This window comes from Cenococcum geophilum (genome assembly GCF_001692895.1).
Source record: "Cenococcum geophilum 1.58 unplaced genomic scaffold K441scaffold_114, whole genome shotgun sequence".
In the NCBI taxonomy this organism is placed as follows: Eukaryota; Fungi; Ascomycota; class Dothideomycetes; order Gloniales; family Gloniaceae; genus Cenococcum; species Cenococcum geophilum.
The window spans coordinates 1-71,493 of NW_027137672.1; the positions used below are offsets into that span (position 1 = coordinate 1).

Here is a 71,493-nt window from a genome sequence, read left to right on the forward strand (position 1 = left end):
TAAATAGCTAATCCCTTACTAAGCGGTAGCTATAAAATAGTAATATATAGCGTATTAACTAAATAGGCCACCTATATATATATTAAGGTAAGGTATTTGGAATATAGATACTTATTAGCTATATATTTAGGCCTAGAACCTTTATCTATAGTANAAAGGCGGCTATAGATTTTGCCTTTATTAGTATTAACTATAGGGTGTTCTTTATAGCTACGTCTTATATTTTTGCTACCTCCTTCTATTATCGCTTCTATTTAAGATCTATTTATCTTATACTTAGTATAGTAGATCTCTATTTATATTAGTAACCTCCTATTCTCTATTACTATTATAGCGCTAGGTCTCTACCTAATAAGCTAGTAGTTCCTATATTTCCTTTTCTCTTTTTATTACTTATAGATAGCGGGCTTCCTAGCTAGTATATTTAGGCGTATCGCCCCTNTAAGGGGCTATTGCTTTATATATATATCTCGTTCCTTATATATATTTTAGTACTTATTTTATATTTTCTTCTATTAAGTTAATATATAAGTCTAGTAGTAGAACTACTACTTTGCGTTCTAGTACGGCGTGTAGTATTCTCTTATAGGCCCCTATAGTTCTATATATTTTATAGCTTAGCTAGTAGCGCTAGAAAGCTTTTTACTAGTACCTTACTGCCTAGGAGCCGTATAGCACTATTAGCCTTACTACTGCTATATATAGTAGGCGTATATATTTAAAAGGGAGTCTCTATATTAAAGTAGTAATTTATAATGCTACCGAAAATACTACTACTACTCTATAAGTTGCCTATATAATATACTCGTTCTAGTTTAACCTAAAGTCTACCTAAACCCCTAGGACCTTAAGGGTAACTTCTAGTTTTACTTCGCAGCTCTAGATATTTACTATTAATGCTAGGTCACTACTTACTTTTTTCTCCTTATAAAGTAGATAAGCTAGTATTTATCTAGTACGAATTTAGCGCTATATTGTTTTACCTATATAATATACCTATTATATACCTAGTTTAGCCTAGTATAGTTTTCTACTACTATATTTCCCTATATAATTAGATTTATATTATATCCTAGCTATTATTATATATCTCTNTTAGGTAAAACCTAAGTAGATAGTTATATAGCCGTAAGGTACGGGCGACCCTAGGGCAACCTAGGGGTGACTTGCCCGTAAGGCACGTGCTCTATATATGCCTAGGGAAAACCCTTCCTACCTTGCATACAGACTCCTCCTTTTCCCTTAAGGATTCGTCTCTGTCTATACAATACACCTATTATTCTATTATTGGACTCCCTACCCATATCCTTATCTTATATTCAAATCCTTACCAATCCCCTTAGGAGGATAGCCGGTTTAATTTTTCTATAATGCCTTTAAAAAGAAAACTAACGCCTACACCTAATGGTAATACGCTAGCAATATAACTATAGAACGCCTTAGGATCTAGTATAGACGAAACTGCTAGAAGCACACTAGTAGCATCTAAGCTATTTTTCAAATATTAAAACGATTAGATATCTACAAACGCTAGAGACCAGTTTAACTTATATACTTAGGCTTAATAGGAGCTTAGTAAGGTTANTAGCGTCCTACCTAATACCGCTGACATAAAGGAGCTAGATGAGCTGGCTAAGAAGATAGCCAACTTACGGAGTATTATCGATTTAATAAAGCCCTCTTGTTACCTCTCTAGTAAAGAGTATAAGTTACGTGGCGAACGTATATGCCGATTAAATCTTAACGCCCTAGTTAAGAAGTTACTCCTAATATTAGCGGTACTACTTAACAGCATTTTAACCGATGGATTACCGCAGTTGAGAACCGATTTAAGGTTAATAACGCTAACTATAACTGTAAGCGACGCACGCGCTAGGCTATTAAAGGTCTTATAAAAGAGAAGACAATCGCCTAACTAGTTTATTGCCGGTTAGGCACTAAGGATAAGGGTCCTTTACTATAGGATGAATTTAAGACTATAGTCTAAGACTAGATTAGGAACCCTATAGTAAGACGCTTTAATAACGCTATAATGTACTATATAGCTGTTATAAAGGAGAACTAGAGGTTTAACGTCTTCCTAGCCCGTATATATAGCTTAGAGGACCTCTTCTTATATACCCCTTTTGTTAATCCTAAATAACAGGTAGACTTTTAGTTCTTATATCTCCTAGCCTACCTATAAGCAGAGCTCTTCCGCCAGAACTTTGCCTAACGGGTAAGAACTACTAAAGACCTCTTTAACAAAATCTACNGTGTAGAGTAACTGCTTAATACNANAAAGCTCGNAGAAGATCGCGTAAGTAGNAGCGGCAAATTATCGCGTATAAAGCGCGGTCGCAGCATAGGCTCTATAGACTTAGGCTTAGGGAATAAAACCTAAAAAGGGCGACGCTTTTCTAAGCAAACTCCTAGGGAGACTACCTAAAAGCTAGATGGCTTAGGGGACCCCCTAGACACTAGTGCTATATAGGCGAGTTAAAGGACCNTAGGCGGCTACCGTAAGNAACACTAGAAGNAGGCTAAAGAGAAGTTAGCTTGGCCTTTAGAAAACCTAAAGCCCTAGTAGCGTATCTCTCTTAACTATAACTAGGGCCTAATATAGAGGGAAAAAAGAAACGTATTATNGTATATATTGCGATAAATACGCCCTAGGGCAAAGTCCGCCTATATACTTTATATAATAATGGGTACTAAATTAACCTTATTAATTAAGATGTCGTCCATAGATTTAACCTGCCTATATACTACGCGCTANATTTATATAAACCTATTGCACGTTTCCTTAATAGCAACTAGATNATAATCTAGGATACTTATAATCTAATAGTTACCACTAGCAACTCCTAGGGTACCTCTTATACTATTAGCCCGCAGACCTTTTAGGGCGGCTTGTTTGATAGTTATAATATAATTCTTAGATAGGATTAGCTCGCGAAAGTAGATCTATTAATTAGCTTCTATTCTAGATAGTTTGTTTAGGGTACTTTAGACCCTAAACGCCTCTAAATAGTCACTCTTAACACTCTCCTAATAGATATTAAGGCTAGCGAAATAGTCTATTTACTATAGCTAGAAGACTCCTTCTTTACGCCGGTTATAAATATAATAGAGGACCTATTATTACTAGCAGCGAGTATCTATACAGACCCTCTAGACATAGAGATACCGGTTATAAATATAATAGAGGACCTGCCATTACTGGTAGCGAGTACCCATAAAAACCCTTTAGTGCTAGCGCAGATCACCTATACGTAAGGGGGAGGTAATTAAAACCCTAAAACTATTAAGTATACTACAGCAGAGTTATATACACTCTCTATATAAGTATACCTATAAAATGTATATCGGCTATACCCTTCTCTCTACTAGCTCCTAGAAGCACACTACTATATAATAGTCGCTTTAACCTCTGTAGCCCCTAGCCTACTAGAGGTATATAAGGAGGAAATTAATATCTTTTTTAATAAGCTAGTAAGCATACTACCGTAGAACTCTAAGTACGACTATGCGATTGACTTAGAAGAGGGTAAAACGCCACCGTAAATGCCCCTCTATAACCTCTTATAGAAAGAGTTATAGATCTTATAAGAGTACCTAGATAGTGCTCTTAAAAAGGGCTAAATCAGGCCTAGCAAGTTGCCTGCTAGAGCGCCCATCCTCTTTATACCGAAAGCAGACGGTATAATGCGGCTATACGTTAACTATAGACGCCTAAATAAGATTATAATTAAAAATCGGTACCCTCTACCGCTAGTTGGCGAACTCTTTAATAGGCTTAGCTATACGAAGATATTTATAAAGCTAGATCTTCGTAATATATACTATAAAATTCGCATTAAAAAGGGAGACAAATAGAAGACCGTATTTAAGACACGCTATAATTACTTTAAGTACCTAGTAATGCCCTTTAGTCTTACTAACGCCCCTATAACTTTTTAGAGCTATATTTATAAAGCTCTAGAAACCCTAGTAAATACTATCTACGTAGTTTACCTAGATAATATTCTTATTTACTTAAATAATAAAGACAAGCACGTCGAGCACGTTAAGTAGGTACTGTGACAGCTCCGTGCTTGGGGCCTATACGCTAAACTATTAAAATATATCTTTTATACTAAGAACGTTGAGTTCCTGGCTTTATTATTCCTAGGGGTATTATAATAGACCCTAACCACGTAAAAGCTATTAAGGAATGGCCTAAGCCTAAGTCCTATAGAGATATCTAGGTTTTTCTTAGCTTTGCTAACTTCTATAGGCGATTTATCTAAAACTACTTAGATACCGCATACCCCCTACACGTATATCTTGTATAGGTATATCGCGACCTGACGTTAGATAGGGAGAAGAAGAAAAAACATAAGTTAAAAGGGCCCATTAAATGGTATTAACCCTAGTCCTAGCCTAATAACGCGTAGCAGGCGTTCTATAAGCTACGCGCTGCGTTTATATAGGCTCCTCTACTTTACTACTTCGACCCTAATCTACCCCTAATAGTAATTACTAACGCTTTTAATTATGCCTATAGCGGTATACTTCTACAGCCTTTAGGGTAGGGAGATTAACTCCACTAGCACCCGATCGCTTATTGTAGTTAGAAGCTTACTAGCCTAGAAGTATAGTATAATACGTATAACAAAGAACTACTCGCTATAGTGTAATGCTTTAAAATATAGCGCTATTACCTTAAATACGCCGCGTATATAACGCGCGTGCTCTATAATTATAACAATCTTAGGTACTTTATAACCACTAAAAGCTTATTTACTTACTAGGCCCGGTACGCTAAGAAACTAGCTAAGTTTAATTTTAAGATTAAATATAAGCCAGGTAAGACAAATCCTACTAATATACTATCCCGGCGCCTAGATTATACTAAAGGCTTTAAAGATAGTAGTAAGAGAACAATCCTTAATACTATACTACCTATATTACAGCAAAAGTTGCGGGTTATAGGCCTTATAGGCGGCCCTAGTGCTACTATACTAAACTAGTAAGTAGTATGTGTGCAGTATATAAGTAACCCTTATAAACTTAGCGCCGGCGGACTAAAGCGTCCTACTATTCTCTTTAAGACTACCTTAACTGGCCTAATAGCACTTAACCCTAGGGAAGACCCCTTAGCCTAGGCTACGGTCCCCTGTAATAACCTAGTAAGTTACCTACGCATTATATATTACTTTACTAGTACTAACTTTACGCAAAGTCTTATATTATAGTAAGAGGTAGTAGTAGCTGCCTTAGCTAAAACGGCGTTTATAGAATACCCCCCTAAGTTACTAGTTAATTTTATTTATAGAGTATAAAAAAGGGACGCCTTTACACGCTCTATATATAATTAGTTAACCTAGAAATAAGTTCCCGCCAGTAATAAGGACTACACCCTTAATAATTAAGGACTCTTAAGGCAAAATAATAAGGTCTAGGTACTAAATTATATACTACTATAATAGGAGATCCTTAAGCGAAATTATAACGATCCTATAGGCGGCTATTATAGTTTTAATTATACCTTTAAGGTAATTGTGTGGAAGTATACTTAAAACGGCCTTACCTAGGACCTCTATAAATACCTAAATAATTATAATACCTACTAACGCTCTAAATCGCGCCGCTATAAACCCTATAGTAAGCTGTAGCCTCTCTAGGCCCCCACCTGAGCCTAGTGGCATTATTTACTTAACTTTATTATAGATNTNNTAGAGTNTAAGACTCCTAATAGCGTAGAGTATAACTCTATCCTTATCCTTATAGACCAGTTTATAAACCTAATACGCTACTATCTAGTANATAAGATAATTAATGCTACGCAACTTGTAGAACTCTTATTTAGAGTCTTTATATAAATAGGGCCTCTAAATAATATTATCTTTAATAGGGGTAGTATATTTACGAGCGAGTACTAGAGCACNATATACTACTATCTCTACGTTTAACGTAAACTTAGNATAGCATTCTACCTANAGATAGATAGTTAGACGGAGCGTTAGAACCAGGAGCTTAAGGTATACCTACGTATATTTATAAACTAGGAATAGTCTAATTAGGCCTCCCTACTTAAAGAAGCAGCCTTTACCTACAACTTTAAGGTCCATACTATAATAAAGCGTTCCCCTATTAAGCTCGCCTATAGCTAGCTACTAAACGTCCTAAACGAAGTCCTAGATAGCGTCTAAGACGCCTAGTAAGGTAGGGAGGGGTCTAAGTTAACAAATATCTAACTTATAGAGACGCACCTATAACGCCTGCGCCTTATATATAAGGCAGCGGCGGCGTTAATAATGCACGCCTAAAAGCTTTAGGTAAAATACTATAATCGTTACCATCTGGCTAAGTATTTCGCCGTTAGTAAACGAGTCCTACTTTCCTCCAAAAATATCCGCATAAAACGTCCTTATAAAAAGCTTAACCACAAGTTTATAGGACCGTTTTAGATCCTAGAACGCGTAGGGTAGTAAGTATATAAGGTAGAGCTCCTATTTACTATAGTACAGCTCTACCTAGTCTTCTATATCTCCCTACTAAAGCCTTATAGGTTACGCCCTAGGTTTTAACCCCTAGCAGTAAAAGAGCTTAAGGAAGGCAGCTAGGAAGTAAAAGTAATTGTCGCCTACTAGGATTGTACTAGATAACCATAGTACCTTATTAAATGGCTAGGATGGCTAAATAAGTATAATAAATAGAAATATAAGATAGAACTCGAGAATTATTAATAACTACTAGATAAGTACCGTAAGCAGGATACCCTAGCCTTATAGCTAAAGCGCAGGCGAAAAGTAAGCGCCGCTGTTAAAATATAACCTATATTGTTGGTAATATAGGGTAAATCACCAATACTACTCAAGTAGATATAGTGATGGAAAAGCTTGTTATATTAGATAGGGGCAGGTAAGGAACTTAAGGTTTCTCACCACGCTAGTACTATAACGGCACGTGACGGCAAGTTGCCTTACGTGATGGCAAGTTGCCTTATTCCCGATACTGGCAACTCTTCTTTTTATAGTTGCTATCTATATATAAATAGACCGTATATAACAATACGATAGTGGGTAGAATATAGTAGACTTTAGTAGGTAATACGTCTTATTTTACTAACCCGGACTTCTACCAGCTAATTATAATTTTCCATCCCCAGGATAGAAAATCGCTATTAGCTTGCTTACCACTAGCGCCTTAGCGGCCCTCGCCATATCTTCTACTCCCTCTTAACCCAACCTTTAACTCGTATATATAGAGTATTTATATTAATAAACGTCTTTAGTGCCTTATTTAGGTTTACCTTTATTATTGCATCTGCTGGGTTATCTTAGCTATTAATCTATTAAATCTTAAAGAGTTCTTAACGCTTATAAGATTGCTATAGTGCTATAATATTAATTATAAGGCGCTTCTCCTTTATAGTACTAAGCTTAACTAAATACTTATAGAGGGAATATAAGTTGGTGTATACAATTATAGGGATAATAAGGAGTTTAAGTCAATCTATAATTATCTTTAAGGTAGTTCTAATTGCAATTGCTATATTAACTCCGCTGACTATTTTATATATCTCTAACGCTAAAACGCTTTAAGTAACGCGCTTACTTTTGGTTAAGCTCTAATAGATAAGGTTACCGTAGATCGTAAAGTTACTCTCTCTAGTAGATTTGTTCGCGATATTAATCTTATATCCTAGCTAGGAGCTAAAATCTTTATTATTTGTGAATAATCTATTAATAAATATAAAGAGCTTAGCGGTAGGAAGGTTAATAGGCACGTAGAGCAGTCCTTAGTTAAGATAGTTTATTTACTAGGAGAGGCGCTTATTTAGGGCAAGGACGTCCTCCTTAGTTGGTTCTTAGTGTTAAGCGGCAACAGAGAGATTAAAGGAAGCCTTAGGTTGGCAAATAGAAGCAATATAAGCTTCGCGAGCGCGTTACTCTATATATCCTTACTTTAAAGACTTAATATTAACGGCATCAATCTTCTTACCTTAACCCTTCTGGCGGAAGAAAATGGAATCCTTATTTAGGGAAAGGATGCATCCGTTAAAGAGTAATAGTGTTTTTAAATTAAGTCTTTCCTTCGGCTTTACTATAAGATTTACCTTTACTAGCTTATCTTCTTTAAGAGCTAAGAATTGGTTGTCTTCTAAGATAATTATATTATCAATTTATATGCCGATAATTCTAAATGGGGTTCCCGTAGTTATAATAAGGAAGCAGGGATCGAATATAGAAGTAGTTATTAAAAGCTTCTCTTTGTGGTATTTGCTATAAGTAGCCTACTAATAGGTTCCTGCCTCCGCAATTCCATATAATAGCTTAAGCATAACTATAATTATATCCTTAGGATATTGGTGGCGAATTTGCTCTAGAAGATATGCCAATATTAAGCGCTAAAGGTGCGTCTCTAATTAGGTGTAGGCTTAAGTGATATCTCGCAAATAAACTACTATTCTATTCTTTATTAAGGAGGGAGCTAGTATAATAATAACTTATTAACTAGCTTGTTGTATTATTAGAGATTATATAAGAATCGTCTCCTTACCATTATTGTTATAGCCTTGGATAATAAGCCTTAATTTCTTAAATAGGGCGTTAGTAGCTTTACCCTTAATCTCATTAACTATTCTTAACTTAAAGATGCGAACTCTATTAAACTTAGTAGGGTCATATTTCTTAAATTTAAAGACTCCTCTTGTGATAAGACCGTTAATCTCCTGTTTATTAGATGCTTAAAAGGGAGCTCCTAGAGTTATAATACGGCCTTCCTTTTAGAGCTGTTTTACAAGCTTAAAGTTAGCCTTCTCTTTAGCTGTTATAAAGGCCATTAATAACTCGTCCCTACTCTCAATAGCAGTAACAAGTTGTTCTTTAAAATTGACAAGATATTAGCAATTTTATAATCCCTTTAGGCGACCTCTACCGCGTCATGGTTACAGTACGTCTACTATAATTATATTAGGACCACAGTCGCCTTCTAGGGTATATTAATCGTAGTTCTCCTCTAGGGTATCCTTTAGGGTATTCTATAAAGGCTTAAGACTATTATTCCTATAGTAGGGCTTAACAACGGTTAAGCGAAATTAAGTGGGTCTATAGGGCATCTAGAGAGTGTAAGTTTAACTATTAATAGCGATAAGCGTATATAGGCCTAACCAGCCCCCTTTCTTACGCTATACCCGTACTTTAGATTGGAGTAGCAGATCTATTATAATTAAGGTGTTTAAACCGTTTCTTATTCTTAGTATGTTGTTAACCTAACGCGTGGCGTAAATATAGTGCATTTCCTTTATTACCTTACGGATAGCCTTAACTCGTTACATAACGGATAGAGATAGTAGAGAATTATTAGTTATTTAAGGGTAGGCGCTAAAAACTAGCAACGTAGGTATAAGCCTATTTAGGCCAGCAGAATTATTAACAGCCTTAACAGCCATCTATAGGATAAGCTCTTTACTAGCGCCCTCTAGTTCTAAAGAAATAATCTTATATACTCGGTATAATGGCATATAATATCGTTCTACTTTTCTAATACTATTATGTGCCTTAATAGGGACTTCCTTAACCTTAATTTCTATTGCCTTTACCTATTGCCAAAACTCTATAAATAAGAAGTTCTTCCCTACGTTATAAATAACTTAATTAGGTAATCCTAGGTAGACATTAATCCAGTATAATTAAAGAGTATCCTATACGTTTCTAGCTAATATATCCTTTAAAAAACGTGCGGCTTAAAAGAAGGTTAAGAGGTTAATAACCTAAAGTACTAGCTTACCGCTAAGATATATAATATTAATAATAATATAGAAGTTAAAGTTATAGTTATTTTTAAGGGTGAACTTAAATCGGCCAGGGGACTTCTGGTTTATTTAGTAGTGATAATAGTACTTTATAAGATGCTTAATCGTCTTAACCTTAACCTTATAACCTACTCGCTAAAGGACCCTAAGTAGTTAGTGAATAGATAGGTGGCTAAAACAACGGTGTAGTTAATGTAGCTCTAACTCGGTTAAGTAGCTCTAAGCAACGCTCCTTTCTAGCTATTAAAGGAGCAACTAAGGGTAACCCTATTTACGTACAACGGGCACCCGATTATCTCCCTAGATAAGTATATTCTTAAGGTTATTAAGCTTAACACCTAATTTATTTATATCTTGGATACAAAATAGAAATAGGGTATTTATAGGAATAACGTGGAAAGTAATATATCCTAACGGGGTTTAGACCTTAATTATACCGAGAGAGATTACAGTACCCTTACTAAAGTAAATTGTATGTTAACCTACCGTTAATTAGTTGATTTAAACAGAGCTATTAAGTTACTAAAGAGCTCGAACTTAGGGTTTTCCTACAATAGATACTCCTACGGCTCTAGTATCTAGTATAATACTATTATGGGAGGGTACGACCACTCTCAGATAGGAAAGTCACGGTGCTGTCTGTCTGTCGGTCGGTCGGTCGTCAGTCGGTCGTCAGTCGTAATCAATCAGTAGGAAAGCAGTCAGTAAGAAGAAAGGAAAGAATGTATTCCCGGTAGGTCGTGATGTCCAAGAAGGAGGAAAGCCGAAGGCTCTATAAATACAAGAAAATGCCAAGGTACTAGGCGTGAGCCATTTTACCCTACCACATACCTCCCCCACCAAGAACGTTGTCCCCTAACGTTCTATACTATAGAAGAATAGCCAAATAAAAGAATAGCAAAAGCAGAATAGAAAAAGGAAAGCGTATCCCTAAAAGAACACAGGTAACCTCATCCTCAGCCCTCCTATAGAACTATCCTACAGTGTCCTTCCTACTAGCGGTAACCAAAATAGCTGTAAACCAGAAATGACAATCGCAGTAGCAGCAGTAGCAGCAGTAACAGCAGTAATAGTAACGGTAGTAGTAGTGGTAAAAAGTAGACAGTTGGCGCAGTAAGACAAAGCAAAACGGTTAATGGTAGAGCGGTCAGTAATAGAACAGTCAGTAGAAGAACTCGGTCTGTGTAGTAAGCAGTAGGACATCTAGCAGCAGAACTTTTAGTAGCAAAAATCTCGGTAGCGGCAGATGGTTGGTAGCAGTCAGTCGGTAGCAGCCAGTGAGAACGGTGGCAGTAGAACAATCGGAACAATATAACGGAACAGTCGGAATAGCAATGGCAGTAGTGGCAGCGGCAGAATAGCTGGTCGGCAGCAGTAGAACAGATCGGTTGGAATAGCAGTATAGAACGGCATGACAGACCTAGCAGATCTAGCAGTAAATAGACCTAGCAGCGGTACAGATCTAGGACGGTAGAGACAGCAGTCGGTTGAGACAGTAGGGATAGAACAGTCAGACGGAATAGCAGCAGCAGCAGCGGCGGTAGTAGGGCAGTCGATCAAGACGGCAGAGGGTATGACCCGACTTGGTGGTTCGGCTGGTCGTTTGATATCAAGGCTCTGTACCTAGATCTGCATCGGGCTGCATCGTACACGGCTCTCAATCAAGGCTCTATCTGTGGCGTTGCATCAGGCCCTGCATCGCCAAGCTTTACGTCCGCATAGCTCTGCGTCTAACTGTGCGGCTGACTGTGCATCTGGCTGTGCATCAGTAGCTCTGCATTGCATAGTCTGCGTCCGTGTCTGCGTGGGTGCCTGCATGCCTGCTTTGACTGTCGGACGAAGACTGTCTAATTGGTCGGCGACGACGTGCTGCAACTGATCGTTCGGTCGTTCNATTAAGGTAGAAAGTCGGCCCGGTCGAAGGCTCTGACTGTCCTGACTTGAATGCGGAGACAGCGTTCAACTGATCAAGATTTAATGAGGCACTGGCTTGACTCAAGGTGTCTTCTGCTGCATGTACGACTGGGGCTTTGCATCCGTAGACAGTTGATCAAAGCTTCCGTGTAGACGTCCGATCGGTCAAGGTTCCGCATCTGCCGTTCGATCAAGGCTTCGCATCTATAGGCGTCCAGTCAAGCTGCCGTACTGTTGTCCAATCAAGGCTCTGCACCTGTATGCTCCATATCCGTAGGGTCCATATACGACTCCGTGTGAGACTCCGTGTAAAGCTCCGTATCTATATCTGCAGGAAAGGTCGTTCTGGTTAACCAATCCGTGGGCGTCGAGACGGGCAGCAGTCGATCGATACGGGGGTGGGCAGTCAAGGGAAGAGGCTCTCGCAGAGGCTCCAAAACGTTAATTGACCGTGTTTCCGACGTTCTTCCGGCCGTGTACTGGTTCCCTGATTAGGTCTAGTGNCTGCGTGCCTGCGTGTCTGCGTGCCTGCGGTGATGCATCTTTGACTGCCGATCCAAGACGTCTGACGGCGACGGTGACTGATTCGATTTGACTGTGACAACGTACAATCGACTGACGTTCAAATAGGGTATTAGGTCGGCCCGACCGAAGGCTCTAATTTGACGACTTGACTTGTACAGGCGGCGTTCGACTGATCAGGATTTGACTNAGGCTCTNGCTTGACTCAAGGTGTCTTCTGCTGCACGTACGACCTGGGTTCTGCATCCGTAGGCTCTGCATCTGCGGACAATCGATCAAGACTCTGGCTGTGCAGTCGTTCTGTCAAAGCTTTGTATCCATGTAGTCGATTGAGGCTCTNAGTGTCCACCAGACGTCCAATCCAGAGACCTGTCTTAAGACTTTCTCCCTCGCGAACACTAACGGCAGCTTCCTTTTGAACTACTACCACAGGCCTAGTGCTTTTCTGGGACGTCCTTGATAGCTGCTTTCTTCTCTTTCTGGGCCGTCTTTGCACTTGGCTTCTTCGGTGCATCCTTAGGCTTTTACGGCTGCTTCTTTGTTCCCGCTGCTGGCAGTACGCTCGCATATCCTTGATCTTCTTCCGGCTTAAGAACCCTCTTAGGATTGTCTTCTGCTTCTAGTCTCTGTCATTGTGCTGCTGGCTCTGCGCTTTATCTGAGTCGTCCTTGGTATCTTCGAAGCCATCCGGTAACAGCTTCTTAGCTATCGTGACTACCTCCGTCGCATATCCCTTGCCCTTGTGTCCATAATACAGTCCTTTCGTCAAGACGATCCCTGAGAAGTGCTGGCTCCTGCACGTCCAATTCCTGCTCCCCTTGTAATCCTTGACAAAGTCCTTTACTAGCTTGGCCAGATGCGGCTTAATTCTGTCTTCAGTCGCATGAGGATGGCTTGGGTTTATNGTGGTCAGTTGTGCCCCGTGTACGACCTCTTGCAGAGCATCCTTGTCTTCTCTTNTTGCAGTGCCTCTTTGTATACTGCTTTACCGTTTCCGCGGTGCTTGTTTTCNGGTATCATGCTGCTGCCCTTGTACAGGTCCCTTCCTTGCCGCGGTGTCCGTTCTCGTCGTGCAGCTGGCGCAGTACTGAATTCGGATGGCAGTGACAGTCGTGCTGCGATCAGTCGTCGCTCGAATAAGGAACAAAGTCGGCCCGGTCGAAGGCTCTAATTTGACGACATTTGACTGATTTGATTCAGTGACGGCAACGTGCTGACATCGAGGCTCTGGCTTGATTCGACTCTTCGACCAGTCGTGGCTTCTGTACGGTCGCTCGACTGATCAAGGCTTCCGTGCAGTCATTCGATCAAGACTTTGCGTCTGGCTCTGCGTCTGGCTCTGCATTGTACAATCGGCTCTGTATCCGTGCAATCAATGGAGGCTCCTGGTGCCGTTCTCATCGTGCAGCTGGCGCATCGTCGAATTCTAGGGGCGGTGTAGAGTTCTGCCGGCTTTACTGCTAAATGGACCAATCAGGATTTTCCATCCCCGGGATGGAAAATCGCTATTGGCTCGGTGACAGGCGGTGAACTGAGCTGGCATCTTTGCAGTAGGCGTCTCGACGCGTTGTAATTAAGAAAATAAACAAGAAAAGGAGCTTTAGGAAATACAGTAAATAAGCAGACAAATAGAAATCTTTTATACGGTCGTCACCTGCGTCCCCTCCCCCACCTTAGAACTTGACTGTCCCTTAGTCAAACATCCTACACCTGCTGCGGAGCCTGCTGCGGCGCCTGCTACGGGTTAATGGCTGACCTGGTCGAGCGTCCGTCTCCAAGACCGTCTCCAAGGATCAGACGATTCATTCTTCTTCCTAACTTCAGCTGTCTCATCCGTAGGCTGTGACCCAATCTGGATGTAATCTCCCGGTCGTACATTCCTCTCCTGCGGCTGTGCCTGCTGCTGCTCAACGGTTGTCCTGGTTATACGGCTGTCTCTAAGGGTCGAGCAAGTCTGCGGACGTTGCTGGCTGGGCGTTACTACTGAGTCTGTGGGTCGTACTTGATAGTAGTCCTCCAAGCTCGTACGTATTTTGTCACTGTTCCTCTGCATTACTCCGTCATAGAAAGCTGGTTGCTGCGTCTGTTCTTTCCTTGGTTTATCTGGGTCAGTTCCTTGGTACGTACGGAGCCAGTCCTTAATACCCTTTAGTTGTCCTTCATTACTGAGCCATGGAAGTACAGGTCCAGGCCGATCGCATGTCCCAGCTACCAGTCTTCTTCGATCAGATAGATGTACAAGTCCTTGCTGAATAAGATCCTTTAACCCCTGACATTCGTACTCAGTGAAACGGTGACTTCCTCCGCATCCAAAACAGGTCCATCGGCCCGGGCCAGATCGCGTGCCATCCTGCTGACCCCGTGCGTCCCGCTGCGGTCGTCCAAAGGCAGTAGAATCTTGCGGATATTGAGAGTCTTGCGGATGTCGAGAATCCTGCAGAGGTCGAGAGTCCTGCGGAGGTCGGGTGCTGTTTTGCCAGTCTTCGTATTTTGGTGCTGGGCTGTATCCTTGTGCTGGGCCTTGAACTGCAGCTTGATCTATAGCAGGTGACTGCTGCTGCATTAGGGCTCCTCTGTGTACACCTGAGTCCAGAAGCCTTCCTTCTCTCCTGCGGTCGAGCCCATCCCTTTGCTGCCGTAGCTCCTGTATAAGCTGGATATTTAGGGCGTCTTCTTCCGGAAGGACATCCATTCGCTTGGCGCCCTCTACAGCTACTATCCTTGACTCTACGGCCTCCTTCAGTCTCTCGAACACAAGGGTGCTAGGCTCGTCTGCTACGGCTCCTATCTTTTCTATTGCGTGCCTGCGGAATTCGATCGGGAGTCCTCGTATAAACCATCGCCCCTTCTCTTGCTTAGTAAGGTTTCCTGCGGCTACTGCTTTAGCTGAGATACTGGTGAAATCTTGTATGTAGTGACGCAGATTTCCTGGCTGCTCCGCTGACTTCCTGACAAATGCCTTAACGAAGTCTCTTGTCTCCATGCGTTGGTAGTAGTCCTCGGCTCGATATTCGGCTCGGAGTTTAGTCACCAGTTGGCTCCAGTCGTCCTGTTCGAATTCCGGCATCATCTGAATGGCTTCCGCGTACGTGTCCTCGCAATAGTCAGGGAGACACGTGAGCCTGCGGTCTTCGCCTACGTAGTACCTTCGACACATGCCCTCGTAGGCCTTAATAAACCTAGAGATGTTCTTTCCGTTGAACCGTGGAACCCCTTGCCCAAAAGGATCTGGCATTGCTACCGTTGGAATAAACACGTGGTGTACTTCCCTTGCTGCCTGAACGGGTAACTGCTGCGGTTTGTCTGCTTGCATAGCTGCCTGAGGTAAGGATGTCCCAGATGGCTGTCCATCGGCGGGCACCTGCTTTTTGACACCTGAGGGGGGGTCTTCCTGGGAGAGCACGGAATCTTCATCTTCTGCCACTGCCGGGTCTCGATACGTCCGTCTATTTTGGCCTACTGTCGTTCCGCGCGGTAGGGTCGCTTCTGCTTCTTTACGGAATGCCTCTTGAGCCGCCGCTAATATAATCTGGATAACTCGAAAGAAGATAAAGCTAAGCCAGAATAGGAAGCTTTCAAGGATAGATCCGATCTCGTGTGCTTGCGACCTTGCTCGGTATTGTCTCTGTTCTTGAAGGGCAGTGCTGACTTCCTCTGCCGCTAGATGTCTTAGATCTCGTTTCCATCTGATTGATTGGCCCTTGCCTACCTGCCGTCTCTGCATCTTCAACAAAGCTCTGGCCATGTCCGTGCGTAGGTAGCAGATATATCGGGTAACTCCGACCGCCGGTCGACGTTGTCTGATTGGCTCGCCTGTTCGCTGGACGTCCTTGCTCGTAACTTTCCGAGACCTTTGCCACCCCTTTTTGCCTCTCTTTGGCCTGTGCGTTGAGTCTGGCTGTCCTGTCTTTTCCGGGACTGCCTGGTTCCCCTTGCTGTGCGATACTGCCTGGTTCTCTTCTGCCGTCTCGTCTGTCTAGCTAGCGGTTCTTCTGCAGCTGGCGGCTCTTTGGTAGTCGTAGTATGTTCCTGTGTATCTCCTGTGTATAGAGTTGTGTGTAGAATGCCCGACTTCTAATCTAAAGAGCTTGCCGTCGTCCCCACGTGGAATGCCATAAAATATGTGGGAGGGTACGACCACTCTCAGATAGGAAAGTCACGGTGCTGTCTGTCTGTCGGTCGGTCGGTCGTCAGTCGGTCGTCAGTCGTAATCAATCAGTAGGAAAGCAGTCAGTAAGAAGAAAGGAAAGAATGTATTCCCGGTAGGTCGTGATGTCCAAGAAGGAGGAAAGCCGAAGGCTCTATAAATACAAGAAAATGCCAAGGTACTAGGCGTGAGCCATTTTACCCCACCACACTATAAAAGACGTTTGCCGAGTATCTATCGTTAAAGGAGAACGCGGAACTTTTTTTTGGCTTATTAAAGATATCTAACTTTATAATAGAATGGAGCGTAAATTAGTTATTAAGGACAGCAACGGTTTATATGCTATTTACCTTACTATACTCGGTAAAGTATTAGTTGGAAGAGTAGTCCTTAATTTCTATATCTATAAGAAGCTATTCGGCCTCGTTAGCCTTATCCTTAAGATCTTTTTCGCCTTTATATTAAACTAGGAAGCTTTAGAAGTAGGCTATAGTAACCTCTTAGTTTCTAATATTTCGTGCGTTCTGGCGGAACTTGTTATATACCTCCTTTTGTCTATTAAGGGAGTACCTAGTTAACTAATAATTTGGCTTCTTATAAACGTAGTACTTCTTTTAATAATTGCTCCGAAATGAACCTCCACGATTACCTTATAGTTAACGTTAATCGTACCCTTTACTATATCCCCTACCGTAGCCACTATATATTTAATTAGTTTAGTTATAATTGTATTAGTTAGTTAGGTTAATCAAAGTAGGTTAAGGTTAGGTGTTAAATTGCTGTACTTTTTAAGAGCGCAGAGCTGTGCTAATAGAGGATCTTAATTGGGTATATACTCCTTTATAAGTGTTTATAGAATTAAAAAGAGCAAGGTTATATTTTTTAACACCTTAATATACGCTAATAATTTAATTACGTAGGCTAAAGTCCTCTTAATATAATTTGGATAAACCACGCTAAATTATCTAAAGTTAATTAAAGAGCTTTTAAAGATAATTAAGCCGAGAGACACCTAGGTTTATAGTAATAATTCTTAAAAAGGTAGTCTCTCTCCACTCCAATATATACTGCTACTTATTCTCTTCTATTTTAAAGTGGCATCTTATCTTATATATTATTCGGTTAAAATTATATCTTTTTCCTACTAAATAATTATAATAGAAGGTATTAGCGCGGCCCTTAAGTATAACGGAATAGGCGTTATAATATTGGTTAGGTTCCAGTTTAACCTTCTAGCAATAGTCGTAAAAGATACGCAGCTTTAAATTAAGAATATTATATAGTTCCCTGCTAAACCTCTTCTCCTAGTCCGAATAGAGCTTTATAAGCTCTATAAGCATCTTTAAGGTGCCTTTAAGCGGTATTAGGCTATATTAAAATTGTATTAGAGATTAAGGTGGGGATTACTTTATAGGCTATAGTAGAGATATAGAGCCTAATAAAACACGGCATAGTACCTAGTCTTGCTCTAGTAGAGTTTAAAGGTTATTAAATCACGAAGTAAGGGGGTCTTACACTTACTCTAGAGCAATAGAATTAGAACGTATCTCTATTAGTATATCGTTTAGATTCTATCGTAAGTTAAGCTTCCTTATAGTGCGTAGTTAGTGCTTAATTTCTTATAAAGTCTATTTATGCTCTTCTTTTACGTTAATAACATGCTTCTAAATATTATCTCTAATAGCGCCCCCATCTATAGGGATAAATACTCCGTTCTCCTAAAGGAAGTTATAAAAGTCTCGCACGATAACCTTCATTACAAGAGCCTATATTTCCTTTGTCCATCTAACAAAGTCCTCCTTTATATAATACTAAAGCATAGTGTTATTATATTCGCTGTCTTTATAATATGCTATATAGTATAGTAAGAATCCGTTTAGGTCCTATTATTCGGCATTTATAGGATTAATATCTTTATACTATATCTCCAGGTTAATGTCCTTCTTATACTTCTTTAGGTAGGTTAACGCCATAATTAGTATAAAATTAACGGGGTGTCGTACGTTAAAGGTAGGTAGGGTTTTTGGTTTTATAGAATCTCGTAGGTTTACTGTTAAAAGGTAGGCAATTTAAGATGTTGTTTAACACGTTTTAGACGTTGATTTAGGACTCTAGGTTTAGTAACACTTTTGACCTAAAGTACTTGACTAAATCTTTATAAACGCAATTATTCTGCGTAATAGATGCAACTTAGTATCTCCTAGTACTTAGTAACACTTTTATTACTAGTTTTCCGTAAGTTTAAGGTAGTACAGTATCGCCGGGATCCATTCTATATAAGCGTATATAGCACCCCTACACGAGACTGTCTCTTCTATTAAAAACCTTACTGTTCTGTAGTTAACTGTGTATTTAACCACTAATTAGTGTTGGTAATATAGGGTAAATTACTAATACTACTCGAGTAGATACAGTGATGGAAAAGCTTATTGTATTAGATAGGGGCGGGTAAGGAACTTAAGGTTCCTTACCGCGCTAGTGCCACGATAGCACGTAACGGCAAGTTGCCTCACGTGACGGCAAGTTGCCTTATTCCCGACATATATTAAAGCGGAGTAAAGAACGTCCTAAGGGATTAAAGAATAAGTAACGATTGCTATAAGAACTACAGCCTTAATTTAGAAAGTACCCTTCCTAGACCTAGCCCGTTACTCTATACTAGCTAAGCAGATTATTTATATATTAGAGAATAGGCCTATCTATAACTAGGGTCCATTTAACTAAGGTCTATAACCTGCTAGTAACCCGCTAATAGCAACCTATACTAATAACTTATACTATTCCACGCATATACTATATAGATAACGCGTAAGGTAAAAGTATAGGTTAATAGCAGATTTAACAGGTATATAGCCTTACCGCCCTAAACCTAGCTATATATAAGTAACCTATAACCTACCTATAAAGTATATACGGCGCTACGCCGGTATAGCATAAGGCTAAAGCAGGGTCAGCGGCGGATTTAATAGGTATATAGCCTTACCGTTTATAAATCTAGCTATATATAAATAACCTATAACTAATCCGCGAGGTACTAGCGACCTACCTACGCAAGCGAGCTTTTAGAATATTTTTAGTCTACTAAATTTAGGTAACGGTATTAAGCTCTACTAGCTCTACCTATTAAATGGACTAATTAGGATTTTCTATACCGGGCATATAAAATTACTACTAGCTTAGTTAAATGCGGGGGAGTCTTAGCAAGACAAATCTAACTAATTAGATAACTTTAACCGCCGGTTAAAGTTCCTTAATATCTTCGCGCCGCGTATATATACTACCCGTCTCTCTATATACAAAATTAAAATACTCTTTCCCCTCTAAATTTTTTCCTTACTAAGGTTTTTTATGGGGTTTTATTGAGGCTTAAGTATATAAAGGATTAGGGATAACCCTTTTTAAAGGGGGGGGCATTATTAGGTAAAACCTAAGTAGATAGTTATATAGCTATAAGGTATAGGCGACCCTAGGGCAACCTAGGGGTAACTCGCCCGTAAGGTATATACTCTATATATACCTAGGGAAAACCCTTCCTACCTCGTATACAGACTCCTCCTTTTCCCTTAAGGATTCATCTCTGTCTATATAATACACCTATTATTCTATTATTAGACTCCCTATCTATATCCTCACCTTATAATCTCTAGTAGTTTAAATATAAAGAAAAGAATTAGAATTAGAAATAGGGGTAATCTCTATAGGATANCTATAGGNATTAGTATTAATTCNCTTTTATAGCCCTTAATTATAATTTTTATAGTACGCCCTATTAGAAAGGCTTAGATAAACTTAATTATCTAGTTTAATAGGCCCTTATTTCTTAGGATCTATAAAAGTCTCTTATATAATATATTATTAAATATTCTGCTTAGGTCTAGGCTTAATATAATTATAATATATCCTAGGTAAGCTTACTATACCGCTTAAATACTANAGGTAATTAGGGCGAGGGCTAAAAGGGTCAATTTTTTCTTTCTTACGCCTATTTATATCTACGGTAGTAGCTCCTATACTTCCGCTNCTTCTTATATACATTCTATAACTATCTTTTCTAAAGGCCTTTTTAGGGTTAGTAGCTTTCTAAAATAGAGTAGTCTTTTTTTATACCTTTTATAAAANGACTATAGTTATTNCTTTAAAGTATTTAAGTAGTTCGCCTNTCTAAAGGTAGGCAGTTATAGAATTAGCGAGTAGTATTACTACCGCTTCTACTATGGCTTTAATTNCCTTATTTAGGGTCTTATCTAGCCTTAACNCTTTACTAGTAGGGAGCTTTAATATAGCGTCTTTTATTTCTGTCGGGAATGAGGTAAGTTGCCGTCACGTATTGCCGCGGCACTAGCGTAGCGAGGAGCCTTACGTTCCTCGCCCTTCCTCATTCCAATTAATAAAAGCTTTATTAACCAATATCACTGTAACCCTACTCGAGTAGTCGTTATTGGTGAGTTACCCTATGTAACCAACACTGATTAGTAGTTAAATATACAGTTAACTATAGAGCAGCTAGGTTTTTAAACAAAAGAAATAGTCTTATATAGGGGTGCCATATACGCTTATATGGAATGGATCCCGGCGATACTGTGCTACCTTAGACTTGCGGAAAACTAGTAATAGAAGTGTCACTAAGTACTAGGAGATACTAAGTTATGTCTATTACATAGAACAACCGCGTTTACAAAGATTTGGTTAAGTACTTTAGGTCAGAAGTATTACTAAACCTAAGGTCCTAAGTTAACGTCTAAAACGCGTTAAATAACGTCCAAAACGCGTTAAACAATATCTTAAATTGCCTACCTCTTAATAGCAAACCTATAAGATCCTATAAAACCGAAAATCCTACCTACCTTNNANNTACNANACCCNNTTAATTCTATACCTACTATAGCGTTAACCTACCTAAAGAAGTATAAGGAAGATATTAACCTAAAGATATAGAATAAAGCTATAATTAACCTTATAAACGCTAATAAACAAGACTTAAATAGATTTTTATTATACTATATAGTATATTATAAGGACAGTAAATATAACGATACCGCGCTATAGGAATGTATAAAGGAGGACTTTGTTAAATAGATAAAGAAAATATAGGCCCCTATAAACAAGGATACTATATAGGACTTCTGTAACTTCCTTTAAGAGAATAGAGTATTTATCCCTAAGGACGGGGGTACTATTAGAGACAACATTTAGGAGTAGGTTATTAATGTAAAAGAAGAGCATAAATAGACTCTATAAGAGATTAAGCACCAACTACGTACTATAAGGAAGCTTAACTTATAATAAAACCTAAGTAATATACCTCTAGAGATAAACCTACCTCTGCCTTTAACTCCTCTATATCCAATTTAACCTATAACCTTAACGTTAGATACTATACCCTAGTAAGAGCAGGCATAGGATCCTATTACTTCGCGATTTAACGACCTTTAGACTCTACCGACTAGACCTATATCCCTACTACAGCCTGCAATATAACCCCTACCTCCTTTATCTTAATCTTAAATTAGAGGCAGTTTAAAATTGCTTATAAAGCTTATAAAGCTCTATTCGGATTAAGAGAAGAAGTTTAGTAGGGAATTATATAATATTCTTAATTCGAAACTATATATCTTTTATAACTATTACTAGAAGGTAGGAATAAAGTCTAATTAATACTATAACACCTATTCCGTTATGCTTAAGGGCCAAGCTAGTACCTTCTATTATAATTATTTAGCAGGAAAAGAATATAATTTTAACCGTATAATATATAAGTTAAGATGCTATTTTAAAATAGAAGAGAATAAGTAGCAGTATATATTAGAATAGAGAGAGACTACCTTTCTAAGGATTATTGCTATAAACCTAGGTATCCCTCGGCTTAATTATCTTTAAAAGCTCTTTAATTAACTTTAGACGATTTAGCGTGGATTATCTAAATTATATTAAGAGGACTTTAGCCTACGTAATTAAGTTATTAGCGTATACTAAGGTATTAAAGAATATAACCTTACTCTCTTTAATCCTNNAAATACTTANNAAGGAGTNTNTNCTTAATTAAGATCTTCTNTTAGNACCGCTCTANNNTNTTAAGAAGTATAGNAATTTAANNCCTAACTCTAACCTACTTTAATTAACCCGCCTAACTAATATAATTATAACTGGACTAATTAAATATATAGTGGCTAGGGTAGGTAATACGGTAAAGGGTATAATTAATAACTATAAGGTAAAGGTGGAGGCCCTTATAGAGGTTTATTTCGAAGTAATCGCTAAAAGAAGTGCTATATTTATAAGAAACCGAATTACTAGTTAACTAGGCATTCTCTTAATAAGCAAAAGGAGGCATATAATAAGTTTCGCTAAAGTATAAGAAACGTTAGAAATTATAAGGTTACTATAGCCTACTTCTAAAGCTTCCTAGTTTAATANNAAGGNGTAGAAGATCTTAAGGGTAAGGTTAATAAGGCCGAATAGCTCCTTATAGATATAGAAATTGAGGAGTATTTACCTAACTAATACTTTACTGAGTATAGTAAGGTAGATAGTATATAAACCGTTACTATTTTTAATAACTAATCTACGCTCTATTTTACTATAAAGTTAGATATCTTTAATAAGCTAAGGGAAAGTTCCGCGTTCTCCTTTAATAACAGATACTCGGCGAACGTCTTTTATAGTATTATGCCAAATATTAGAGCCGCAGGAGTATCTATAGTAGGAGAACCTTAAGTTCGAGCCCTTTAGCAGCTTAATAGCTCTATTTAGATTAACTATTTAACGGCAGGCTAATACACGATTTATTTTAGTAAGGGTACTGCAATCTCTTTTAGCATAATTAGGGTCTAAACCCCTTAGGGTATATTACCTTTTACGTTGTTTCTATAAACACCCCGTTTCTATTTTACATTAGAGATATAAATAAATTAGGCGTTAAGCTTAATAACCTTAAGGATATACTTATTTAGGGAGATAATTAGGTACCCGTCGTGCGCAAGTAGGGTTACCCTTAGTTGCTCCTTTATTAACTAGAAAAGAGTATTGCTTAAAGCCACCTAACTAAGTTAGAGTTACGTTAACTACACTATCGTTTTAGCTACCTATCCGTTTATTAATTGCTTAGGGTTCTTTAGCGAGTAGGCTATAAAGTTAAGGTTAAGGCAATTAAGTATCTTATAAAGTACTACTATTACTGCTAAATAAACTAGAAGTCCCCTAGCCAATTTAAGTTTACCCTTAAAGATAACTATAACTTTAACTTCTATATTATCGTTAACGTTATATATCTTAGCAGCAAGCTAGTACTCTAAGTTATTAACTTCTTAACCTCCTTCTAAGCCGCATAATTCTTAAAGGATATATTAGCTAAGAATGTATAGGATACCCTTTAATTATGCTAGATTAATATCTACCTAGGACCCCTTAATTAAATCGTCTATAATATAGGAAAGAACTTCTTATCTATAGAGTTTTAATAACAGATAAAGGTAATAGCAATTAAGGTTAAGGAAGTCCCTGTTAAGGCATATAATAGCGTTAAAAAAGTAGAGTAATATTACGCGCTATTACGCCGCGTATATAAGATTATCTCTTTAGAACTAGAGAATACTAGTAAAGAACTTACCTTATAAATAGCTGTTAAAGCTATTAACAATTCTGCTAGCCCGGATAAACTTATACCTACGTTACTAGTCTTTAGCGCCTACCCTTAAATAACTAATAATTCTTTACTATCTCCCTCTGTTATATAATAAGCTAAGGCTATTTACAAGGCAATAAAGGAGGTGCGACGTCTCTACGCCATACACTAGGTTAATAACGCACTAGGAATAAGAAATGGCCTAAATACCTTAACTACGCTTAATCTACTACTCTAGTCTAAGGTATACATATAGCATAAAAAGGGAGGGTAGTTAGGCCCATATTAACTTATTATAATTAATAGTTAAACTTATATTATTTAGATGCCTTACAGACCCACTTAATTCCGTTTAACTGTTATTAAGCCTTACTATAAAGATAATAGTTCTAAGCCTTTGTAGGATGCCCTAAAAGAGGCCCTAGAGGAGAACCATAATTAACATACTCTAGAAGGCGACTATAATTCTAATATAATTGTAGTAAATGCGCCGCAACTACGACGCAGTAGAGGTTGCCCGAAGGGATTACGAAATCGCTAACATCTTATTAATTTTAAAGAGTAATTTGTTACCGCCATTAAGAATAAAGTTGAGCTATTAATAGCCTTTATAACAGCTAAGGAGAAGGCTGACTTTAAACTCGCAAAACAGCTCTAAAAGGAAGGTTATATTATAACTCTAGGAGCTCCTTTCTAAGCATCTAATAAGTAGGAGATCGATAGTCTTATCGTAAGAGGAGTCTTTAAATTTAAAAAGTATAACCCTACTAAGTTTAATAAAGTTCGCATTTTTAAGTTAAGGATAGTTAATAAGATTAAGGGCAAAGCTACTAACGCCCTATTTAAGAAATTAAGGCTTATTATCTAAGGTTACAATAATAATAGCAAAGAGATAATTCTTATATAATCTCTTATAATTCAACGAGCTAGTTAGCAAGTTATTATTATATTAGCTCCCTCCTTAATAAAGAATAGAATAGCGGTTTATTTATAAAATATTACTTAAGCCTACACCCAATTAGAGATGCACCTTTAGCGCTTAATATTAGCATACCTTCTAGAGCAAATTCGCNACTANTATCCTAAANATANNATTATNGTTNTGCTTAAGCCATTATATANAATTNNAGAGGNAGGAACTTACTAGTGGGCTACCTATAGCAAGTACTATAAAGAGAAGCTTTTAATAACTACTTCTATATTTAATCCCTACTTCCTTATTATAACCACAGGAACCCTATTCGGAATTGTTAGTATATAAACTAATAATATAATTATCTTAGGAGATAACTAATTCTTAGCTCTTAAAGAGGATAAGCTAGTAAAGGTAAATCTTATAGCAAAGCCAAAGGAAAGGCTTAATTTAATAATGTTGGGAATAAAGGCAAGCGGTCATCACGTGTCGCCGCGGCACTAGCGTGGTAAGGAACCTTAAGTTCCTTACCCTCCCCCTTTCTTCTTAGAAGAGAACAAGCTTTATTAACCAATATCACTATAACCCTACTTAAGTAGTTATTATTAGTAAGTCACCCTATATAACCAACACTAATTAGTGGTTGAATATATAGTTAACTATAGAGCAGCTAGGTTTTCAAATAGAAGAGACAGTCTCGTATAGGGGTGCTATATGCGCTTATATAGAATAGATCCCGGCAATACTATACTACCTTAAACTTACGGAAAACTAGTAATAGAAGTATTACTAAGTACTAGGAGATACCAAGTTACGTTTATTACGTAGAATAACCGCGTTTACGAAGATTTAGTTAAGTACTTTAGGTTAAAAGTGTTACTAAACCTAGGGTCCTAAGTTAACGTCCAAAACGCGTTAAATAATATCTTAAATTGCCTACCTCTTAACAGCAAACCTATAAGATCCTACAAAACCGAAAATCCTACCTACCTTTAACGTACGACACCCCGTTAATTCTATACCTATTATAGCGTTAACCTACCTAAAGAAGTATAAGGAAGATATTAACCTAAAGATATAGAATAAAGCTATAATTAACCTTGTAAACGCTAATGAACAAGACTTAAATGGATTTTTATTACACTATATAGTATATTATAAGGACAGTAAATACAATAATACCGCGCTATAGGAATGTATAAAGGAGGACTTTATTAGATAAACAAAGGAAATATAGGCCCCTATAAACAAGGATATTATATAGGACTTCCGTAACTTCCTTTAGGAGAATAAAGTATTTGTCCCTAAGGACGGGGGTACTATTAGAGATAATATTTAGGAGCAGGTTATTAACGTAAAAGAAAAGCACGAATGGACTCTATAAGAGATTAAGCACTAACTACGCACTATAAGAAAGCTTAACTTATAATAGAACCTAAGCAATATACCTCTAAAGACGAACCTACCTCCGCCTTTAACTCCTCTATATCTAATTTAACCCGTAACCTTAACGTTAGATACTATACCCTAACGAGAGCAGGCATAGGATCCCATTACTTCGCGATTTAATAACCTTTAGACTCTACTAACCAGACCTACGTCCCCACTGCAGCCTGCAATATAACCCCTACCTCCTCTATCTTAATCTTAAATTAGAGGCAGTTTAAAATTGCTTATAGAGCTTACGAAGCTCTATTCGGATTAAGAGAAGAAGTTTAGTAGGGAATTATATAATATTCTTAATTCAAAACTACGTATCTTTTATAACTATTACTAAAAGGTGGGAATAGAGTCTAATTAATACCACAACGCCTATTCCGTTATGCTTAAGGGCCGAGCTAGTACCTTCTATTATAATTGTTTGGTAGGAAAAGGATATAATTTTAACCATATAATATATAAGTTAAGATACTACTTTAAAATAGAAGAAAATAAGTAGCAGTATATATTAGAATAGAGAGAGACTACCTTTTTAAGGATTATTGCTACAAACCTAGGTGTCCCTCGGCTTAATTATCTTTAAAAGCTCTTTAATTAACTTTAGATAATTTAGCGTGGATTATCCAAATCATATTAAGAGGACTTTAGCCTACGTAATTAAGTTATTAGCGTATACTAAGGTGTTAAAGAATATAACCTTACTCTCTTTAATCCTATAAATACTTATAAAGGAATATATGCTTAATTAAGATCTTCTATTAGCACCGCTCTATACTCTTAAAAAGTATAGCAATTTAACGCCTAACTCTAACCTACTTTAATTAACCCGCCTGACTAATATAATTATAACTAAACTAATCGAATATATAGTGGCCGGGGTAGGCAATACGGTAGAGGGTATAATTAATAACTATAAGGTAAAAGTAGAGGTCCTTATAGAGGTTTATTTTAAAGTAATTACTAAAAAAAGTGCTACGTTTATAAAAAACTAAATTGCTAGTTAACTAGGCATTCTCTTAATAAGTAAAAGAAGGTATATAATAAGTTTCGCCAGAGTATAAGAAATATTAGAAATTGTAAGGTTACTACGGCCTACTTTTAAAGCTTCCTAGTTTAATATAAAGGCGTAAAAGATCTTAAGGGTAAGGTTAATAAGGCCGAATAGCTCCTTATAGATATAGAAATTGAGGAGTACTTACCTAACCAATACTTTACTAAGTATAGTGAGGTAAATAGTATACAAATCGTTACTATTCTTAATAACCAATCTACGCTCTATTTTACTACAAAGTTAAATATCTTTAATAAGCTAAGGGAGAATTCCGCGTTCTCCTTTAATAATAGATACTCGGCGAATATCTTCTATAGTATTATACCAGATACTAGAGCTGCAGGAGTATCTATAGTAGAAAAACCTTAAGTTTGAGCCCTTTAGCAGCTTAATAGCTCTATTTAGATTAACTATTTAACGGTAGGCTAACACATGATTCGTTTTAGCAAGGGTACTATAATCTCTTTTAGCACAATTAGGGTCTAAACCCCCTTAGGGTATATTACCTTTTACGTCGTTTCTATAAATACCCCGTTTCTATTTTACATTAAAGATATAGATAAATTAGGCGTTAAGCTTAATAACCTTAAGAATGTACTTATTTAGGAAGATAATTAAGTGCCCGTTATACGCAAGTAGGGTTACCCTTAGTTGCTCCTTTATTAACTAGAAAAGAGTATTGCTTAAAGCCACCTAACTAAATTAGAGTTACGTTAACTATACCATTATTTTAGCCACCTATTCGTTTATTAATTGCTTAGGGTTCTTTAGCGAGTAGGCCATAAAGTTAAGGTTAAGGCAATTAAGCATTTTATAAAGTACTGCTATTACTACTAAATAAACTAGAAGTCCCCTAGCCGATTTAAGTTTACCCTTAAAGATAACTATAACTTTAACTTCTATATTATTATTAACGTTATATATCTTAGCGGCAAGCTAGTACTCTAAGTCGTTAACTTCTTAACCTCTTTCTAAGCCGCACGATTCTTAAAGGATATATCAGCTAAGAACGTATAGGATACCCTTTAATTATACTAGATTAATATCTACTTAGGACCCCCTAATTAAATCGTTTATAATATAGGAAAGAACTTCTTATCTATAGAGTTTTAATAATAGATAAAGGTAATGGCAATTAAGGTTAAGGAAGTCCCTATTAAGGTATATAATAGCGTTAGAAAAGTAAAGTAATATTACACGCTATTACGCCGCGTATATAAGATTATCTCTTTAGAACTAGAGGACGCTAGCGAAGAACTTACCTTATAAATAGCTATTAAAGCTATTAACAATTCCGCTAGCCCAGATGGACTTATACCTACGTTACTAGTCTTTAGCGCCTACCCTTAAATAACTAACGATTCTCCACTATCTCCCTTTATCGTGTAATAAGCTAAGGCTATTCGCAAGGCAATAAAGGAGGTGCGACGTCTCTACGCCATATGCTAGGTTAACAACGCACTAGGAATAAGAAATAGCCTAAACACCTTAACTACGCTTAATCTGCCACTCTAGTCTAAGGTACGCGTATAGTGTAAAAAGGGAGGGTGGTTAGGCCTATATTAACTTATTATAATTAATAGTTAAACTTATACTATTTAGATGCCTTATAAACCCACTTAATTCCATTTAACTGTTATTAAGCCTTACTATAAAGATAATAGTTCTAAGCCTTTGTAGGATGCCCTAAAAGAGGCCCTAGAGGAGAACTACGATTAATATACTCTAGAAGGCGACTACAATTCTAATATAATTGTAGTAGATGCGCCGCAACTATAACGCGGTAGAGGTCGCCTAAAGGGATTACGAAATTACTAACATCTTATTAATTTTAAAGAGTAATTTATTGCCGCTATTAAGAATAGAGTTAAGCTATTAATGGCCTTTATAATAGCTAAGGAGAAGGCTGACTTTAAACTTATAAAATAGCTCTAAAAGGAAGGTTGTATTATAACTTTAGGAGCTCCTTTCCAAGTATCTAATAAGTAGGAGATTAATAGTCTTATTATAAAAGGAGTCTTTAAATTTAAGAAGTATAACCCTACTAAGTTTAATAAAGTTTGTATCTTTAAGTTAAGGATAGTTAATAAGATTAAGGGCAAAGCTACTAACGCCCTATTTAAGAAATTAAGGCTTATTATTTAAGGTTACAACGATAATAGTAAAGAGATAATTTTTATATAATCTCCTATAATTTAATAAGCTAGTTAGCAAGTCATTGTTATATTAGCTCCCTCCTTAATAAAGAACGGAATAGTAGTTTATTTATGAGATATTACTTAAGCCTACACCCAATTAGAGACGCACCTTTAGCGCTTAATATTGGCATACCTTCTGGAGCAAATTCGCCACTAGTATCCTAAAGATACGATTATAGTTATGCTTAAGCCATTATATGGAATTATAAAGGCAGGAACTTATTAATAGGCTACCTATAGTAAGCACCATAAAGAGAAGCTTTTAATAACTACTTCTATATTTAATCCCTGCTTCCTTATTACAACTATAGGAACCCTATTTAGAATTGTTAGTATATAAACTAATAATATAATTATCTTAGGAGACGACTAATTCTTAGCTCTTAAAGAAGATAAGCTAGTAAAGGCAAATCTTATGGCAAAGCCAAAGGAAAGACTTAATTTAATAACACCATTACTCTTTAATAGATGTATCCTCTCCCTAAATAAGGATCTTATTACTTTGCGCCAGAAAGGTTAAGGCAAGAAGATTAATGTTATTAACGTTAATTCTCTAAAGCAAGGATATGTAGAGTAACGCGCTTATGGAGCTTATATTGCTTTTATCTATTAACCTAAGGCTTCCTTTAATCTCTCTATTGCCGCTTAACATTAGAAACCAACTAAAGATAATATTCTTAACCTAAATAAGCGCCTTTCCTAGCAAATAAACCATCTTAATTAAGGACTACTCTATATACCTATTAATCTTCCTACCACTAAGCTCTTTATATTTATTAATAGATCGTTTATAAACAATAAAGATTTTAGCTCCTAGCTAGGATATAAAATTATTATCGCAAACGAATCTACCAGAGAGAATAACTTTACAATCTACGGCAATCTTATCTATTAGAGCTTAACTAAAAGCAAGTATATTACTTAAAGCGTTCTAGCGTTAGAGATATATAGAATAGTTAGCGGAGTTAATATAGCAATTACAATTGGAACTACTATTAAGATAATTATAGATTGACTTATACTACCCGCTATCCCTATAATTGTATGCACTGACTTATATTCCCTTTACAAGTGCTTAGTTAAGCTTGGTACCATAAAGGAGAAGCGACTTATAATCGATATTATAGCACTTTAGCAGTCCTATAAGCGTTAAAAACTCTTTAAGATCCAATAGATTAATAGCTAAGATAACCTAGTAGATATAATAACGAAGGCAAACCCAAATAAGGCACTAGAGACGTTCGTTAATACAAATACTCTACGTATACAAATTAAAGGTTAGGTTAAGAGGGAAATTCTAAAAAACTAAGATCTTATAGAACTTCGACCGCCAGTTAAAGTTATCTAATTGGTTAAATTCTTGCTAAGAGCGCCGCGCCTAATTAATTTAGGTGGTAGTGTAGAGTTCTACTAACGCTATTCGTTGAGCTGGCTAATTAGGATTTTCCATCCCCGGGATAGAAAATCGCTATTAGCTCGGCTAAGAGCGGTAAGCGGAACTAACATCTTCGCGCGAACCCGTATATCTACCTACGCTACTTCTTCTTCTTCTTCTTCTTCTTCCCTTTAGCTTTATCTCTTTATATAATAGCAATCTATAAGTATATATAGATGGCAACTATAAAAGAAGAGTTGCTAGTATTGGGAATAAAGGCAAGCGGTCGTCACGTATCGCCGCGGCACTAGTATAGTAAGGAACCTTAAGTTCTTTACCCTCCCCCTTTCTTCTTAGAAGAGAACAAGCTTTATTAACTAATATTACTATAACCCTACTCGAGTAGTCGTTATTGGTGAGTCACCCTATATGACCAACAAATAACACTATTACTTTTTAATAGATGTATCCTCTCCCTAAATAAGGATTTTATTGCTTTGCGCCAGAAGGGTTAAGGTAAAAAGATTAACGTTATTAATATTAATTTTCTAAAGTAAGGATATATGGAGTAACGCGCTTATAAAGCTTATATTACTTCTACCTATTAACCTAAGGCTTTATTTAATCTCTCCGTTGCCGCCTAACACTAAGAACTAACTAAGGATAACGTTCTTGCCCTAAATAAATATCTTTTTTAGTAAATAAACCATCTTAATCGGGGACTACTCTATATGCCTATTAATCTTCCTACCGCTAAGCTCTTTATATTTATTAATAGATCGTTTATAAATAATAAAGATTTTAGCTCCTAATTAAGATATAAGATTATTATCGCAAACGAATTTACGGGAAAGAATAACTTTACAATCTATAGCAATCTTATCTATTAGAGCTTAACTAAGAGTAAGCGCATTACCTAAAGTATTTTAGCGTTAGAGATATATAGAATAGTTAGTGGAGTTAATATAGTAATTGTAATTGGAACTACCCTAAAGATAATTATAGATTAACTCGAACTTCCTATTATCCCTATAATTATATACACCAACTTATATTCCCTCTATAAGTATTTAGTTAAGCTTAATACTATAAAGGAGAAGCGCCTTATAATTAATATTATAGCACTTTAGCAATCCTACAAGCGTTAAAAACTCTTTAAGATTTAATAGATTAATAGCTAAAATAACCTAGTAGATGTAATAATAAAGGCGAACCCAAATAAGGCATTAGAGACGTTTATTAACATAAATACTCTATATATACGAGTTAAAGGTTAGGTTAAAAGGGAGTCCCTAGAAATTTCTTAGTTATATAAGGTCTTAAGATATCTAGGAACTTTAACTAGCGGTTAAAGTCATCTAATTAGTTAGATTCTCTTACTAAGACTTTTTGGAAGGGGGGATTCTATAGACCCTAACTTAACCTAGCCAATTAGGATTTTCCATCCCCGGGATAGAAAATCGCTATTAGCTCGCTTACTACTAGCGCCTTAGCGGCCCTCCGAATAAGATACCTACCTACAACTCCTAAGTAAGAGAGCTACGTGCTAAGAGGCAAATTTTGGGACAGCGAGACTTATATTGCAATAGCAATAGTAAATAAGGAGGATTTATATTTGTTACGATAGTTAAGCAGTATTTGTCTATAGATGGCAACTATAAAAGAAGAGTTGTTAGTATTGGGAATGAGGTAAGTTACCGTCACATGTCGCCGCGGCACTAACGTGGTGAGGAGCCTTACGTTCCTTGCCCTTCCTCATTCTAATTAATAAAAGCTTTATTAACCAATATTACTATAACCCTACTTAAGTAGTCGTTATTAGTAAGTCACTCTATATAACTAACAATTTCTTTTACTAATATTATATAACTTATTTTAATAGGTAAGGGGTAGAATTAGCTACTAATATTCTATAGGTCTGCTTAGCCCGCGCCTAGAAAAAACCTCTTTACTAATATTTTAATTTTTCCTTATTATTATTTATATACTAGTCCTATTCTATTTAGTAAAGGTATAAGTAGATAAAAGCTACCTAGCCCGTCTTTCTAGCAGCTTGTCTATTTACTTTAATTAATACTAAAGTCTCGTTATATATATAGTTTAGTAGGGCTTTGAAGGTAATTTCTATTAGGAATTAGCGCTAGTTATTTTACCCTCCCTTTATATTATCATCTTAGGCCTATTCTTTAGGGTCTTATAGCTCTATTAGTAATAGGCTTTTATTTAATATAAATATACTATTGCCCGTTGCCCTTTTTACGCCCTATACAGTAGCTAGGGCCGTCTTTAGCGACTACTATTGTATAGTAGGCGTATATTCTAGGCTTAGGTCTTTAAGTAGTATTCTTCTAAGTAGTTACTTATAATCCTTTAAATTACCTCTAGTAATACCTAGGGTATAGCTAACTAGCCTTTAATAACTTTCTAGGTATACTTTTTTTAAGTTAAATTTCATAGTAACGTATCTCTAGCGAGTTTGTTACGCTAGTACGGCGATATTAAGTATTATCTGTATAGGTATTAGTCTAAGTATAATTCATATATTATATCACCTTCTAGTCTATAAAGCGCTAGTTAGTTTATAAGTATTTCTTCTATAAATATAAAGTCGATTAGACTCTTTTAGGTTCCTCTTTTCTAGGTAGGCTTACCTATTAAGGTAGTTAAAGTAAGGCCCTACGTTTTAAGCTTTACTTAGTAGGTAAGTCGCCTATACTTTAGCTATAGCCTACTATTCTTACTACACTATATAGTATACGTTAAAATTTCCTAGGACTATTACCTTGCCTTTTACTATATTAATATTATATTAGAATAGTCCCTATATTGCAATTTAGGGTTATTATCCCTTAGGTTATAAACGTTAATTTAGCTTCCTATTAGTTGCTTCTTATAGTTTACCTATATTAGGGCTAATAGTATAGTAGCTCTATACCTATATATTAATGCATTAACTAAGTAGCTAAGTTTAGTTTAAATAAAAGGTAGTATCCTTTTATTTAGTATATTTTGCGTAGTTATTTATTATATACCGGTTCCTATAGGGCTATTTTCTAATACTCTTTTAAGTCTAGGCTATTAAATAAAAGATGTATTACTTTATAGTTTAAGTATCCGTAGTTATATTATACTAATATTAATCTTTTTTATAGTATTAGTTAGTCTAGTAACTTATAGGTATCTTCTATTCGCCTTTAGGGCGTCTTATTAAGGACTATTACAATTAAAAATTTTTACTAGAGTAGGCTTTTAGTAGTATTAGTACTACCTTATAGGCGTCCTATACTCTCCTTTACTACTAGCTAGGTAAAGGGTGCCCCTATTAGGGTTAGTACCCTAAATCTCTTTCTTTATATAACTATTTAACCGCTATTACTTACCCTACTTAGCCCTTTCCCCTTATATATATTTCCCTATAGCGTAGTTATAAGTTAGTATAATTAATATATTCTATAAGAGACTTCTATANATTCTAAGAAATAAAGGCCTACTAGATTAGATAATTAAGTTTATTTAAGCTTTTCTAAGAGGGTATACTATAAAAATTATAATTAAAGGCTATAAAAGCGAATTAATACTAATACCTATAGGTATCTTATAGGCTATCGAAATCGGACTCTATACCTATACGCGGTGACAGCTACAAACCTAGTCTTTAAAGTTTAGATCTAAAGCTAACGCAGAGACGTTATATAGCGTGTGGATAGGACCTAGTAGTAGTTATAGGCGTTAAGGGCGGTAGTAAAAAGTTTTTAGATAGTGAGATCTTAAAAACCACTACTATTGGCCCTCTACAATATAATAACTACTATATTATTCTCCTATCTAAGGCACCTATACGATCCAATATAGATATATAGCATTTAATAGCATCCCCTAACCCCCAATAGAAAGCATTAACGACCTCTTATATTAATAAATAAGTAAACGCGGAGTAAATAAACAAACGAGCAAATATACGGCCCCTCTTAACCCCTAAAGCAATCGCCCACGGAGTATGTAGTTACTCGCCGTTTTTAACTACTAAATACTACCTAGCAGCCTAGATTGCGACCTACGGTTTTCCCTATCTCCTTTTAACGGAGTAGTGCCCTTAGAAAGGGCCTAGCTAGGGCCTAGGTATAAAAGATACCTAAATACACAATATATCCCGCTCGCTTATTAGTATTACGGTAGTTAGAACAGATAAATCCCCCTTATACCTTCGATGGCTCTAGGGGGGGGGGAGGCAAGGCGTATATGGCAATAGTCTATAAGAGATAGTATATAGGGGATAGGCAAGATATGGAATAAGATAATAAGATATAGTAATTAATTAGCAGGGCCTAGCTAGGACGTAGTGAACCCCAGCTTTAATAAGCTAGAGAAGGAAGCAGTAGTTTCTAAAGAGTTCAAAACATCTAAGGAGGAGGACGTGCTATAGGCCCGTAGGGCCACTACTATGTATAAATATGGCAATTCGGGGTTTTTTATCCTACTAAGGTAGCTTATAGGGTTTTTCCTTCCCCTAACTACAGGGTTTTCTTTATATAAATTATAAGTTTTCCCCCTATAACGGAGTAGTCTGCGTAGGCCAGTAGGATCCGTATTAGACGTTAATTAAAGAATTACTACTACTATAGGTATCTTATAGAGATTACCCCTGTTTCTAATTCTAATTCTTTTCTTTATATCTAAACTACTAGAGATATATAATAATAGCTAAGATATAATATAAATCTAATTATATAGGGAAATATAGTAGTAGAAAACTATACTAGACTAAACTAGGTATATAATAGGTATATTATATAAGTAAAATAATACGGCGCTAAATTCGTACTAGATAAATACTAGCTTCTCTACTTTATAAGGAAAAGGAGGGTAAGTAGTAACCTAGCCTTAATAGTAAATATTTAAGGCTATAAAGTAAAACTAGAAGCTACCCTTAAGGTCCTAGGGGTTTAGGTAAACCCTAGGTTAAACTAGAATAAGTATATATTATAGACTACTTATAGGGAAGCAGTAGTATTTTTAGTAGTATTATAAATTACTACTTTAATATAGGGACCCTCTTTTAAATATATACGCCTACTATATATAATAGTAGTAAGGCTAATAATACTATACAGCTTATAGATCTAGGGCCTAGAGCTTAGCAGTAAGGTACTAATAAAAATCTCTTTAGCGCCGCTAGCTAAGCTATAAAACTAGTACCTATATAGAACTATAGGGGCCTATAGAAGAATACTACGCGCTATACTAGAATGTAAAGCATAAGTTATACTACTAGACTTATATATTATTAAACGGTTAATTAAGGATAAGAACTCTATCTATTAAAGAGGGCTTTAGAAGCTCTTTATATATATTAGGTAGGTCTAGATAAGTAAGTCAAAATAGGTAATAGAAATAGGTAATAAGACATTTAATAAAACATTTAGTTATAAGTTAAGGGACAACTAAGATATAGTTNGTATAGACGATCTAGGTTGTNAGATAGTAGTATAATAGTAGTAAAGAAAGTCCAATCCAGGTCGATATATATTAACTTAACTACTATATAGAGAGTAGTTATAGTATAAGACTACCTAGTAAAAGAAAATATATAAGGAACNAGAGATATATATAAAGCAATAGCCCCTTAAAGGGGCGATACGCCTAAATATACTAGTTAGGAAGCCCTCTACCTATAAGTAATAGAGAGAGAAAAAGAATATAAAAATTATTAGCTTACTAAGTAGAGACCTAGCGCTATACTAATAGAGCGCTATAATAGTAATAGAGGATAGGGGTTTACTAATATAAATAGAGATTTACTATACTACTTATAAGATAGGCAGATCTTAAATAGAAGTAATAATAGAAAAAGGTAGTAAAAATATATAACGCAGCTATATAAAATACCCTATAGTTAATACTAACTCTCTCCCTATATAAAGGACTAATAAAGGTAAAATCTATAGCCGCCTTTCTACTATAGATAAAGGTCTTAGGATAAATATATAGCTAGTATCTATATTCTAAATATCTTACCTAATATATATACGGGTGGCCTATTTATTAGTATAACTATATACTACTATTCTACAGTTACCGCTTAGTAAGGAACTAGCTACTTACTAATATAGGTATAAATAATATTACTTAGATACTCTTTATAAGTAGGGGCTTATAGGTAGTAGTAAAATAGCTTATAGGTAGTAGTGAAATGGCTTATAGGTAAAGGAATTCTTTAGTAGTTTTAAATAGCATATAAGATCTAATAGGAGGACATTAAATAATACGCCCTATTCTAGCCCCTTAAGGACTAAATACCCCCGCCTAGCTATAGGCGGCTTACTAGCGAATTACTAGACCCTCCTACTACCCCCTTTAGATCTTCTAATATACCTAGAAAGTATAGTATATAAGGTAGACTAGAAGATATAAAGATATACTAGCTAGGCGAAGATNGAACGAGTAGGACTAGCTAAAAGGAAATACTTAGGGTTTTCCCCTTATAGGCTTTTTCCTATATAGACTTAAAAAGGGACTAAATTGGGTAATAAATAGAATTAATAATAATAATTATATAGGCGGTTATATAGCTAATTATAGAACCTTCCTAGTATATTAGTGCTGTATATTAGTAGAGCTTTAAAGCTCTATATAAGGTTTTAAGTAGAGCTTTAAGTAGAGCCTTATATAGAGCTTCGAGTAGAGCCTTATATAAAGCTTTAAGCAGAGCCTCGTGTAGAGCTTCGTATAGAGCTTCGTACAGAGCTTTGTGTAGAGCTTTGTGCAGAGCTTTATATAGAGCTTCGACTAGAGCTTTAACTAAAGCCTTAACTAGAGCCTCGACTAAAGCTTTAACTAGAGCTTTAACTAGAGCTTTAACTAGAGCTTCGACTAGAGCTTTAACCAGACCCTTAAGCAGAGCTTTAACTAGACCCTTAAGTAGAGCTTTGACCAGACCCTTAAGTAGAGCTTCGACTAGACCCTTGACCGGAGCTTTGACTAGAGCTTCGACCCTTAACCAGAGCTTTAACTAGAGCTTTAACTAGACCCTTGACTAGAGCTTTAACTAAAGCTTTGACTAGAGCTTTGACCAGAGCTTTGACTAGAGCTTTAACTAGAGCTTTGACTAGAGCTTTAACTAGAGCTTTGACTAGAGCTTCGACTAGAGCTTTGACTAGAGCTTCGACTAGAGCTTCGACTAGAGCTTCGACTAGAGCTTTGACTAGAGCTTTGACCGGAGCTTTAAGCAGAGCCTTATGCAGAGCTTTATGTAGAGCTTTATATAGAGTTTATATTTGTGTAGGCGTTTATACAGACGTCGTATAGGCTTCGTGCAGGCTTTATATAGGCTTTTGTATAGGCTTTTATATAGGCGTTTATATAGGTAGCGGAAGAGCAATAAAGCAGGTAATAAGGCCTAGAGTTAATCTAGATACAATACATTAGCTATTTAGGTATTTATCTACTATAAATATTAATATAGGAGGTTAAATGTTAAGGATTGGTAATAGTTAATAGCTCTGGCTAAATATTTACTATTTTAGTAATAATATTTAAGGTAAAATATAGCAATAACCATAACGCCGGTTATAATAATTTTGGTAGCATTAGAATCGCCTTATAAAGCTCTAGAATATAACGTTAGCCGATTATCTATAAAGGCGTTAGTTTATTATTAATTAATAGTAATAAAGTTTTAAGCAGAGCTTTAAAGGGGAGATTTGCTTATTTAAGGCGAAATATAGTAGTAACTACTAGGCCGTTCGCAATAATTTTAGTAGTATTAGAATTGCCCTATAAAGTTCTAGAACATAACGTTGGCCGATTATTTATAAAGGCGTTAGTTCGTTATTAATTAATAGCTAAAGGATTTAGTATAGCGCGCGAGTTTATATAAGAATTATATATAAATTAGCGCGAGGGACTAACAAATTTCCAAACCGTATACCAGACGACAACAATATAAGATGATTAATCTGTTATGTAAGCAGCTTATAATTAGTTAATCGTCTAGGACCGAGATAACACCGTGCATATAAAAATACTAAAATCGTCAAATTTCTAATATACATAATTTAATTAAAATAGGGTTAATTAAGGCCGCTCTTAATGTATTAAAATCGTAGAAGTTTTCTAATTACACCCAAACTAAACCTATAGAGGTAGAGCCTATAAGTTTTGCGACGTATAGCTATTACAACATTAGATTGGTTAACGATAAATATCTAGGCACTTACGTAATCTAGTCACTCTAGTATACTTACCTTATTCCTCCACGTCTCTCCTTTGTTAATGTCTAATGCTTCTTCTAAGTTATCTAACACCCTTCTCGCCCCTCTTGTTGTCCGCCTCTCCCTATTAGCTAACTCAATTTGCGCCGACTACAACTGCTCTAATTATCACGATGGAACCGCTTGTTGCTACGACAGCTACCTTAATCGACAATAACATATACATCCCCGTAACTTTGAAAAATATTAAAGTAAATGCTAAAAGGCTAAATGGAAATCTAAGACCCGCGGAGCTATTAGTCTTATAGAGCCGCCTTAAATTTCTCTAGGTATAGTCTAAGTCTGAGTTAAAGAACCCTACCACGTGATAGCGCTATTAACGCAGTCGTAAAGTATATAAGGAGGTCTAGGATATAGACGGCCACCTATTTCTTGCTATAACATTATCTATTACGCCGATAGAATGTAGCTAGACGAAATTCTAGGTAGTGGTGGATTATTTACGCAGTGTTAAGAATTATAGGGGATACCGCTTTACGCTGGAGCAGTTAACTAAAAAAGCTCTATAATCCACGGCTAGTAATAACGGCTTTACTAATAATGATTATTTCCGTCGTCTTATGGAGGTCTTATCCTGTGGTTCGTAGCGTCTATATCAGTTTCATTTACTAGGCTAACGTTACGAAAAGAAGATTAGGAAGCCTATAGACTGAAAACGCAACCTAAACTAGAAACGCAACCTAAACTGCGTAAGAAAGATACCTTCTGCAGTTTATAAAAGACTAACGACGTACAGCGAATATAAAATTTGCCTTCTCCCAAGTACCACTAGAGAAACTTGACTTCCTACCTAGATTGGTTCGAGAAGTAGTAACTAGCAGCAACAAATTCACTAAGGAGAGAAGCCGGCTAGAACTAGGGACCACGTGCGTAAATATATTTATACGACTGAGAGACTAGGACGGAAGTATTATAATAACTGCTGGGACGAGAACACTCCACGCTATCCGTTCTTACTATAACCTAACGATATTTAGGCTAGGCTGCCTAGTGTGCAGCTAATCTAAATAGACGAAGATCCGGCGGTAAGCACAATATTGCTATACCCTTGGCATATACTGACCTATAGGATAGCGCCGGCAATTAATGCCCACAATAACGAAGACCGTGCGTTGTAGGTGTTTATATAATGTTAAGTATATACTAATAAGACGCAGGTGTCCCAAATCCGCCGACTTATGTAAGCTCCGTCAACTCGCTCGTGTATATTAAGTCTAATACCTGCCCATGTATTGCCGATGCTGAAAATCCATAGTTGCGATATTGATGTAAATAGAGGATAGATGTGTAGTATGGTCTTCTAGGATCAAACGACTATGAGCATAGACGTTGTATATGCTAATAATATATACTAACGTAACAATACAGCTACGACGCCATATGCGAAGCTAGCACCCCGGCGCTAGTAGGACTTATTTATTCCATATGTACAGTATATGCTAAAAATCATAGTCGCCAATTTAGACCGCGATAACATTACCTAGGCAGAGCTTATTGCCGGCGAGAAGTAGGTACCTGGCACACCCTAAGTATATACTGTACTAATATAATAGGTAGTGCCTTAAAGCTCTAGGTGCTCTATAGAGGATAGCGAAATGCTTACTACCTTAATGCACTAGGGTACGCTTAGTATATACAATATTAGCACCAACAATATGCTAATAATGTATAGATACAGCTCTGATGCTTCTAAGATTGGGTTATACTGCGACTTCCTAAAGTAATATATATAAGCGAAATATTCCTAGTATATGCCCAGACTAACCTTTAGCGCGATAGATACCACCTTTTAAGCCAACTATAGTTCCGAGTTTCACCGCCGTATAAGTTGAGCATATATAGAAATCCTACTAACAATCTTTCTATTTCTTTTATTATTATACTAATCCAATATTCGTTGCTATAGTCAGATTTACCAACAAGTTAGAAGGTGTTAAAGCAAAGGCTGGTTTTGGGACCTTCGCCACCTAATACGCTAGTAAATACTCGAGCCTCCTATACAAACGTTTGCACTTAGTAGAGACGTCCTATAATACGCGCTTCTATTAAGAGAGCACCTCTATATAGGTAAAGGAGGTGATATTGCGTTCCGAGCAACCCCGCTGCCTCTATTTCTAAGGTATATATTGTTTTTGTATTTTCTATAGGATGTCTCTTAGGGCGAGCTGTATCCCTAGCTCTAACGGCTAGTAACAGACAGTTAGGTCATTAAATTGCCTAGGCATAATGCTCTGCGGGTATATATTTACGGAGTGCAGGTAGTATATAGATATATATATCCTAAGTCGCTATGATAGTAAGAACTTTCAACTACGTGCCAGAACGCCATGGTTATCCCAGGACAAACAGCGCCAAATTATGCGACATATACCTACCTAGCAGCCTCCCTATTTATAGCCTATAGCTTAATGCCATCCTAGTAATCACCTACTATCTTGTTGCTAAGCACGCCGTTGATTACGTTTTCGTTTTTTTAGTATTTGCTTTTAGCCATAAGAAACTCTAGGTATTAGATTTTCTCGATTAGCAATTCCCCATTATCCTTAAAGGGTACTAGCTACTCCTTTAACGTTCCCTTAAACAGCTTAATACCAAGAACGAAAACAACAAGCACGAAATGCTAAGCTCAATTGTTAGTTATGGCGCCTCAAGCCGAATAAATTGACTCGCTTAGGGCTATAGGCAACCTACCAGGCCAAACACAGCGAGAACCTCTGCCGCCGTTACGGTCGTGTCCCACCACAGCGCACTGCTAAAGATAAAGATGACGAGAATCCCTATAACGGCGAAGATAGCGATGCCGGGCTGCGCCAGCATTAAATAGTTCTTGGCCATCTCTTTATAGCCATCGGTATTCCTACAATACTTTTCGTATCCGTTATCTTTAAGTACCTTAGTGTATTTGTCCGTCCTATACAAAGTGACCAGTGTAAGTGATGCTGAGAGCCGATCTTATAGTTTTTTTCTATATAAGGATGTGCTGCGGTCTAGGAGTTACTAACCAGTATTTATACTATAAGAATGCCACTATTAGCGCAAGCCAGACCAGGAGGTACGAGATACTAGATAATAGGGACAACACTTATAGAACCTGGAGAGAAAAGTAAGCATTTCTACTATAGGTTGTAAGCTTTGCAAGCACGTACCCTTTCGGTAGACGGCACTAGCTGTAGGAAAGGGATCTAACAGAAGATAAAGAAAGTAAATAAAATGGTCCAAATCGGAGCTTTACTTAATACTATTAGAGGGCTAAGCTTCTTAAACCACCTAGACACTCTACTCCCTCCCTGAAGGTTATAGGTCAAGCCCTAAAGTATACGGCTAGAGTAGTAAATCGCGCTATTTACGGCGCTTAGGACGCTAAATATTAAGCACCCGTTAACAAATCCGGCGAGATTGGGGCTGAGACTCTCTATAGCGATTAGTGTCGGGCTGGTTTCGTTAGAACTTATTACGTTACGTCCTTATACGGTGTTGCCGAAAATAAAAGGTAGCCGCTAATCCTGCCACCAAACTGAGACGACAATGGCGAGGGTGACGAGGAAGTATATAAAGTAGATGGCCTAGTAAACAAAGAGGGCCGGGTAGATAATATCGTCGTAGGTTTTAGCTTTAAAGGTTATAACTGCTATACTCTCCACTCCTAAGAAGCCTAAGACAATAGTAGGCACCCTATAGCTAGAAAAAAAAAGTTAGTAAGGCTTTTAATTTACTAATGCGGAATAGGATATAAACCAGAATGCCTTTACTGGGGTCAGAGCATGTTTACTATTATAAATGGTGCCTATACAGATATCTGCCACGTTCTATCAGCCAGGGGTTGTTTATAATCATATTAGTCGACCTATATCCGTATTTACCGTCTGTTATATTATATTAGAATCTGCCAATGAGCAGTATAGCCGATTTAATAGTTATAAGGAGCTACTTACCCTGTCACGAAACTGCGAACATAATATAGGACACGGCCAATAGGAGCACTGTCTTAAGTACCCCGCTAACAGTTTCTGCCCACCCGTATATATATACGGGGAGCAGGTTTAGGCCAACTAGCATATATAGTACTAGGAAATAGAAGATAATGGGTGGCTACGGCGTTTTAAGATCCTAATACTTGACTAGCGCCGCCGCACTTAGCATTTCCTCGGGTATAATGGTTGCCTAATAGTACCAATACATATAGGCATAAGCCTATACGATGTCTTTATCAACCCAGGCCGAGATATATTTAAAAATAGCGTTTAGGACTCTGAAAACCTGGACCATTTCCCTAACTATCTCCCTAACGCACCAACCGATGGCTCCTATTAGAATGATAGCAACTAGTAGCCCTACGGGCCCGGCCGTAGCCAAGACTTGGCCTGCCGTGTTAAATGCTAAAGTGCCGATCACGGCTAATATGATGATAAACTGTACATGGGACGCGACGTTAGTTAGAAGGCACTATTTAACATATTCTAAAGCAAGAGACTTGCGAAAATTTGGAAATGCCGCAGCTTAGGCCTGTTTAATAATGAGTTATACCGTTCTATTTCAAAGCAAATAGAGTATTAGGATAACGTAGCTTACTCTAAGTATTTAGTTTCGTCCTTGTGTTTGGGATTCTTAGCCTTATAGTCTGCGCCAACCGCGTGGCCGTTTAGTTTAGGTAGCGTGGGAGGGTTAGCTGGCGCTGCTTTCCTCTCGACTTTAATCTCTATATTATCCATTTGGTAAGATAATCGCTGACGTGTCTTCGGCTATAAAAAGGCCAGGTAGGTGTTTGGTGGCATATATATCTATTACTCCCCTATTTTGGGCCTTTAATAATATATATACTATATACTATATATACTTAGGGGGCATAAGGCTCCGGTAGCCCGGGTATAAGTCTGCCTAGTAGGGGCGCTATGGCAAGCTATATGAAATTAAGGGCTGCCTCTGGCGGCTATATCACCCTTAGCTAGAGCGTGTTGCGATACGATGATGAGGATATAGACAGCGCCAAGCCAGTGAGGTTCGGGGAAGTGCCGCCTGTACCCTACGCTTATCAGCCTACCGAAATAGGGAGGCACGCTTGGGCGGCGATGGCTTACGCCACTTGAGTAGCTGCGCTAGTAATTCGCTGCACAACTAGTGCGCTGGCCCTGCGCTATCTTAACCCCCACGCGTCCGGGCGTGGCTGTGTAATTATGCAATTGCGGAATTTCCTATCGTCTCGCCTAACTGTATAAAGTCTTGCATTTATTAGACTGTCCTACTTAGTAGCGACGGTCCTATCTCTGTTGCTGGATATGTATATATATGTTACCATATACACGACATTATAGAGCCGCTAGGACTCGCCTTTGGCGCGGCAAGCCTCCTAACTCTCTTTAACACCTATGTGGATATTTTTAAGTACGTTAAGCATAGCCGGAACTTCGGCCAGGAGTACAACCGGCGCCTAGATATGTTTTACATGGAATAGCGCCGACTGGATATATAGGGCGAACGAGTGGCTATCCGTCACGACTCTAGAGTCTGGGCTATTACTAAAAGTGATCTAAATACAGTCTTTGTTTCTTTGCGGCAACTAGAACGGCTATTTAATAATATAAAGGACATCCTTAGGCCTTATAAGATTTAGGATTAGGCGATACAGGATCGTCTAATTAATCCCTCTTAACCCACGCTAGTGAGATCGCTCCAGGCTACATTTAACGAATTTAATATTGTTTGAGATTTCCGGGCATAATAACGATATAGCCAGACAAGCCTGCTTAAGAGGGCTAGGTATGTGCTGAATATTAAGGAGTTCGATAAGCTACTAGGCGATATTACCTTCTTTCTAAACCACCTTATATCTAAGGAGCAATACGTAATCGCCATTAGCAGCAGTCTTAGCAGTAGATATGGCGACCTTTACTAGCGGCGTCAATCTAGTGTCTATAAAGGGCTAGGTCTTTTATACCTACTAGGGATAGCGGATAGTCCTAAGAACTACCAGACTTAAGTCCCAACTATGGCCGGGTTTGTCTCAAAGCCTTCCCTAAAAGGGTATCTCAATCCACTTCAAGCCCCTCTAGGCTTCGATTTAACACCCTACAATCTATTTAACAATTTTGTTAGGAATTTTATTAGGAATTCCGGCTCATTAAGATATTAACCAGAAGCCCTATTAGATAGAGCTCCACTCAAGGCCTCCCTATCGCCGTTAAGAGGGTCTTCATCGAGTAGTTGGCGGGTCTTAAACGATTATCCGGCCGCCTATTAGTGCACGACAACTAGACCAAGACTTGCATTAGTAGATATAGCCTTCACTACACCTCTAAGCTTGGACTAGGCGAGCCGATACTCTGCTACGCAACTACCACTATAACCGAGACGTAGAACCTAGGCTGCGCCAAATTCGGCAGCGTTGCCCTTCTTAAGTCAACTTTATAACAACTTACTTCTAAAGGCCAACTGTCTTTTATCTTCTATTAATGGAACTCAGATTGCCTACCTTACGGCTTCCGGCGTCTACGTCTTTGATACTAGCTCCGCCTCTCCCCACGCTTTACGGCTTAGGGCTCTAGGGACTTATTAACTAAGAGGAGGGACATAGACTAGAGTCGCGATCGTAGGATTGTACCTCGCGGTGTAGGGACCGTCTGCATCGCCTACGGAACTTTTAGTAGGCGGACGCAACCGCACCTTTAAAACAACATACTATGAAGGCAGTATTACTAATAGGCAGGTTCACGTTGCTGCCCAAAGCGACTCCTCTTCTGGCGTGATTTATCTCCCATACTTTGAGTTTTACTTTAGGTATATAACTCCGACTTTTGAGAGCGAAAAGAAAGTTCGTATATCTCGCAGGGGACTTATAGCATTTAATAATAGACACTAGATATTAGTAAGATCTATAGCGTAAGTTATATTTAAACCAACCGCTTTTACTACCGCTTAAAGCCCGCTTTCTGCAAAATAGATAAGATTATGTAAAATCTATCTATTAACTAGTGGCAGTTGTCCGGACAAGAATATCTCCCTTCCGTTCCTAGAGTCAAAACCATAAAGTTCAGACGCGAAGCCACTAAGGCTTCTCGACATTGCGATTAATAAAAGTGGGGATATTCTCTACTACTGGGGAATAGGAATACCCCAAGCTTTCTTAACCTCTTAAAATCTGACGGACCTGACTAAGCCTAACCTTATATCGGCAGCCGCCTATATATATATAAGTCTAGCCTTCCCATAGAGCCTAGAATCTATTATGTAGGCCCTATAAGTACCTAACACGTCTATAGGACCGTGGTCAGAACATATATAAGGCCACGCTATTCCCGTACTACAGACGGAGAGGCTATATCGTCGGCTATTTAAACTGCAAGATCTTCTTCCCCGGCTAGGTCGACAATATTTAAATTAAGGGCATAGTAGAACGCAGGAAATTAAATAAGCTTTAACTAAAAGCGAAAGAGATTTAGGCAGCCTGTGTGCTTAATGACTTCTCTTTAATCGTCCTATAAAATCCAAGGAAATCTAATATAGTCCTATATAAATATCCTATACAAGGTTCCGGAAGCAGAGCCGACATTAAGAAGGGCTAGGAGATCGGACAACTAAGGCTAAGTATAAAGACATCTGGGGTGCTTACGGTTTCTGCATTTAACGACCAGAATGAGGGCGTAATAACTGTTGTCATTTGCGGCTTAAATGGGAGCATTAAGGTAGTAAGGCTAAAGTGGTAGGGGTTACCTACATACCTGTAGATATATTTAGCGTGAGGAAGTGCTTATAATATTAGCCTATATCTGCTGGTTAATTATATATAATATATTAAAGTAACCGATTTAATACCTAGGGTAAGACAATCTGTTTACAAGACTACTACTACCTATTATAGCTTGATTTAATGGGCAGAGGTATATACATTATGTTAAGGCCAGTAAAAAGCAAGACATAAAAGACACTCTTCCTCTCCCTCTTTTATGGATATTACTTAACTTTAAGCCCCAAACACGCCCATAACACCTATTAAGTTTTGTTTTAGAGTTAGCAGTCTAGGAACAAGGTAGTTTTAGATAAATCTTATCGCGATAAGTCTTGGCATACCCCAAATAAATTTTCAGTCGCCTTTTTCTTTATTATTATATAAATATAGCTTTAGAAGTGGAATTAGAAGCTCTTAACTCTATTAATACCTCTAAATTAAAAAATATAAGAGGCCGCTTAGCTCTTTTAATATAGGAGTATACCCGTCCACTAGGTAGTAATAAGCCCGTATAAAATAAAAAAGCCCGTCTTTTATTCTATTATAAACACTATATAGAGTTATACGCTATATAGTTAACTTCTAACTTCTAAAACTACTTAGTGTTAAAGTATAGCATTACAGTTAAGCCTAAAACTAGTTGTATAAAAGAAGTAATATGGGATTAATTAAAAGACCTTTACCTTAAAGCGTTATCTTAAAACAAGACAAAAGAGCTAGATTTAGAAGTACTCTAAGCGGTCCTAAATAAGGAAGTTATCGATAAGGCCCTTATTATATTAATTATTATATAAAACTTACCATTTTAGATAGTTAAATGGCCAGAGTTTCATGTCCTTCTATAGTTAATTAATCCTAAAGTAGATAGCTATATAACTATAGCCTATTTAGTAGTTAGTAAAAAGATCTATAACTTATAGCTATCGCAAAAGGATATTGTATAAAAAAGGCTATAGTCTACACTAATAAGTATTTATCTCTTTATTAATATCTAAACCTCTCTAAATAATTACCTTCTTCTTACGATTTACGGCTATTTTATTAATAGCCAGGAAAAGCTTATAAACGCTCTCCTTAGCCTTTATATAGTAGCCTCTTATAGTAGGGATAAGTAATAAAATACTCTCCTTCTAGTGCTTTAGGACTATAGAATTACGTAAAAGCTAGGTGCCGTTATATCTAATAACTATACTATAAATAATAAGCTCTATTATATAATAAGCAACTAGCTCCTTTAGGAAGAAGGAATTAAATAGAATCCCATCTACTAACGGATCCGCTATTAGGGTTATATTCTTAACCTATTATAAGCCTTTTCGGTACCGTACTATGGGTGGAACTAATTTTTGCCGGCCAAGGTTTCTAACTAAAGGTAGGGTGGAACTATTTATAAAACTATAAGGGAACTATACCCTAAACGAGCTCCGATCTGGATGCAATTTCAGTAGGGCCTGTGGCTATACCTTGGCTACAATCCTACCTATCTAAAAATTCCAAAATCCCACCAATATGCATATATGGTCGCGATATGGTGGAGTGGTCGATTCGGTTTAGATAAAGGGGGGATTAGGGGACGGTTACACCGATCCAACTCGCGTGCGCTAAAATTGCAGTGCCGATAAGAGATAAGGCTGCGATTTGCCGTGCGCCCTAAGTGCGTTAAATAGCGCCGACCGCCNAATTNAAGCCACNTACNAAGCCTTNATCTGNAGATTTTTAGAAAGGCTTTTATAAAATGTCTATATTTACTATATATACCCAATAATACTACTATAATGAAAGAAATTAATCCCACTAACTTAAGGAATAGGTGAGGAAGAAATATCCTTAATAGCTAGCGTAGGATGACGGTTAAATAGCTAGAGTATGTCGGAAAGATCTATTTCCTATAGTTAATTATCACTTATATCTTTAATAGGAAGATAACTATAAGGTAGCTGCCGGCCCGCTAATGCATTTTATATAAAGTCTTCTATTAGTTGACTAAACTTAACGGCGTCTAGGTAAAACTGTTGGATAAGGTTAAGAAATACGTTAAATATACCTAATGAGAGCCGCTCTATAAAAGAATGAGGTATTTTAGATATAGGAATAAGAGTAAAAATGCTAGAACTAAGTGCCTCCTATATATAATACTATNNATNGCCCTTNTAAAGACACTTTNTAAAGTACNGCTATTGCTTATTANATGGAGTAGAGGAGTTNGCNANTAATAAAGAAGGCGTATTTATAGATGGGTAGAGTGCCTTAAAGAGCTGCTGCTTAACTAAAGACGCGTCGCTAATACCTCTACCCTATGTACTTGATCGCGTACGATTTAGGAGTGCTTTCATATTTTGATAGTAATTGTAGAGGTATGTGAGATAATGATGATAGAGAATCTCCTAAAGTATTCCGGTTGCTTTAATACTAGTAATGTTAAAGAAAGCCTTTTGGAAGCCTAATAGCGCTACGTTTATATTTTAGCTACTAGATATAGAAGTAACTAAGGACTGCAATGATGATTAGGGAGGATATGAGGATGACTGGGGACTAGTCTGCTAGTTTAAATCTATGGTGCTATTTTTTCGCTAGTGGGTAAGTATAGCCTTAACGTTCTTAACAGCTTCGCTATTACCAATAGCGCTTGCCCTATAGACCAACGCCGACGCCTTTTGTTTACCTATTCCTATACAGTTAGCCTATTTGGCTAACTAGCTAAGCTTCCTTTTGTTCTCCTGTATATATGCATCTTATATGCTATTCTCTTCCTTAGTTATAAATACCTTTAAGAGCTTATTTTCTAACCTCCTACGCCTATCCCTTTTTTTACGCCTGTTTATATTACTGACCGTTGTAATATACTCTGGGCCTGGTGTAGTTATATGGTCCCGAGTATGCCTAGCAGGCGGTTAAGATGGAGAAGTATTAAATATTAGCCTTGGCCTTTTGCCCCTATAGCGGGTACTCTTGTTGCTTATGTTCTATGGACTGTCGTCTATAATACTGGCCGTGGACTGAAACCGTACTAGGCTACCGTAGTTACTGTTGTCCTTGCTTTGCGGCTGAGAGTCTGGACTGGTGTTGTCTATATTAACCGGTTTAGGTTTAAGTTATGGAAGTACTTTAAGCCTATAGGACCGGCGGATTTACTGTAATGTATCTTTTAGTGACTTTGTAATGAAGAATGAGAGGCTAGGGTTGGTGCTATCGCGTACCTATACTGCGGGCATATTGGTGCTGATAAATAATGCCGGAAGTGAACGTAGAAGGAACGTCTATATCTCTTAAGGCGTTACGCCCGGGGCTAGAATTGATATAGCTATGGTGGTAGGATATTATTAAAGTAGGAAATTGTGTTGAGGAATCGCATTAAGGCTAAGCTTTAGCTATGTGCTTTTATACCTTCCCCCTAAGAACTAAAACTAGAATACTATAAATAGTAATATAAAACTTACTAGGGAGTATTTCCGGAAGCCTTCCTAAAAATGCCCTTGGCTGAAGTTATAATCTATAGTAAGTACACTAAATAGCTATATATAGGGAAATAGTATTTATTAAATATATAGAGAATTTAATCCATCTACTGGAATACTAAATTATTGTCTATACCGCTCCTAATTGTTGATATGCGGTATAGCCTTCTAAAGTCCGCTAATATTTTAGCGGTATCTACTACTGGCTAGATAAAGTTAAACTTTAAGAACTAGTATGCCTTGTTTAAGCTTTGGACTAACTTGTTTGTAAACCTAATAAGTTACCAAATCTCTAGACCCTTAAGTAACCTGTTTTTTACCTAAATATATATTATAACGGGCTCCTCTACTAGCTTATACTGGAAATCTACTAATATATATGCAGAAGTACGAAGAAAATGGCTATATACTGTTGAGATTAATACTTATAGAAGAAATACGCGTGTAAGGGCCGCCTAACTAATACTACTAGACGACTAACTAAATAGACTATACCTAATCCCTAAAAGCAAACCGCCTGTTAAAGGCTATTTTTAAGCCGATACGGCTTAAGCTTTTTTGTTGTTAATATAGCTATAACTAATATAGAGGTGGATAACGTTGCTAAAGCTAGTAACTATGATTTCCTAGCATTTATATATAGCAGTTTTGTCGCCTATAATAAGAAGGAATAAGTAATGAATACCTATATAGACTGCCGAAATGTCTTTAAGATAGACCCTTAGGTAGAATATACTAGGTGGTATAACTACCTTAATACTGCTAAGTTGGAATTACTCCTGGCCTTAATTGATAAACCTAACCCAGATAATAAGTTAACCCTTACTGCGATATAGAACGCTATAGCCGAGCTCTACTAGACCTATAATGAAATTATAGCCTTAAAGGCTGGTATCTTTTTATAGACTAAAGCTATTTAGGACTAGGTATACTAGGACCGATACTAACCCCTCTAATTATACTAAGGTAAGAAGCCCCCTAACAACTACTGTAGACTGTGGTAGATGGTGCTTATATTCTTTAGATGGATATAGCCTATAGTAGATGGAGTTAGCCCTAGATATATACTTAATAACTGATAAAAGCATGCCTGGTTAGCGCTACTGTGTACTATAGAGTGTAGTACTAATACCCCTACTAGGTTATATAAGGGCAATATGCTTAGCCCCTTAGCTAAGGCTTGCCTAGTGTTTTATCTTTTACTTTTGGATTAGAGAGTACGTAGTATTAAGTATAAGAGTCCCTTAGTATATATATTAGCCCTATAGGGTATAATAGTAGTAGGGTAGAAGGAGTGCGGCGTATATATTAAGACACTATTGGCTATAATAAAGCTTAGTTAGTTTATGGTTATATAAGCTGCCCTAATTACTAACGTAGATATTGTCCGTAGCAATGCCTACTAAGATATACTGGAGGGAAGATGCCTGGAGTTATTAACTAAGATAATGGATAAGTTTATAGTGTAAGGGACTAAGGGACTGATGTAGTGGATGCTGGACCTTTAAACCTATAGCCTAAAGGTACACTTCGAAGTAATAATTAAGGGTGAGGTAGAATGGGTTAATAATAAGTTACTCTATAAAACTATTTGTTTTATAATGCCTAAGTTTTATAGTTTTATCTATGGCCTTATTAAAGATGTAGAATGTTTAGTTTACTAAGACCTGTTATTTGATGAATAATATACTAGTACCCTAACCGTGCGGATTAAAGCCCTTTAGGACGACCCTAGTAACTCCGTTCCTGGTTAGAACTTTCTTTAAAACCCCTATAATAAGCATATTTTTTATACCTAGGACTAGCTTGTAAACTATATTACGCTAGATAAATAGCGCTAAGCTATATTTAAATTCTAAGGCCTAGAAGGTAGACCGAATAAGTCCAGTATTAAAACCTATCTTAACTAAGTTAAAGTGCTTTTATATAAGCTTCTAGTGCTTATATATATTGTAGGGGGCTAGCCTGTAAGAGGTACCGAGATATTAAGTATACGCTATAGTAATACCGTTATAGGTAAATATTGAAATATTTTTAGTATTTATAGTATAGTCGCATTCGTACCTTAATACTCTAAGGGCTCCCACTATATTAGACGGTCTAAGGTTATTTACCAATTTATACCTAGCGAGGTTGGGAGATTAGTTGTTCTATACCTTTGGCTTATATTACCATTTTAGCGCGCGCTAGAGTAGATGCTCTGGTTGGAGAATACTATATTATATAAAATGTGGCCGCCTAACGCATAAGGCACTAAATGGAACTCTGGCTGTTTTACTTATACCCTTTAGTAAGAAATAGAGGCTGGCCTAGGATATAGGCTTAATATCTAAATATACCGCCAGGTTGTGATTGCTATTAGTTAAAAGTACCTAAAGACTTAGTCTGTCTTTATTAAGAGTGGTAATAATAGTGGCTTAGAAAAGGATAAGCTAGGATCTTTTGATATAATATATAAAGAGTAGGTAGGCCATACGGCCTAGATAGGCGAGACTGTATATGCGCGTCTTATAGGAGAGTTGGTTGGAACTACTATAAGCAAAAGGCAATAATTCTAAAGATTAAGTACTAAGTGGTATGCCTTTTTAGCCTTTCTCCTATGTGGCGCTGTGAACACTTCCTCTGAATCCTAAAAGCACGTTATACCTATAGATCTAACTGGTAACGCTAAGCGGATAAGATGGTGCGGCCTAAGAACTGTTAATACTATAATATAGTTAAAAGCTATATATAGAGAGCAAGCTGAATTTTGGGGTATGTAATAGATTAGTATCTATATAATCTTGCGTGGGGAAAGTCTAGTAGTTATTGTTATGCTAATAGGCGGTGGTAAGAGTTTGATGTTTATATTACTGGCTGCTTATAATAATATAGGCCTTACTATTGTTATTATTCTGCTACTCTCTCTCCGATAGGATCTTTTACGAAGATGTAAGTTGGCTAGGCTATAGGCTGTAGTATAGGATGGGTGCAGCCCTGCTGACGTAGTATTGATAGTGTTTATAACGCCTAAGGCGGTTAAAGTAGATAGCTTTTAGATATTTATAAATAGAATGCGAGTTATAGGCCGCCTAGTATAAAGACGGGAGTAGTAAGTTTCGCGCGCCTTTGTAACGCTTAGGTCGTCTAGCAGCTATATAAATATAGATAGTGCTCTTAATAGCTACTCTCCCCCCAATAGAAGAGTAGCGGCTTTGGCGTAAGATATACTTTACCGCTGAGAGTGTTAAGTTAATTAGGGTGCTTACTACCAAACGTAATATACGCTACGCTATTATTAATATGGATAAGGAGCCGGTATAGAGCCTAACTATAACCGCTATTAACCGAGCTGCTTAAGTTATTGGCCGCTATATTATGGGTCTACTAGAGCCGTAGGGGAAAGCGATTATATACTGCTACGCGAGATGGATAACTAATAGTCTTAGTAAAAGCCTCTACTGTGTAGCCTACCATTCTGAATTAATTAACTAAGAGGATGTGCTTAAGCGCTTTATTTTTAGTAATAATAGGACCATTGTTGCTACGAGCTTGCTAGGTTTAGGCGTTAACGTACTTAGTGTGGACGCAGTGCTACACCTAGGAGTTTTAAGGTTGGTTAAAGACTATGTCTAAGAGAGCGGGAGAGTAGGCTGTAATAGAAGGGTAAGCTAGGCTGTTATTTTTCTTAGTAATAGGCTTAATGCGCCTATGGATAGCGATTAAGGCTATAGGGTAGCTCTGCTGGACTATTTTTAAAGGGAAGTAGATGTTAAAACCTGTTATAGGGTGGTACTTAATAAATACCTAGACGGGAAAATAGATGGGATACCGGTCCGGAACGGTTATACTAATAGTGAGGAGCTATATAACGTCTACACTGCTAAATAGCTGGACGGTTAAGAGTTAGATATGCCTGTTCTTTCGGACGCTGATAAGGCCGAGTTTGCGATACAAAAAGCGCGGATAAGCGTTTAGTAATTAAAAGTAACCGCCTTAGTAAGGGCGGAATAGCTTACGCTAGAGTAGCTAAGACACTATCTTATCTAGTAGACGATATATTGCCTAATATATATAGCCTAGGCTAGCGAAGCCTTATATAATATATGCACCTGCACTACGCTCTTAGTAAGTACTGTTTAGGATACCGCTAGGAGGTTACGATTAATATTACGCTTTACTAAGTTTAGCGGGTGTTATTACTATATGGTACCTTAAGAGCTATATAACTAGTAGATAAAGGATTTTACCTGGGGCTAGAAATAAAGTGGAGTTAACTAGTGCTAATATAGCGAGCTTATATTAAGCGTTATTCTGGGCATAATAGCGGCTATAGGGGATGTTAAATAGGCCTGGGTAGAGCGTTTATGGTAATATAGTACTAACTTTAAGGATATAGAGAGCATAGCAGCGTTCTTATTAGCAAAAGTAGACGCCGATTAATTAGAGGTTCTTAGATTATTGCTTGAGTTAGTGTAGTTAACCTAAGTAGTAAAGCAACGCTAAGTTAAGGGATTGCTACTTTAATAAGGGTCTTAAATAGTGTTATAGACGGTAGAGGTAAATAGTAATATAGATAGTAGATAGTAATTAAGGTAGTTTTTTAGAAGCCTTTCTAAAAGTTACCCTAGCTAACGGCCTAACTATAGTATAATATTAATATATTTGCCTTAGTAATATAAGTGGTATAGATTGGTTCTAAAAATGAGGCCAAAACTAGTCTAAAATTTAAATCGAATCTTTAATATGGCTGCTTTGCCTAAGGGTATAAAATATCACTATACTTGCGTATCTAAGTTAGGTAATTCTTTTCCTTAATAACGTTTTGAATTTGTTTTACTTGGCTATATACTAAGTTAGCTAATTTATAGAGGAGGAAATACTAGCCTTATAACTTTCCCTTCTTATTATAATAGACGCGATATATCTTATGTGGTAGCTCCTAGATAGTTAGGGGGTTAGCCAAGTCTTTTTCTATATCTATAGTGATATGGAATGAGATTTAGTTTAGCTCTAGGGCTTAAAACGGCTTAATATAGGCGTAGTGTTTCCTAAATTCTAAACTATTGGTTAAACGTTTTGCAAAAGCGAGATATGCCTTAATAGCGTTGGTGTACTTAGAAGGGTCCCAATTAGTAAATTCGTTTACTTAAAGTCTGAGAATTACACGTTTTGGCTGATGTTTAGCACTAGAGGGGTTTAACATTGTGATATATAGATGAGGGGTGTTGGCCTTTAGTTGTTTAGGATTTTTAGGTGGTTGGAAGTATGGGGAAATTACTCAGCTACTAGAAGCGTTGGCTATTATATATATACAGCTACCTTATACACGTTATTACGGCCTAGTAGAATAGCAACTAATAGGAGACCTAGGTAGTAGTAGGATTGGTTTACCTACGGGACTAATAGATACTTGTTATAAATTAATAATAGGGTATCTGTATAAGTGTAAATAAACCAACTATTAGCACGGGTCACGTGACCTATTTATTAGTACTATTGTAGAAGTAGTCCGCGACTCTAGTTAAGGTTGTTAGGACTTAGCGAGGTAAGCTAATAGATTATAATAGAGGAATAATATAGAATATGGCACGACTACTATTATACTTATAGAGTAATAATTCTTTTTAGACGGTTTTTTAGCAAATATCATATCTTACTTCGCCCTTTAAGCCTATCTCCTAAGGTATTATAAGGTAGGAAGTATATTAATCATTACCTCCTTATACCCTAGGCCTTGTGGACTTATAACACTACTACTATTTTAACCTAAACCTGAATTAGGCTAATATAGCATTAGGGGTAAGGGAGTACTACTTGTGTAAAAAAATGTATATAACGGGGGTGATAAAGGCGATATTTAGTGCTGAAGAGAAATTTGTTTTACTAATCTCTACTATCCCTTTTGCTGGTCCTATGAGAGGCGGACTATACGCGAATAATAGAATTAAAAGTATACGTATGGTCGTGGGGTCTTAATTGTATTGATTTTATTGGCTAGCTCTTATTAATAACAGTAGGACGGGATATACTAGCGGAAGGGATAGTGTAACCTTTAGGGCGAGAAATATAAATGCTTTTGTAAACCTTTACTAAGTGTTATAGCTTAAATAAATGCTTCTAAATCGAAGCTTAAATAAATGCTATATTATAAAAATACTAAGCTAAGGAGAAGGAAAGATATAAAGAAATATATAGGCTAGTTACTAAGGCGCTAGCTAAGCCGAGAGATTATTACCTAGATAGTAGATGGCAAATCAAGGCAGTTTTTTGGAAGCCTTTCTAAAAGTCCTTATATTAGTAGCAGCGTAGCGCGCGTAGCTAAAGTAAGGAGGTTGGTAATGAGAAAAGTATTGCGTAAAGAGGCCAAATTGGTTAAATAAGGTGTCTAGAATTAGTTAGGATTAATACAATACGCTGGCGATTCTATGCCGCTATATGGTGAGTATAGGAGAAAAGGCCCTTTATATATGTACTGCTATTAAAATTACCTTTATGGCGTTGGCGCGGATAACTAGGTTTTTAGACCTTGGTCAGCGTAGTCTTACCCTGCTAATATCCTTGTATAGGCCAACTGCCGCAATAAAATGCAACAAAATTAACTTCCTTAAATTTTAGTTACTTTCCCGTTTAAGTTGCACTATTTTATCGCATATACTGTATTAAAATGTCTCCTCTTATATAACTACTCTTTAATAAGATATAAATGGATAACTTTAGCACTAATCCGGCTTAGGTAATACTTTAGATCTGTATAACGGATTTGCCTAAATGCCCTTAAAACCGTTATAATACTCTTATAGACATATTCTGTTATTAATTCCTTAACTAGTAATACTGTTATGAACCGTAGCTTCTAGCTTATAACTATATATATATACCTCTGTATTTTAACACGGATAAACCTATATAGAAGTGGTTTGTTTTAGACCTTAATGTTTAAAGCCGCCTAAGTAGAGACGAAGTGCTTTCTCTTTTATATGCAGTATACTTAGTGTTTTAGTAAGAAAACTAATGGTATATTAACCGGTTATTATATTTATCTATAATGGGCTAATATATTATAATAGGCTGTTTATTCCTTAAGAACGTTATATTAAGAAAGTAAAAGCGTACTACTATACTTTCTATTAGGGAGGGAGATAGGAGTAAGAATTAGTGGCAAAACTGAAACTTAATACATTATAATAATGAAGATAAGCTTTAAAGTTCTCGGGTACGAATAGATAAGTAGCTAGTAGTAAGGGAGATTAGAATAGCTTTTAACTTTATTAATATAAACACTATAAAGTGCGTTAATATCTAATGTTAATATAGGATGTGTTTATCCGTGTCTCTATAATTCTTGCTGTTGCCCTAAGCTAGAAGTTATATCCTCCTAGGGAGTTTTAGGTGGCGTCTCCCCTTGGCATTTAGGATAGTTAATACTGTTGTTGTCTTCTTAAAGGATATATTCGCGGTTTTATAGCGGAGGATAAAGAGGACCGCCTGGTAGGACATTTGTGTATCTTATATAATGCTTAAATTAAAGTAAATCTTCTCCCCTTTATTTATAGATGGCTATGTAGCGAAATTAAGCAATAACGTTTTAATATATACTGTATAATTCTAGCAAAATTTAAGTTATTAGAGAACTACTATTCTTACTTTAGAGAATTTGGAATGCTAGAATTTATAAATTATTTATATAAGGTTAGCCTAGGAATATACTAAAAATATTTCCACCCTTAAATCTATTCTACTGGGTATCTAGTTAGGCGGTTAGAGGAACATTGCCTTTCTACTAAAAGTATTAATATGCTGGAATTTAGCAGCGCTAAACGCCTAATTTCGGCTATAACCTAACGTACTAACTCTTAGCCTCTCTCTTCTCTCTAGCTTATATGCTCTAGCCCCCTAAGATAGGGAATGAAAAGGAAAAAAGAATAGAGAAGAATAAAATTGTAATATAGAAGGTATCGTAAGACGCTTTAAGAACGTAATATAAATCTATTTATATATAACCTCTCTCCTCTCCCCCCCTTAGCTATACTATATTGTCTTTTATCCCTACTTATAGATCTTTTTAACTATCTCCCTAATTCCGGCGTACTTATCTATATATCTTGCAAATTAGGGGTGCCGTTAACTTACCTTAGAACTTACCTATATACGCATTATACAGACTATACTAAGCACTCGCTAGGTAGTAATATATAAAGCAATATTTAGAAAGCCTTCTAAGAAATAGTCCTGGTATATAACCTATGAAGTAAAGTTCCCTAAAAGTCTATAAGACGTAGGGGCTTAAGCGTTAAGTATTATAAGAATAGGCTAGTAAATAGTATTATAGACCGTAAATAATAATAATATTCGCCACTATATTACTTTAGATGGTTAAGGCAGTTTTTTAAAAGCCTTTCTAAAAGTTCCCCTAGCTAACGGCCTAACTATAGTATAATATTAATATATTACTTTGCCCCAGTAATATAAGCAGTTTAGATTAGTTATAAAAATGAGGCTAAAACCAGTCTAGAATTTGAATCAAACCTTTAACATTACTACTTTACCTAAGGTAATAAAATATTAGTATACTTACGTATCTAAGTTAAGTAATTATTTTCCTTAATAATGTTTTAAATTTGCTTTACTTAGCTATATACTAAGTTAGCTAATTTATAAAAGAGGGAGTACTAGCCTTATAACTTTCCCTCCTTATTATAACGGACGCGATATATCTTATATAGTAGCTCCTGGATATTTAGGGAGTTAGCCGAGTCTGTCTCTATATCTATAGTAATATAGAATGAGGTTTGGTTTACCTCTAGGGCTTAAAACGGCTTAATATAGGAGTAGTATTTTCTAAATTTTGAATTATCGGTTAAATGTCCTATAAAGGCGAGATATGCCTTAATGGCGTTAGTGTACTTAGAAGGGTCCCGACCGGTAAATTTATTTACTTAAAGTCTGAGAATTATACGTTTTAGCTAGTGTTTAGCACTAGGGGGGTTTGACATTGTATGGTGTATAGATTAGGGGTTGGCCTCTAGTTGTTTGGGATTTTAAGTATAGGGAAATTGCTTAGCTATTAGAAGCTTCGGCCACCTTATATATATACACTCTATAATAGCCTAGCTGAACAGCAACTAATAGGAGACTTAGGTGGTGGTAGGATTGGTTTATTTATAGGATTAATAGACACCTATTACGAATTAATAATAGGGTATCTATATAAGTGTAAGTAATAATTCTTCTTAGATAGTTTCCTAGCAATTATCGCATCCTACTTTACCCTTTAAGCCTATCTCCTAAGGTATTATAAGGTAGGAGGTGTATTAATTATTATAATTGTATACTCCGGGCCTTATAAACCTATAATACTGCTACTATTATAACTCTTACCCAAACTAGGCTAGCTATCTATTAAGTCCTTAGCGCTAAAGTTATATACGTTATACCTAATCCTTAGTTATACCTATTACTAAGTACGTATTTAGATATAATTACTATAAACCCTAAGAGCTTAGAGGAGTTAGGCTAGAATAAGGTAGATATAAACCAGCTAAGTCTTAGTCTTATATATTAAGGGCTTATGGAAGATCTTAAATAGATCTACTTACAGGCATATAAAGGGTTCGGTTAGGGTATATAAGAGCCACTAAACATCTAACGTAATTATAGGCATTTAGATGGTCACATCCTTAATAATAATAGTAACGTTACTTGCATATTTTAAAGAGAATAAATTAGGGTGAGATTTAGGGGGAATTAAGAAAAATAGTAAGGTGTTTATAAGGACTGACGCCGCACTATATAAAGGGTTTATAGAGTTAGGCATTATTATTACCCGACGAGGCACTACCTTAGTAGTATTATATAACACTAGGCCACATAGTATTGGGGGTAGGAGAGTACTACTCGCTTAAAAAAAATGTATATAATGGAGGTAATAAAGGCGATATTTAGTACTTAAGAGAAACTTATTCTACTAATTTCTACTATAGCGTAACCTCTAGGTGTTACGGTATTAGTAAATTGCGGTAGATTACGGCAGATTGCTATAGGTTGTGGTTACGTGACTTAAAGATCGTATAAATCTTTAAGCGGTACTACTTATCCTCTTCTTTCCTTTTCCTTAACTTTAGATCTTCGTTAATAGACCCTTCTAAGAAATAGTCTTCATATACGACGTAATGCCTATAACCGATAGAAGGGTATGTATAAAGTGAAGTTCCTAAAAGTCTACAAGGGCGTAGGACTAAGCGGGCAGTAAAAGCAAATACTGATCAATTAGAGGTTCTTAGATTATTACTTAAGTTAATTTAGTTTACTAAAATAATTAAGTAACGCTGGGTAGGTCCTGTATAACAGGTCTATATGGATTAGCTAAAGGATTTACTACCTTAACAAAGTTTTTTTTAAACGGTATTTGAAATAACAATATTTACCACTACGTTAGTTTAGATGGTTAAGGTAGTAATAGTTAAGGCAGTTTTTTAGAAGCCTTTTTAAAAGTTACCCTAGCCGACGGCCCAATCGTAGTATAATATTAATATTACTTTGCCCCAGTAATGTAAGCGGTTTAGATTAATTCTAAAGTCTAAAATCTAAATTAAACCTTTAATATGGCTGCTTTGCCTAAAGGTATAGAACATCACTATACTTGCGTATCTAAGTTAGGTAATTCTTTTCCTTAACGTTTTTAGTTCGTTTTACTTAGCTATACCTCCTTATTATAACGGACGCGATATATATTATACGGTAGCTCCTAGATAGCTAGGGGATTAGGTAAGTCTTTCTTTATATCTATAGTGATATAAAATAAGATCTAATTTAGCTCTATGGCTTAAAACGGCTTAATATAGGCGTAGTGTTTCCTAAATTCTAAACTATTGGTTAAACGTCCTGTAAAAGCGATATATGCCTTAATAGCGTTAGTGTGCTTAGAAGGGTCCCAACCAGTAAAATCATTTACTTAAAGTCTAAGAATTATACGTTTTGGCTAGCGTTTAGCACTAAGGAGATTTAATATTATATAATATATAGATTAGGAGGTACTGGCCTCTAGTTATATTTAGGATTTTAAGTAGGTTAGAGGACAAATTGCTTAGCGTTAAAAGCGTTAGCTATCTTATATATTATAAGCTAAGCTAATAATCAATATGTATATAACCCCCTTTATTAATTTAAGGTAATAAATAATCTATACTAGATATATTTATCTAGAATTTAAAACCCCTACTATAGTTAGCTTTTAATTAGTTAAAAAAAATTAGTAGATATAATATAGAATATGGAGCAAGTTATAAGCAGAATCTAATATAATAACATATTAAATACATATAATATAAGTATAAGTATAGCTCAGTCCTCTATTTTCAAAAAATGCTAACTATTCAAGCTTTTTAAATGAATAAAGCCCTACTATAGCCGCGCCCCTATAAAAGCTCTTAAAGCTACATTATTATAAGCCTTTACCTAAAGCTTACCCTTTATTATTAAAATAGCCTTATAGTATAATATAAGAGTAAGATTATGATTTTATTAAATAATGCACTCAAATCTAACTAAAGTATATAAGGCACTTTAGCTTTATTATTACTTTTAAAAGTCTTTATTAACAAGAGGTTTGAAGGTCTTTTTTAAAAGGCCTTATATATACAAATTATTAAAATCTAAGTATCATTTCATATTAACTCTCTCTCCAAATTACAGCAGCGCTAACTTATATAAGTCTAACTTAAAGAGGAGTACTTTAGTTTAGGTTACGACTATAATAGATCTTTCTTAATAAAATAATAATACGGATTAGAATAATAAATAAAGGTAAAAGCCCCTCTCTATAAAGAGGGGTTTTAAGGGTTTTTTTTTTAAAAAACGGCAGCACTACTGGTAGGTATATAGTAATATATTAATATATACTATTAAAAACGCCTTAGTATACTATAAGCTTCTAAGCTTAAAGCTTTTAAACTTAGATTAAAGTTTTATATAAAATACCTAATGCCTAATTTATCACAATATATTTAAGTGCTGCTATGGTATAAAGAGTCGTATGTGGTGCTAGATAACTCTAGTTAAGGTTATTAGAACTTAATAAAATAAGCTAATAAATTAAAATAGAAAATTAATATAAAATATAGTATATTTACTTTTATACTTATAGACTAAGTAATAAATCTTTTTAAATAGTTTTTTTTTTGTAAATATTATATATTATTTTACCTTTTAAGCCTATTTCCTAAGGTATTATAATATAGGAGGTATATTAATTATTACCTTCTTATACTTTAGGACCTATAATACTACTACTATTTTTTTAATTAATATTAGAGACAGCTTAAGATATTTAAGAATTTCTCTTCCTGGTATTTATGTATATTGCCAATAATCTTCCTAAGGTATCGCAATATCTGGATCTTATTCGCGATTCTTGTACTACCCTAGGCGTATAGATAATCCCTAATAATGTTGTTAAACACGGAATTAGAATGGAACCCCGATACGGATTTTAAGTAGAGGATAACAGACTTATACTAAAGGCACGTCTATATAAGGCGGAGTTAGAATATAATGCTAATAAGAGAAAGGGAAAATATAAAAAGAATAATACAAAATCTAAACGTAGGAAATTGGATATAGATGGGGAGCTAGAAGCTTCTATATAAGATCCGTTATTACCTATCGTTAATAAGTTAGCCTAAAAGGATAATAGGCTAATAGATGAAGAGTAGATGGGTCCTTTAACTGATTTGGAGATTAGTAAGGATTAGTCTTAGTGTGGGGGGGTAGGCGCCTATTACGTGGGTGCCGGGCTAGGACATCTATAGCATTATTAGTGGGATTATATAGAGAAGGGCCTTTTATTTAGATAGACTTATAAGGGCCTAAAAATGATTAATAAAGAGGAACTTATATATGATTTTTGGGACTGGGTGAATCTTTCTTGAATAATTTTATAAATTATTTTTAAGATATAGAGGCGTTTATAAATACTCCGTAGGACTACTAAATAAGGAAGTTCGTAATAACTAAAATAGCCCTTTCTCTAAAAAATATATATTGGCTTATAAAATTTCCACCCTAAGGTAAAATATGCAAATAGACGTTAGATGAAAGTTAATCTTTAATGATATTAGATATGGGTTTAATATATATGCTGTATCTACTTCCCCTAGACACTATTAAAGGGTAAGTATTTAGAGGTGGTGTAGGTGGGAATAAATAAACTAATTAAAAGTCTTATTATTTAGTAAAGAATTTAGTATAACGCTTAATTAATTGAGCGTATAATAAGAAGGTTGATATATAATCTACTTATAGGTATATAAACTTCTTAGTTAGGGCGTGCGAGAGCTACTAAATATCTAATGTAATAATAGGGATAGAGATGACTATAATCCTGGTAATAATAGTAATGTTGCTTATATATTTTAAAGAGAATAAATTAGAGTGAGATCTAGGCGGCGTTAAGAAGGATGGTGTGGCCTTAGTAGGGTGCTTATAAGGACTAAGGCCGTACTATATAAATAGTTTGTATTACTGCTGCCTGATAAGGCGCTACTTTAGTAGCATTATACGATACTAGACTATATGGTATTGGGGGTAAGGAAGTACTACTTATTTTAAAAAAATATAGGCTAGCTACTAAGGCGTTAGCTAAGCTGAGGGATTGCTACCTTAATAAAGGTCTGAAATGGTATTATAGATGGTAAAGGTAAATAGCAATATAGAGAGTAGATAGCAAATTAAGGTAGTTTTTTGGAAGCCTTTCTAAAAGTCCCCCTAGCTAGCGGCTTAACCGTAGTATAATATTAATCTATTACTTTGCCCTAGTAATGTAAGTGGTTTAGATAGGTTCTAGAATAAGGCCAAAACTGGTTTAAAATCTGAATCTAACCTTTAATATAGCTGCTTTGCCTAAGGGTATAAAATATTACTATACTTGTATATCCGAGTTAGGTAATTTATTTCCTTAATAACGTTCTGAATTTGTTTTACTTGGTTATATACTAAGTTAGCTAATTTATAGAAGAGGGAATACTAGCCTTATAACTTTCCCTCCTTATTATAACGGACGTGATATATTTTATATAGTAGCTCCTAAATAGTTAGGGGGTTGGGCGTGTCTTTTTTTATATTTATAGTAATATGGAATAAGATCTGGTTTATATCTGGGGCTTAAAACGGCTTAATGTAGGTGTGGTGTTTCTAGAATTTTAAATTATCGGTTGAATGTTCTGCAAAGGCGAGATATGCCTTAATGGCATCAATGTACTCGGAATAGTCCTAACTAGTAAATTTGTTTACTTAAAGTCTAAGAATTATACATTTTAGCTAGTGTTTAGTACTAGGGGGTTTAGTACTAGGGGTGTTTAACATTGTGCGGTCTAAGGATTTTAGGGGTTGGAGTATGGGGAAATTGCTTGGCTATTATAAGCTTCGGCTATATACGCTACTATGGCCTAGTTAAGTAGCAACCAATAGGAGATCTAGGTGGTAGTAATGCTTAAGAGGAATCTGTTCTACTATTCCTTGCTATAGCGTAACTTATAGAAAATATAGATGCTTTTATAAACCTTAACTAAGCACTTACTAGGTGGTAATGTATAAGGCAATATTTAGAAAGCCTTTTAAGAAATAGTTCTGGTATATAACGTTATCTAATAAAGGCGTATATAAAGTGAAGTTCCTAAAAGTCTATAAGGCGCGTAGGCCTAAGTGTTGCGTGTTACGTGAATAGGCTAGCGTATAACCCCGGGATTTTCGCTAAACTACTTTGTGAGCGTATAGCGCAACATTTATATATAAACATCGCAATTTTACGCCTAATTTACACGGTATATTTGTAGAAATTTATAACTTAAATGAATGAAAAAGTTAAAGGCTTGGCGATTATATAAGCTCGCTAGTCTAAATTAGAATCTTAAGAGGTCTATAAACCTAAACTTTTAAATCTTTAACCACTTTTAACTTAAATTTGCATTCTTTAAGTTAACTAATTTGGCCATTCCTAACCCAGCATTTTGGATTTTGAATTTTAGATTTTGGATTCTATTATTTAAGCAACCGTTTATACTGTTAATACTACACTTTTAGCCTAATATATGTTTAGGCGGCTTTGTGCCGCATCTACTTTAGCTACTTTAGTCTTTTTTAAAAGCCTTTTTAGATTTCCTCTTATAAGTCTTACTAGACCCTTGCCTTTTTTTTTATTATTAAGGCTGCGCGCAATACTAACTGTGGACAGATTAAGCCGTAAAGTTAGTTAAATTATACTTAGTTAATTAAGATGGATAATAACTTAGCAAATAGTATTAACTTGCCCTGCGATCCTAATACGGCTATGCCTACTACTGAGAATAAATACGCAAGCCTGGTGGCTCCCTTAATGGCGTTAAGTATATTACCGCTAGAGGAACATTTACGGAAGCCTTCTGTAAATAGTCCTCCACCTAAAACTGTAATGTTATTACTATTACTAGCACGCTCTCTTTTTGCGCCGCTGTTAGACCTATAGTGGGATTTTAATAAGGCACTTAGCGGTATTGATAATTTAACAACGGATACTGTTGGAGTAATTACTGCAGGCGGTGATGCGGCGGCTACTAATTCTGCTAATTTGGATGCGGATAGCGTAGACTCCCTTTAGGATTTTAACCTAGAGGATATTGAAACCGTAGTGGAAGTACTAGATACTGAAGAGGGTAAGGACGCTAATATTGCTAGAAGTTTACCTAAACTAGCTAACTTCTGCGATCTCTTTGCCTGAGAACTAAGCTATATTATAGAGAACGAACTATTTATGTCTATATTTAAGGCTATTAACAAAGCCGTCTTCTAGCTAGCTTATAAGGTGTCTATATATATGTAGAAACCTTAGCCCCATATATTTGACCTGAAAACGGTCGTCTATATACTGTCTATGGGAGAGTGTTATAGTAACTAGAAGTTCTTTAATCCCTAGTTAGGAGAATAGGATGGATGGAGCTCTATTAACTACTACGCTAATTTTTTGTATAAAATGAGATAAACCTTCTACTTTAGGAAAGGAGGATTTCTTTTTGGTAAAGGCCTAACCGAGGATATGGCTAACTAGCGTATCTGGTTGATTTTTAAGCGTGCTAATGTATATAATGCTCCTTCTAGGGTTGTAAAACGTAAGCATGAAGCAAATAAGCGCAAGCTTAAGGGTTTAGAAAATGATACCCTAGGTAAGAGGTGACTGTGCGTAGGGAAGAAGACTTCTAGGAAGCCTTCCGATAAAAACCTAAGCGGTGCCTTTAGTAATGCCTTGCCGGCGGATAGTAACGATGACTATAATAAAGAAGAACTGGATATAGTAGACCCATAATTAATAATTGAGGATATGGCCGTTAGTCCGGCAATATTTAATGTAGGCGATGATAATAATAACCATATCCGTGGGTTAATAAAGCTTGAGCTGCCCCCTAAGTTTTACTAAGTAGTAAACTATAAATACTAATACTGGTAATATGCCTATATACGCTAGCTTACGAAGACGTATTATAAAGTAATGGCCGTTACTAAGTGGATGTAGTTAGGACTTAATAACGCCGCGGCCGCGAGGATAGATAGGTTAGGTATGGTAGATGGCTGGGCATAGGTTGTAGAGGATAACGCCACTAAGGAAGATAACGACGATGAAGACCTTAATGGGGCTGACGATATAGTTTGTATGGGCTAGCCTATAGTAAAGGATCTCAAAAACCTGGCCGAGCTAAGTAAGTTAATAAATAACGCTAAATATTAACGGGACAATATTAAAGAGTCTATGTAAAACCTTTGGATTAAAGATTAACGCAAACCCCGTCTCCTTCGCTAGTTGTTATTAACGCCGCTCCGCTAGTGGTAGCTAATTAGGATAAATGCTATTATAGACGTACGCAAGCACGGGAAGATATGGGGAATAATATTGGCGGACATTATCGGTCTAGGTAAGACTTTTTAGCTCGCCGGCTATATATTATATATAAGTCGCTACTACTACCTATACTAAAGGAGACTTTTTAGAAGGCTTTCTAAAATTGTTCTTGTTTACTAACTAGCTCTTAGACAATTAATAAGTGGGAAAAGGCGTTCTGCTACGCTACTAAAAAACGTAATACTGCTATACTTAAAGCAATCAGTCTAGTAAAGCCATTTCTAGTGGTTGTCCCGCTTGTGCTTATTAAATAGTAAATTAAAGAGCTGTAGCGATTCTTACCCGTCTTCAATATCTAGGTATACTATAATAAATTATTAACCTAAAAATCCGCTACTGCCGATGTCTAGCGTCAAAACGAAATCCTTACGTAGAAGTATAAACTGTTTAACGGCGATCGCGCCAACGCACGCGTTATTGTTATTAGTACGTATAGCACTATCGCATCGCGTCACGGCCCAAGCGCACTTAAGAAGTGGCGTAAGAAAACCTATAGGGCGACGTTTAAGGCGAGGGGGTCGGTGTATTAGCCCGTTGACTGGTTTAAGACACTAAATAGGAAATGGCCTAGGGATCTCTTAGGTTGATGGTATAGCATTCTGCTTAATAAAGCTTATTACGTAAGGAATAACAATTTCCTAGCGTACATTGCTATTAAGTTTATAGATTGTCCTTTTACCGTGCTCTATAGCGCTACCCCGCTATTTACGGGTATTAGGGACAACTTTGGCCTAGCGGCGCTAATTAAGCCTTAACTAAAGCTTAACTTCCTAATTAGAACTCCTAATGGCGCTATCTTTAAGAAAAATAACGACCCCTTTAAGGTGGTGGACGATTACCTAGTAGCTATACTACGACTAACCTTAGCGTCATTCGCTGCGTTCGTCCTTAGCCTAGAGGATAGCGTTAAGTAGGGCTATAGGCTTAAGCAGATTTGGTTATAATATCTTATATATTGGCGGTATACGTTGTCCTGTCCTATTAGTTCTACCTAAAATATAATTGGCTAGGCGCTCCCTCGCTATAAGAGTATTATTCTTAACCTTAATAATCCGCCGATAGTTTAAGCTGTCTATAATATATTCGCGGAAGCCTTCCTTAAAAAGCTTATAGTAACAGACACTACTTATATAGGGGATAGTCGCGTTATTATAAACGCCAATAGCTACCGTGCGCTCGTGCTGATATCTACTTGGCCTATACTAGCACTCTCTTACTTAGCTATAAATCTACCTAAGAAGAGTAAAAAGGGCTAGTTAAAGAACCCTTATATAATTTATACCATTTTTAAATAAATAGCGAAGTCCCTAGAGCTTCCCGCGGCTATATAGCCGTATAACGTCTTACCGGCGTCTAATATTCTACCGCTTATTAGGGCTGTCCTGTAATACTTATCCTGGTTAAGCGCCCTAGTCGCTAATATAGCTAACCAGGTTGTTAAACGTAAGGAAAAGGTAATTATTTGGTCGCTATACCCGCTAGAGTAGCTGATTATCCGCGAGATATTTATATTTTTTAGTATTAATACCCGCGTGCTGGCCTCCGACCTTACTTAGGGCTAGAAATCTAATCTTGTTAAAAATTTTAACTTGCCGGATGTCTGCTAGGTCCTAATCGCTAGCTATATAGCAAACAGTACCGGTCTAAACTTGTAATAAAGCTGCTATAATGTCTACCTGTTTAACCTAGCGCCTAGTGTAAACGCGTAGGAGTAAGCAATTAGGCGCACGTATTAATTAGGACAGCCCCATAAGGTTATAGTTGTTAAATACTACGTGCGGCAGACGTTTAATGAAAAGGTAGTAAATACCTAAATCCTTCGCGCCCTTCCTAGTTTAATGGCTATAATTGATAAAGATTAAGTTTCTAAAACCTATGCATATAATTATATAACGCCCGGGCTAGAGAACGTCCTTAATTTGATATCCCTAAAAGGTTTCCACCTAGACGATAAAGGGAAACTATAGCATTTATTAAATCCTAATATCCTATAAGAGCTGCTAAATAAACCCCTACTTAAACCTGAGGAAGTTCTAATCTAGTTCTTTATAACTTAACGCGGCCGCTAGGCTGTCCAATATAGAGGTTTTAGTAAAGCCTTCTAGGAAAACCTCTATTTAACCATAGAATCTGATCCGGAAGTCCAATCGGAAATAAAAGATAATAAGGATAAACGTCCTAAGCGTAAGCTAAGAGCATTAAAACGTAAGCGTAAGGCTACGCCTAGTAAGGTTGAAGATAACGAAGATATAGGTTCTAATACCGGTGCGGCGCCCGCAACAGCTATATGAAAGACGCGCTCGCGCGCGGTAGGTAAAAAACCTATTAAGGCTGCTGGCCCTAAGGTGCGAGCTAAGAAGGCGCCTATTATTAAGACTAAAGCTAGTAAACTAAAAATATTATAGGCTAAGCAGCAAAATACTAGGCCTACTGCTTCTGCTACTACTACGGCATCCTCTAGTAAAAACCTATAGAAGCGCGCTAAGGTTGACCTAAACATTAGTAGAATGACCGCCCTTAACGATAAGTATATATAGTCCTACTTGCCTAATACCGCAATTACTAATTAGACTTTTATTAGAAGGCTTCCTAGATAAGTCTATATTAGTATTTTTATAAGTCTTTACAATTTCCTATATTCTCTACTACTGGAATCCCTGCCTAGATTAGGTTTCTACTAAGCATCTTTCTTTAATAGGGTTGGTATTACTATCTTCCTACTTAGACGCTAATTTCCTATTAGCCTACTCTTAGCTTCGCTCTTACACTAACCACTAGTATTAGCGCGCCGGATTTTTGGTTTTGTTGCCTTCTTATAAATAACCGTAATAGCCTCTAGTTAGCTTTTTAGAAAGGCTTCCCGCATTTCTTTTTTACTCTAGTTAGATCTCTCGGGCGTTATTCTAACGGCTATCCTTTTATATTCCCTTTTGACAGTATACCATCTAAATATTTCTTTTTTTACTTCCCTATCTTACTTTCTTGCTTTTCTACTTTCTTATTTTAGTATCTAGTGCTGATACCTCTAGGACCTTAAAATTGCTTAGTTAACTAACAGACCTATTTGCTTCTAGTGGCGTTAGCTAAGATTTTTTTGCGAAAGGCTCCTAATAAAGTACTAACTAATCCGTACTTTAGCACTTATTTACTAGCGTATATCCCTGCTTAGACTTTAGTTATTACTACCACTAGCCCCCCTATATAGAAGAGGTAGTTAGCAATATAAAGACTTCTACCTTAATTAATAACTGTGTAAGTAATACCCATTTCGTCTTATGTACTTAACATACTATAAGAAACATTTATCCGTTATTAGCAGCTTACGTTAACTAGCTATTATACTTATGTACTTCTATACTATATTAGTATCTATAGTATATATCCGTTACTTTATAACTGACGCTTATAGGCATATTCTAGAAGGCTTTCTAAAAAGCTCCCTAGTGTTATTGCGGTAATGCTATCCGAGCAGATGTTAACTATTTAGCCGTACTACCGGGTATGGAGAGATGTATAAGCATGTGCTGTACTAATCTGGCCTATTATTTAGAGTAAAGCCTATAAACATTATAGTATCTAGGACTACGACCATTTGTTACTATTACACTCAACCGTTACTATCTTCCGCATCCTAGCCACTATTCTTGTCTTAAAAGGACTTGTTTAGGGCTATATATGTTTATTCATTTAAGCGTTAACAATTACGTCCTTAAGTTTCTCGTGGGTAGTATAGGCCTTGCTAGACTAGCGCTGTATAAGTAAAGCCTGGATACCCTCGACGATGGTATGTAGTAAAGTAGCTTTCTTCAACTTTATACGCCTGGTAAGGTCTTTAGAAACCTGCTATATATTAGCCTATATAATACCACTTTAGGTTAGCTAATTATAGACCGCACAGCTATTATCCCTAAAGGTCGCTGTATTGTTATAATGAGGAACGTTAATGCTAACAGCCTATGTGCTATTGTTAACACTAAGTATATTAATATATTATAGTTACTCTATATTTAGGTCCTTACTAGAATTTTATTAGCTGTATAATACTATTAACCTTTCTAAAGTTCCCTTTACTATATATACTTTTTAGGAAGCCTTTCTAAAAATATCTATATTATAGAACTTACCTATAATACCTATTTCCACTACTTTCTATCTATTTTCTATTTTAACTATATTCTAC

At 36.4% G+C, this 71,493-nt stretch overlaps 4 protein-coding genes across 4 annotated transcripts; 1 reads left to right on the forward strand and 3 right to left on the reverse strand.

Annotated features, from left to right (window-relative positions):
• Positions 1 to 13,677: 13,677 nt before the first annotated feature.
• K441DRAFT_34027 (uncharacterized protein) lies at positions 13,678 to 16,193 on the reverse strand. Its single transcript, XM_067641263.1, has one exon. The coding sequence runs from the start codon at positions 15,963 to 15,965 to the stop codon at positions 13,965 to 13,967; it is 2,001 nt and encodes a 666-aa protein (XP_067496191.1). The 5' UTR covers positions 15,966 to 16,193; the 3' UTR covers positions 13,678 to 13,964.
• Positions 16,194 to 24,700: 8,507 nt separating this feature from the next.
• On the forward strand, positions 24,701 to 24,856 carry K441DRAFT_598114 (uncharacterized protein; the record flags this gene model as incomplete). The annotated part of the gene is made up of 1 exon (XM_067645092.1): positions 24,701 to 24,856. A coding segment is annotated over one exon (156 nt), but the record flags the coding sequence as incomplete, so codon positions are not given.
• Positions 24,857 to 43,426: 18,570 nt separating this feature from the next.
• On the reverse strand, positions 43,427 to 43,651 carry K441DRAFT_598132 (uncharacterized protein; the record flags this gene model as incomplete). The annotated part of the gene is made up of 1 exon (XM_067645095.1): positions 43,427 to 43,651. A coding segment is annotated over one exon (225 nt), but the record flags the coding sequence as incomplete, so codon positions are not given.
• Positions 43,652 to 45,804: 2,153 nt separating this feature from the next.
• K441DRAFT_683157 (uncharacterized protein) lies at positions 45,805 to 46,907 on the reverse strand (the record flags this gene model as incomplete). Its single annotated transcript, XM_067651665.1, has 5 exons — positions 45,805 to 45,858; positions 45,909 to 46,084; positions 46,130 to 46,158; positions 46,377 to 46,408; positions 46,839 to 46,907. The coding sequence occupies 5 exons, from the start codon at positions 46,905 to 46,907 to the stop codon at positions 45,805 to 45,807; spliced, it is 360 nt and encodes a 119-aa protein (XP_067496194.1).
• Between the last annotated feature and the right edge of the window lie 24,586 nt (positions 46,908 to 71,493).

What these genes read in the sequence shown, in the direction of transcription:
- K441DRAFT_34027 (XM_067641263.1), bottom strand. Translation starts at nt 15,965, where the DNA reads ATGGCCAGAGCTTTGTTGAAGATGCAGAGACGGCAGGTAGGCAAGGGC.